A 69,972-nucleotide genomic window follows, 5' to 3' on the forward strand; every position below is an offset into this window, starting at 1 on the left:
CACGTCCACGTTTCATGCCAGATCGGCCCATCTTCCAGGAGACAGGGAAGGGAAATGGCTGTGATGGAGCCAGCTCAGGTAGGGGATTTTCAGGGAGCTGCTGGGCGGGGGGTGGGAGAGGCAGGGAAGAGACGGGGTTTGATAAACCTGCTCATTTTCTGAGTAGGACCATTGGTGGCAGTGGGGGAGAGGGACATTCGCCCATTTCAAAAACAGGACACAACCCCCTTACTCAGTACTGGAGCCTGAACCCACTGGCCAGAGGGCCTGAGACTGCTGTGAAATACGAAGGGAAGCTGTTGGGATTCCTGTCCCTGTCTCAGAGCTCTGCTTCCCGTAGCAGCCTGTGGCTGGCAGGCGTGTGGGAAATGAGAAGTCCCTGCCCTGCTCTGTCTGCTGGGGGGGACAAGGAGCTCTCACCTTCTCCCCACCCCCTGAAGCCTCCTGGCTGCTCTGACGGGTAGGGGTCAGATTCTGCTACTCTGGCCCTCCCAGACCTTCGAGTTCTTTTCCTTTCCCTGTGAATAGCGGGTTTGTGGCTGGGGCAGCAGGTGCTGAGTGGGGGACTTTTGTTGTTTCAGATGCCGGTGACCTTCGAGGAGGTGGCTGTGTATTTCACCCAGGGGCAGGGGGCTCTGCTGGACCCCGCTCAAAGAGCCCTCTACAGGGACGTCATGCAGGAGAACTACGAGACAGTGGCCTCGCTGGGTAAGGGATTCCCGTCCCCTCGGTTAATAGAAGCCGTGGGGTCTGTGTGTCGGACTCTGGCCAGGTTCTTCCCAGGTCAGTTAGATCAGAGGCTAATGGGTTCCCTAATGCAACGGTGCCGTGAGAGAGACTTGCATCTCCGTACCCTCTCCAATGGGATACAGGTGTCAAAACCTAATGGACATGCTAACAAATCCCCATCCCTCCAGGTTTCAAAGGGACAGAATTCATTCATTGTCCTGTCTGTATTGATTCCCAGTCAGACAGAGAATCCCTGTTCACCTCCCGTCTTGGAAATAGCTCCAGCCATGGGGAGGGCTCTGGGCTCCGCAGGTTTAGAAATAGGCAGAGGTTTAACACCAGAGCTGGGTGTGCATCAGCAAGTCTCCCAGAGAGCACAGATCCTGGGAACTCCTAGTGAGGGTGTAAAAATTCCCGTCACCTCCCCTGATGCCTGCCTCCCCCAAGGCGGCTCAGTTACCATGTTCCTGTCCTCTTAACTTCCATATTCCCAGCCAGAGCCGGCTCTAGGCACCAGCGCTACAAGCATGTGCTTGGGGCGGCACCTTCCAAGGGGCGGCACTCCAGACCCCCCCCTTTTTTTTGTTCTTGCTTGGGGTGCAAATAGCCGGCCCTGAACCAAGCTGTTCCCTGTCAGCTGAGGCTTTCAGGCTGCGCTGGAACTGACGCTGCAGTTCTGGATGCAGACGCTAGATGGCGCTCATGGCAGCCGGAGTCGCACAGGCTGGACGGCAGTTCAGGCTGCCCGGCCGCTGGAGAGCCGGAGCCTCATCCCCGGAGCTGAGCCCGGCTGCGGCGGCGAGAGGGGCTCAGCTCCGGGGGATGATGCTCCGGCTCTCCAGCGGCCGGGCACCCTGAACTGCAGCCCAGCCTGGGTGTGAGGAGCCGGGGCGGGAGGGAGGGAAGTGGGGCCCGGGATGCAGGGAGGGGGGAGGGGTCCTGCTGCTGCTCTGAGTCTCCCCAGGGCGGCGCGGCGTTTCCCCGCCCGAGGGGGCTGTGCAGGCACCGCCGGGCTGGGCAGGGGGCGCGGATCCCGGCTCGCGCACTGACAGGGCGAGTGGCTGGGCAGCCCGAGCTGCCAGGGAGCTGCCGCCGCCCCCTCCTGCCCCCGGACCCAGCCCACCGCGCACCTCCCCCGCCTCAGCCCCGCGCTGCCTGCCCTGGGCGGGGAGAGGCAGAGCCCGGCTCTGAGCGGGGCAGTGGGGGATACTGCCCTGCCGGGGGACCCCTGTGGCTCAGGCACCTGGGGGTCAGTGTCTGTCCTCTCGGCTCTGCCTGCACGGGGCTGGGGAAGCAGCTGTCAGCGCCTGCCCCCTCAGCCCTTGTACCCCCCATCCCGCTCGCAGCCCCTCCACTTGTACCTCCCCCCATTGCTCCTTCGCCGCACCCCTTCCCCTTGTACTCTCCCTTCACCCGCACCTCTCCCCTTGTACCCTCCCCCAGCCCTCTCCTCCCGCACCTCCCCCCTTCCCCTGCACCTCTTCTCTCGCAACCCTCCTGATACCCCCTCTCCTCCTCCACCCTGCTCCGCGAGTACATCACACCCCGCCTCTCTGCCAGTGTAGAGCCCCCAAGTACCCCCACACCCGCTCCTCTGCCTGAACCCTCTTTACTAGCTCCCCATCCCTTTCTGGGTACAAGGTTTGAAGGTTAGTCCCTATGCCTTACATGTGCATTTGGAGCACTAAAGATGGGGTTGCGGGGGACGGGGGGGGGCGAGATTCATACTAAAGTGAAATAAAAATAGGATAAACGGTTTGATCCCCACTGCGAGTGTAAACAGGGATTGCTGTGGTGAACGAGGTGGTCCCGTTTGAGGAGGGGAGCCCAGGACTGGGGCGGCGGGGGTGTGGGAGGGCACTGGTGGGGGGGGCGGGGGAGAGCCCAGGGCTGGGGTTGGGGGCAGCCAAAAATGTTTTTGCTTGGGGCGGCAAAAAACCTAGAGCCGGCCCTGTTCCCACCAGCACAGCACGGGAACAGGATCCGTTCCCACAGTGCCCTTTGTGACAGACACTCCCCCAATGCTCCATGTGCTCTGTGCAAAGAGTTCAGTCACAGAGACCCCCTTGGGACTGTAACCTGATGTGCTGAAGTGACCACTGAGCCTGTTCTCCCTGCCAGCTTGGGCCCCCAGTACCCTCTCTTGTTGAACAGACACTCTAACCTGCTGCAGCACAGACTCAGGGTCCGGGCCACGCCCCCAAGCTGCAAATCTTAACTGAAAACAGCACAGCAAGATGCCTATCTCCAGCACTCAGATACCCAGCTCCAATAGGATCTAAACCCCAGATAAATCCGTCATACTCTGTATAAAGGTTATACAGGGTAACTTCCTAAGTGTTCACCCTCTTTATCACTGAAAGAGAGATATGCACGAACTGTATAGCAATTACTTACACTGGGTTTATTAATAAGCAAAAGTGATTTGATTAATTATAAAAAGTAGGATTTAAGTGGTTTTAAATAATAACAGACAGAACAAAGTAAGTCAATAAGCAAAATAAAACAAACATGCAAAGCTAAGCTAAATACTCTAAGGCCTGGTCTACACTAGGAGTTTATATCGAATTTAGCGCCGTTACATCGAATTAACCCCGCACCCGTCCACACCACGAAGCTATTTAATTCGACATAGAGCTGTCTTAAATTCGACTTCTGTACTCCTCGAAAACGAGAGGAGTAGCGCTAAATTCGAAATGGCAATATCGAATTAGGCTAGGTGTGGATGGAAATCGACGGTAATAGCTCCGGGAGCTATCCCACAGTGCACCACTCTGTTGACGCTCTGGACAGCACTTCGAGCTCGGATGCTCTGACCAGCCACACAGGAAAAGCCCCGGGAAAATTTGAATTCCTTTTCCTGTCTGGGCAGTTTGAATCTCATTTTCTGTTTGGACAGCGTGGAGAGCTCAGCAGCACTGGCAACGATGCAGAGCTCTCCAGCAGAGATGGCCGTGCAATCTAATAGAAAGAGGGCCCCAGCATGGACTGATCGGGAAGTCTTGGATCTCATCGCTGTGTGGGGCGATGAGTCCGTGCTTTCAGAGCTGCGCTCCAAAAGAAGGAATGCAAAGATCTACGAGAAGATCTCTAAAGCCATGGCAGAGAGAGGATACAGCCGGGATGCAACGCAGTGCCGCGTGAAAATCAAGGAGCTGAGACAAGGCTACCAAAAAACCAAAGAGGCAAACCGACGCTCCGGATCCCAGCCCCACACATCACGTTTCTACGAGGCACTGCATTCCATCCTAGGTGCGGCCGCCACCACTACCCCACCAGTGACCGTGGACTCAGAGGATGGGATACTGTCCACGGCCGGTTCCTCGTCGGAAATGTTAGCGGACGGGGAAGATGAGGAAGGAGATGAGGAGGACGAGGCAGTCGACAGCGCTTGCACCACTGATTTCCCCGACAGCCAGGAGCTCTTCATCACCCTTACCGAGATCCCCTACCAACCATCCACAGCCGTTACCCCGGACACCGAATCAGGGGAAGGATCAAGCAGTGAGTGCTTTAAACATCTAAACATGTAATTTTAACATAACTGGTCCACCGTGGTAACACACGTTCCCACGCCATGAGTCCAGTAAGTAGTCTGGGATCATGGCACGGCACAGCATGGCGGCATACGGCCCTGGCCTCTGCATGGTCTCCCGAAGCATTCTTCCCCTCTCGCTCTCCGAGATCCTCATTAGAGTTATATCGCACATGACGCCCTGCTTTAAATTAGGGAGGGGAATGTTAGTATTGGGACTGCTTTACAGCCACGCGGTGGAGGCGGCAGAGGGGCAGCAAACAGTGATCTTTCCCGGGGACAGCCGCGAGGTGGTGGGACAGGGGCAGAGCTCATGCTTCCCTGATTGCTGCCAGCAGAGAGTGGCCTTGCATTCAGTGCGAAAGGAGCCCAGTGCTACTATTACATTTTTAAGCTGCCACAAGTCTACGGCTTACCATGTTTTCCTGCAACAAAAGTAGAGGTGTCCTGCCACGCTTCTCTGATCGCAACTGCAAGACCCCAGGCACTGAAGGCGAGGGCCGAAAATTCGACCTTGTCCTGTGTGCGCATGTGAAAGGTCCAGTGCATGGTGTTGTTCACAGAGAAAGACTATGTTCTTTGTTAGCAACTTCATTTATCTGTCTCAGGAATTTACTCCCTTTTTCCCATTCCCACAGACACATCTGCGACTGTCTCCCAACCCAGCCTGGCATCACACTCCCAGAGGCTAGCGCAGATTAGGAGAAGGAAGAGAAAGACGCGTGAAGACATGTTTTATGAACTTATGGAGTGCTCACGAGAGCAGGCAGCCCAGACGACACAGTGGAGGGAGAACTTGTCACAAATGCACAGAGCAGTCATGGAACGGGAGGAGAGGTGGCGCCAGGAGGACCAGCAGGCTACTCGAACCCTGCTTGGACTAATGAGGGAGCAAACGGAGACGCTCCGGCGCCTAGTGGATGTTCTGCAAGACCGGAGGCAGGAGGACAGAGCCCTGCTGCTGTCTATCTCTAACCGCCCTCCCCCGCCACCAAGTCCCACACCCCCCTCACCAAAAGTCCAAAGAAGGAGGGGCGGCAAGGGCCGTTAAAACTTTCAGTCGGCCCCTGCACACTGCTGCAGCAATGGAAGGCTCTCGTTCCAAAGTTTGAAAAGCCCTTTCCTACCCATCTCACAATAGCCCACGTCCAAGTTTCCTCCCCCCCTTTTCATGTGCGGTTCATAATAAAACATCTGTTTCTGTTAAGTACTGTTTCCGAGAGTGTCTTTTAGAGGGGATTCTGTCTGAAGGGGGGGAAGGGGTTTGTTACTTGGACAGGACAGTCACCTGTAGCAGGCTACAGAGGCGGGGGCAGGTCCAGCATCAGGACACATACACAGTACAGTCACCAGTTACCCTGGTCAGTCTGGGAGGCGGTTTTCATGTTCTGGGGTGCGAGGGGGTTGATCTGTGACTTTGTGGCGGGGGAGGGCAGTTACAGATCTTCTGCCGCGGTCCTTATCCTGGATCACAGAGCCACGCAGCAGGGGATCTGTTACCCTCCGCCCCCTGCCAGAAAGTCACTTGGCCGACACATACATGCAGTCCCGCCCAGGACTGCTGGCAGGCTGCGTTGAAACAACCAATCCAGCACTGCGGAGCCTGTCATTCCCGGAGTTTAGAAGCATCATTTGCATCAAAACAATAAACCAGCCCCCCGCCACAGTCTGCGTCCCCGGTTTAAAACATTCCCGCGAAAACAGTAAGAAAGAGAACCTTGTTCAGTAACAAAACGGAACAGATTTTATTTGTTGGGAAGGTGGGGAAGGGGGTATGTAACTTGGAAGGATAGTCAACAGTAACTGGGTAAAGAAACGGGGGCAGGTTCAGTATCTGTGTCCACAAAGTGAACAGTCACTGGAGACCCTGCTCAGTCAGGAACCTGGCTTTCAAAGCCTCCCTGATGCACAGCGCGTCCCGCTGGGATCTTCTAATCGCCCGGCTGTCTGGCTGGACGTAATCAGAATCCAGGCTATTTGCCTCAAGCTCCCACCCCGCCATAAAGGTCTCCCCCTTGCTCTCACACAAATTGTGGAGCACACAGCAAGCAGCTATCACAATGGGGATATTGGTCTCGCTGAGATCACAGCGAGTGAGTAGGCTTCTCCATCTCCCCTTGAGACGGCCAAAAGCACACTCCACCACCATTCTGCACTTGCTGAGCCGGTAGTTGAATAGTTCTTTCCCTGAGTCCAGTGCGCCAGTGTAGGGCTTCATGAGCCAGGGCATTAGCGGGTATGCAGGGTCCCCGAGGATGACTGTAGGCATCTCCACATCCCCAACAGTTACTTTGTGGTCCGGGAAGTAAAGACCTTCCTGCAGCCGTCTATACAGACCAGAGTTCCTGAACACCCTAGCGTCATGAACCTTGCCAGGCCATCCAACGTAGATATTGGTAAAACGTCCCCGATGGTCCACCAGTGCTTGCAGCACCATGGAAAAGTACCCCTTTCTGTTGATGTACTGGCTGGCCTGTTGGTCCGGTGCCAGGATAGGGATGTGAGTCCCATCTATAGCCCCACCGCAGTTTGGGAATCCCATCTCGGCAAAGCCATCTCTGATGAGCTCCACGTTTCCCAGGGTCACTACCTTAGATAGCAGTAGCTTGACGATTGCCCTGGCTACTTGCATAACAGCAACCCCCACGGTAGACTTGCCCACACCAAAGTGGTTAGCGACGGACCGGTAGCTGTCTGGCGTTGCGAGCTTCCAGAGGGCTATGGCCACTCGCTTCTGGACAGTCAGGGCTGCCCGCATCCGGGTGTCCTTTCGCTTCAGGGCAGGGGACAGCAACTCACACAGTTCGAGGAAAGTCCCCTTCCGCATGCGAAAGTTGCGCAGCCACTGGGATTCATCCCAGACCTGCAGCACTATGTGGTCCCACCATTCTGTGCTTGTTTCACGGGCCCAGAATCGCCGTTCAACAGTATCAACAAGACCCAGTGACAGCGAGATGTCCTGGGCGCTGGGTCTCATGTTCTCAGAGAGGTCGGAGCTAGTGTCCGACTTCATGCCGTCACGGTGGTGCCGTAGCCTCCTCTCATGATTGATCTGCAGCTGCCTCTGGTACAGGTGGAGGAGAAGCTGCGAGGCGTTGAGAACTGCCACAACTGCAGCGATGGTCGCAGCGGGATCCATGCTCGCACTGCTGTGGCGTCCGCGCTGTCAGTAATCAGAAAAGCGCGCGAACTGATTTCCCACCGGCGCTTTCAGGGAGGGAGGGAGGGAGGGCGTGAGTGACGGACGGATGACGACAGGCGCCCAAAAGCACCCTCGACACATTTTTTTACCCAGAAGGCATTTGGGGCTCGACCCAGAATTCCAATGGGCAGCGGGGACTGCGGGAACTGTGGGATAGCTGCCCACAGTGCACCGCTTCCAATGTCGACGCTTGCCCCGTTAGTGTGGACTCACAAAGTCTCACAAAGTCGAATTACTGTCCTTAGTGTGGACACACACGTTCGACTTAGTAATATCGATTCCACATAGTCGAATTAACTAAAATCGAAGTACTCTCGTAGTGTAGACAAGGCCTAAGAAACTGGTTACAAATAATAGTTTCTCACCGTCAAAAATGTTTCAATAAGTTTCTTTCACAGACTAGACTTATTTCTAATCTGGGCCCAATCCTTTCCGCTGTTCAGTATCCATTTGTTCCAGCAGACATCTTGGGTGATAAGCAGGGATCTCCTCACCACGACTGGCAGCCCCCTTATATAGATTAGGCAAAAGGCGGGAGTCCTTTGTTCCAGCTTGACCCCCTCCCAGTTCCTTATGGAAAAGTCCACAGCTTAAAATGGATTCCAGTATCAGGGGACATTGTCACATGCCTCTGTAAGACCCCAGTCTCCATTTTAACTGGGGTCTTACAGAGGACGTACAGGTAAACAAAACCATTCTCAGCCCATTGTTCTGAATAAATGGAGCAATCAAGTTCCTAAAGTATCATTAATGACCCTCACTTAGCATAATCACAATGGGACCTTAGATTTGTACTTCATATTCCTAACTTTACATATAAGAATGATACATATATACAAATAGGAAATCCATATTCAGTAGATTACAACTTTTCCAGTGATACCTTACATGGGACCTTTTGCATAAAGCATGTTCCAGTTATGTCATATTCATATTGATAAGCATATTTTCAGAAAGCATATGGAGCATCCTGTAACACCCTGATCTGGTCTGTTTTCACCCCTGCGCAGGATTTCCCATTCCCAAACCTGAACTGATCGCCCAGCTGGAACGAGGGGAAGAGCCGTGGGTGCCCAATCTCCAGGCCTGCGAGGAAAGAGAGATCCTGAGAGGCGACTGCACAGGTGAGGGCTGACACAGAAACCGTCTGGGGAATGAAGGAAAAAGTTGAGAATCACAAAAATATGGTGTGAGTAACACCCTCAGTTCTTCTTCCTTCTCTCACCCAGGGCAGGGCTGTAGTCAGCAGATATCGCTCACACCTTTCCACCCACCCTGTTAGCTGCAGGAGTTTCCTTCCCTGAGAGTGTTTGGGTGAGAAGAAGAGGCAGAATCCAATTGCTCAGTCTTTGTGTTGGGTTTTCCCTCTGTGCTATTCCTCTTTCTCCCCAGCACAATGACTCCTGTCTGGATTGTCTCTCTCCCAGCAGGTGATGAGAGAGTGAGAGAGAATAAAGAGGAGAATCATGATGCAGATGTTCCTGGTAAAGTGGAACCACAGGAGATCTTTATGGGAAGAGCTGAAGGGAATTTTTCCCAGTGCTGGGAACAGGGAGAAGCCTGGGTAAATTGGCACAGGTCAGAGAGGCTGCTGGGAAACCACCCAGGGAAGAAAGTTGATGAATCTATTAATGGTGGGGAAGGAGATGAGGATCCCAGAGCGCAGCAGACAAACCCCAAGGAAGAGACACCCAGGGACTGCCTGCAGTGTGGGAAAGGATTCATTGTGGGATCACAGCTTGTGACACATCAGACAATCAACACTGGAGAGAAACTCCTTCAATGCTTGGACTGTGGGGAAATCTTCAATAACTGCTTAGACCTTAATAACCATGGGAGATGCCACACAGAAGAGAAACCCGTTCAATGCCTCCAGTGCGGGAAGTGTTTCATTTGGAAGTCAGAAATAATTACACATCATATAAGCCACACAGGAGATAGACCCCATAAGTGCGTGGACTGTGGGAAAAGTTTCATACGGAGGTCACACCTTGTTAATCATCAGGCAATCCACACAAGAGAGAGACCTCACAAGTGCGTGAACTGTGGGAAAAGTTTCAGACGGAGGTCAACCCTTTTTAAACACCAGGCATTACACACAGGAGAGAGACCGCATAAGTGTTTAGTCTGTGGGAAAAGTTTCATATGGAGGTCAGACCTGGTTAAACATCAGAGAATCCACACAGGCGAGAGACCTCACAAATGTATGGACTGTGGGAAAAGTTTCATCCAGAGATCAGACCTTGATAAACATCAGAGAATCCACACAGGAGAGAGACCTCACAAGTGTGTGGACTGTGGAAAAAGTTTTATAGAGAGTTCAGCCCTTGTTAAACATCAGAGGATTCACACTGGAGAGAGACCCCATAAGTGCTTGGACTGTGGGAAAACGTTCAGAATCACATCGGACCTTGTTTTACATCAGAAAATCCACACAGGAGAGAGACCGCATAAGTGTTTAGTCTGTGGAAAAAGTTTCATATGTAGGTCAGACCTGGTTAAACATCAGGCATTCCACACAGGAGTAAGATCCCATAAGTGTTTAGTCTGTGGGAAAAGTTTCATACAGAGGTCAGACCTTGTTAAACATCAGAGAATCCACACAGGAGAGAGACCTCACAAATGTGTGGACTGTGGAAAAAGTTTCAAACAGAGGTCAGACCTTGCTAAACATCAGAGAATCCACACAGGAGAGAGACCTCACAAGTGTGTGGACTGTGGAAAAAGTTTCATACGGAGGTCAGCCCTCGTTTTACATCAGAGAATCCACACAGGAGAAAACCCTCGTAAGTGCTTAGACTGTGGAAAAAGTTTCATACGGGGGTCAGACCTTATTAAACATCAGACAATCCACACAGGAGAGAGACCCGACAAGTGCTTAGACTGTGGGGAAAATTTCATACGGAGGTCAGACCTCATTAAACATCAGGCAAGCCACACAGCAGAGAGACCCCATAAGTGTTTGGAATGTGGCAAATGTTTCACACACAGATCACATCTTATAGCACATCAGAGGATCCACACAGGAGAGAGACCCCATAAGTGCATGGACTGTGGGAAAAGTTTCATACAGAGATCAGACCTTGATAAACATCAGGCAATCCACACAGGAGAGAGACCCCATAAGTGTTTGGAATGTGGAAAATGTTTCACACGAAGATCACATCTTATAGGACATCAGAGAATCCACACTGGAGAGAGACCCTATAAGTGCTTGGACTGTGGGAAAAGTTACACACGGAGATCACACCTCACTAAACATGGGAGAATCCACACAGGATCTAAACTTCTGTGACACATGGCCAGAAAGGGTTAAGCATCTTGCAGGCTAATTGACCCAGATTCAACCTTTAGAACACATGTTAGAAATGTGTGTAAATGGAAATTAGGGCCATTCCACATTAGATAAGCTAGAGCTTTGAAATGTAAACTTTTATGGTTAACGAACTGGAAGAAGCTAGTAATTGTAATAGTCTACGTTTACTTACATCTTGTTAGAGGTTAACAGTGTAACCAAAGGGTTGTATTTTGTTCAATCTGAGATGTAAAGGAAATATTAACATGTAGATAAAATTTGAGTGTAATAATGTCATTGTCTACATATCTCTGTAAAGTTTGTGGTAAACTGTTTATTAACTGCTTTATGGATATTTACCTTCTTTTAATCTATGTAATTAATTACCAGTGATGTTTAGGAAATAGAAGGTTACTTGAAAAGCCTATTGTTCACCTGATGAAGTGATTCTGAAACAGACTCTTTGCAATTCTAATGCACCATCTCTACAGTGAAACTGACCTAAGGACTCTCTGCATGATCTTTTAACCCACACGTTCTCTCTTTTCTTGTTGTGAGAAATCTTAGTTTACCTAATAAGAACTGGCTGTAAGCGTGTATTTTGGTCAGAAGTAAAGAAATCATTAAGTTGCTGGGTGATGTGTCTGATCCTTCGGGATTGGTAAAACGTTTTATATGATGAAGAAGATTTTCAGTAATCCCCATCATGTTTAACTGGGCTGTGTGGGAGTGAGCCCAAGGCTGGGTTGCTTTAAGGGCGCTGTGCTTTGGCTCTGTGTAGCCAATAACGTATTGTAGAAGCTGCTTTCTTTTTGGCTTGGTTAATCTAAGTATTGGAATAGCCACAAGTTTTGAGGATTGTTGGCCCATTCTTTGCAGTTTGCCCTAACTGAGCGATCTCTGTGTGCCTCTCCCCCACCCACCCCCTTCCCCCCGGGACCCTGGACACAACTTCATAAATGCCTTGCCTGTAGGTAAAGTTTCCTTCAGCTACCGCACCTCATTAAACATCAGAGAATCCACAAAGGTGTGAGAGACCCTAGGAATAGGGGAGCTGGGTGCTGGGGCTATCGAGTGTTTGGGGATCATGGGATAAGAGGCGAGGGAGAACGCAGGGGTAGAGAGATGCTGCCTCTCCTCACTCTCTTCCTCTGCCCCTTCTCCCAGCCCCCTCTGCATTCAGACAGCACCACTGAGAGGGGCTGGTTCAGAGCTGGGAGGCTGTATATCTACTTGTGGGATTGGGGGGGGGGCGGGTTAAATGATGACAGACACAAATAAGGGGGACCTGATGAAAGAAATTTGAGATTCACTGGTCTACGCTATTATGGTCACCACTGTTACAAAATGATGATAAATCTTGTACAAAGTACAAGCCCTGTGAGGTGTCCTATGAAAAGTGATGGTCTCCGGCATATTATTGTCCTGTTAAATCATGTGCATCAACATTGTGTATGGAGTTATGAGATTTTGCTATGGGTTTGTTACTGAACCATGCTGGAAATCTGGAAAATATCCACAGACGAGCTCCCCGGAGACAATGGTACCTGCACACCAGCCAGGTGTTAAGTGGCCATTAATTGCTTAGCCGGCCATTCACCAGCTGTGGAGCTGGGAACAAGAGAGTTACAATTCACCGGAAGGACGGCTGGACGCTCACTTAGGCCACAGACTGATTGTCGCCTGCCCCCCGACTTGGGGGTGAACCTCAAAGAGGAGAGTGGTACAAAGGAACAAGGGAGAATTGCCTCCATTTTCACCTCTCCTCTCCAATCTTTACAGAAGGCAACAAGATGGTTTGAAAGGCAACAGGGGCCTTGGAGTGGGGAGGGCGGACCAAGGCTGGAAGGAAATCCAGCCTGGGTACTAAGAACTGTGAACTGCCTGCAACATCTGGTGGGGTGAGAGAAGCTGTTTCCTTCCAATCTTCCTTAGCTTGGTAAAGTTTGGGATTTAAAATTTGGACGTTTCACGCCTTTCTCACTTGTGATCACTTAAAAGCTACCTGGCTCTAGTTAATAGACTTGTTTTTATCCCAACCAGTGCGTTTTCATTGAAGTATTTGGGGGATTTCACTTGAGATCACCAGGCTGTTCCCTAATCACCATCCTTTGTTGCGATGAGGCACTAATGAGCTTGTACCCCACAGTTAATACCAGGCAGCTCTGTGTTCTTGGGGAACCAGGGCGCAGTATCCAGCCTGTCTGACTCATGAAAGACCCCCCCCCTCCTCCCCCCCAGTCTCTGCTTGAACCAAAACCGACCAGGGAAAAAACTTGCAGAGAGCAGTGAAGGGCAGGGGGAGACACACCTGGACCCCTCCTGACAAGGGTGACAAGATTAAGGCAACTCCCCTAGCCTCATCTGCATGAAAGATGGGATTGGCAGGCACCTCCATTAGCATACAGAATGGAGAACAGAGATTCCAACCCAAGAACCGCACTGAACTCTGGGACCAGAAAAGCAGGGAAGCACTGCATCATGGGGGATCTGTGCTCCATATGTTAATAAACCTATGCCTGCACACACCCTGCTCAGCAGTTATCAGACCAATTCTAGTAATGAATCCTTGATTGATATCCAAAATACTGAAGCTGCCTAGTTGCATTGTGAGCTCCCTGGAAGAAAACACCACCCATAGCCAAGAGTGATCAGCTCCTATTGTCTAGCCCAGGGGTAGGCAACCTATCGAGCTGGTTTTCAGTGGCACTCACACTGCCCGGGTCTTGGCCACCAGTCCAAGGAACTCTGCATTTTAATTTAATTTTAAATGAAGCTTCTTAAACATTTTTAAAACCTTATTTACTTTACATACAACACTAGTTTAGTTAGATATTATAGACGTATAGAAAGAGACCTTCTAAAATCGTTAAAATGTATGACTGGCACGCGAAACCTTAAATTAGAGTGAATAAATGAAGACTTGGCACACCGCTTCTGAAAGGTTGCCGACCCCTGGTCTAGCCTAAAGAAAACCCTTGAGTCATCAGTTTACCCATAAACAAATCTAGTGTTCTCCCTTGAACCATTGTATTTTCCCTACAAAAAGCCCTACTCACACTCCAGTCAGTGTTCTGATGCCTGGATCCAAACGCTGCATCAGTTCCCCTGAGATTTCATCTTCTGCTCACTATTGTGCTGGGGGCTCTGCCTGTCTCCAGCACTCAGGATCTTGAGCTACCACCATCACCTGGGAAGCCCGACCAGTTCAAGCCTCATGGAAATGGTGAGATCCTCTCTCTCTCTCTCTCTCTGTTTTCTTTTCTACCTCAGGCAGGTATAGTTTTCTATATATAACTTTTGTAACCTTTAATAATCTAAGTGTTACACTGTTTAGAATCTCCTTATGTAGTTATCACTATTCAATAAATAACTTTTATGGTTAAGCTGGTTGCTTCTCTCTCTCTCTGAACTTTACTCTTTTGTGTTTTTAGCTTCCCCATTTACTCTGTTGCAACGCTTCTTTTACCTAAGCTAACGATCCCTGTAATGCCCCAAAATACTGTGGGGTTTGCTCCTCAAGTGGGTTACCACCAGTCCAATTGTGACGTGGAAGTGGGGATAGGGACGTGCTGAACCTGTGACATACGAGGGTGGCAGCTTGAAAGTGCTGATTGACCCGGTCCACTCAGACTTGCTCTGTTAATGTGTGTGTGTTCATCCGGTTCTGGGGCTGGAGGAACCCAGCCCTGGGGAACCTAGGTCCTGCAGGATAGCTCCATTGGGAGGGGACTTGCAGAAGGGAGACGTAAAGCTCCATATGAACACACAAGTCTCATAAGCAGTACATTGATAGAATTACAGAACCCCCCTGCCCCTGAAGAGTAATCCTAATGAGCGTATCCCAAAGTAATGGGCAAATCTGGCAACAGTGTATGGACTGGACAGTAGAAGACGTGCAGCTGGGGTGCAAGGCTGGGAGTGGAGAACTGGCTGGGGTAGCTATGTACTTTAATTCATCACGGGCTGCAGGGCCGGCTTTAGCAAGTGAGGGGCCCAATTCCTGGGGCTTGTACTCACTAGGCGGCACTCCCAGTCTTCGGCAGCACTTTGGATTGCCGGCCAGGGGAGGGGGGCCGCGGGGCTTGCCGCGCTCCGGCCGGAGCTCCAACCAGGAGAGCGGGCCCGTGGGGATTGCAGCACTCTGGCTGGGGTTGCGGGGCTGCCATGCTCTGGCTGAAGCTCCAGCCAGGAGAGTGAGGCCGCGGGCTTGCCACGCTCCGGCCAGTGCTCCAGCCAGGAGAGCGGGGCCATGGGGCTGCCGCACTCTGGCCAGAGCTGCAGCCAGGAAAGCGGGGCCGCGGGGCTTGCCACGCTCCGGCCAGGGGAGCAGGGCCGCCGCACTCCGGCCAGAGCTCCAGCCAGGAGCTTGCCATGCTCTGGCCGGGGTCGTGGGGCCGCGGGGCTGGGGAGCGGGGCCGTGGGGCTTGCCGTGCTCCGGCCGGGGACACGGGGCTGCCACGCTCTGGACAGTGCTCCGGCCGGGGGAGCTGGGCCGCCAAAGACCCCGGAGCGGACCGCCGCCGGGGTGAGTAAAAAAAATTACAAAGGTGCCTAAGGCGCGGGGCCCGATTCCAGGGAATCGGGCGAATCGGCCTAAAGCCGGCCCTGACTGACTGGCTAGGCGCACTCAGTGCTGTATCGCTGGTGGCTGGCTGGGGGTGAGCAGAGCATGGAGGGGTTTGTTGTTCACCCAGGGAAGCAGTGTAAAACATGTCCTGGGATGGAGAATTAAGCAGTTCAACAGTCCGCACTGTACCCTGGGGTATGTCTCGCCCACCGTCTCCTGGGACCCAGCATGGCCCCACTGGTCTTTCATCATCCCGCTCATCTTTCAGCCTGAGAACAGGGCTAATCGGAGAGGGGGAGCCAGCCAACATCCTCAATTGCACTGGCTTTGGCTAAATCCTAAACTCCCCCTGGGATAGGAGATTGGGGTTCTGCTGTCACCCTTCCCCTCAGGCCTCATTCTCCTTCCTCACCTTACTTGTCTCTCTCCTTTCGCCTTCTGTCTCCTACAAGTCTGCCTTAGCCATCGAGACAGCACCACGTATTGCACCAGTGCAGGTGTCCTGTGACTGGAGTTGCAGCTCAAAGCAAAGCCTTAAGCAGCCCAACACAGAGAGAAGTATTTCAAGTCTCAGAGGGGCTGATCATCTGGCGGGCCATGCCCGGGTTTCTCCTGCAGGGATGTTGCAAGTGACACTGAGCCCTGGTAGCAGAAGCTTGTACGCATGATGCACCCTTAATGCTGAGAAAAGCTGCCCACCTGTAACCGTACCATTGGGGTCACAACTGAGAATACCAAATTCAGGTCACGCTGCTGAGAAACAGGGTAAATACACCCCAAAATGCTGGTGCTTTTTCTCACAAAAGATATACCAAACCAGCCACAACAGCAAACTTCTATCTAACCACATTGGCTAACAAGAAGTCATAAAAGCAGCTTCCTGAGGCATTCCAGTCTTTGTATCACCCCCAAAACACTGGATTGAAAGATGAGTGGTTCTTTAAAACCTGTCTCCTCAAATAACAGGTTCTTCTGATCCCAAAGGACCCGCCACACACTCAGATCTTACCAAAAAATCACACCGTTGCCAATCCTTTAGTATATAAAATCTAAAGGTTTATTTATAGAAAGAAAGAAAAAGAAAGAAAGAAAGAAAGAAAGAAGAAAGAAAGGCAGGCCCAGGAAAGGCTGGGGGATTAGCAGGAGGCCAGTGCTGGCAGCAGAGGTCGGGCCCACTCCTGCACTCACTGGCGGCGGTGGGAAATGGAACGAACTGGCCCCAGCCCGCTCCGCTCCCCTGGCTACCAGCCACGTCGCTCGGGGGAGGGGGTTTGGGGGAAGGTGTGGAAGAGGGCAGGGAGGGGACGGAGCAGAGGTGGGAAGAGGTGAGGTAGTGGCAGGGCCTGGGATGGAGATGAGGGGAGGGTTGTCTCAGGCCCCATATCCCACTAGGGACGGCCCTGGAAAGAAAAAGAAAGAAAGAAAAAGGTGAGAGTTAAAATTGGTTAAAGGAATTAAATACATACAATAATTGCAAAGTTCTTGGTTCGGGTTTGTAGCAGTGATGGAAAAAACCACTGGCTTAAGTCAAGTCTCTGGTTGCTTCCAAATCTTTGGAAGGTCCTCCGTTCCCCGGTTAGAACGCTCCCTTTAGCATAAGTGCATAGTCCAGAGGTTTGAGCAGGAAAGAGTCCAGAGCAGGAAAGAGGCCAGATGGAGGTGCCATGTGGAGGGAATCCCATTGTTCTTACTGTGGAATGTGACAGTCAAAGATGGAGTATGGAGTCACACGTCCGTGCATAATTTTGTTTAATCACAGCAGAAGCTATTACCCACACTCCAGTTTGAACGTTCAAAGGAAAGTCCATTAGGTGCAGCTGGGTGTCTTCCTTGTGAGCTAAGTGTACCTTGATGGACCATTCAACTTGAATAGTCCTTTCACAATGTGCTGGCTAAATACCTCATGGGTCTTACCACAGGGGCCAACATTTGAAATACAGGTGCATGGCTAACATTTATACCTTCAGATAGAGAAATTATACATGCATACAAATAGCATAATTGTATTCAGGAAATGGTAACCTTTCCATAGACATCTCACATGCCACACGTTGTAGAAGATTTGTGGCAAATATATAACAATGGTTGCAACAGCGATCTATATGCATATTTTAATCAGAACATCACACCACTCAAACCCAGAGGAGGTGGAGCTCCAAGGGGCAGGATCTGGGACAGGGTTCAGGGCGGCCTTTGGAGTGGACAGTATGGGCAAGCGGCCCACCAAAGAGGACCAGGGGCGGGCCGTCCATAAAGGTGAACTAGGTGGTCGCCTAGGGTGCCAAGTTAAATGCAGCACCAAATTCGAGGAAAAAAAATCAAATTAAAAAAAAAAATAGGAAAAAAAAGGAAAAAGATGAAAAAAATACAAATAAAATAACAAAGATGTCATTATTTCAATTCCTGTGTGTGTATGGAGGAAATATGAATTATAATTATTTTCTCTACATTTCTGATAATTTATTAATATGTCAAATCTTTTATTTACTGCAAAAAGAAAGAAAATTTTAGCGATATCCGTTTTCAATTTGCGACATAGGGTCAAGATGACCCACTCCGCAATTTTGATAAGCAATAACTCAGCCACAATGAAACACATCCACCAGCAGCAAGAGCTGCAGTGCTAGTGACACCTAACTCGAATATACATCAAGGTCGCATAGCCGGAAATTCATATAGAGTGGAGATATCGCAAGTTGGTACATGTCAAACGGTCATTTTAACACACGTCTCAGGTAGATGGTTAAGAAATCGAGCGAATACTGTGGAAAATTGTGTTTTCTGGTGCCAAAGAATAAAGAATAACGTCTTTCAGCATTATAAATCCAAAAGGTGAGTATCTTTAAGCGTTATTAAACCTTAGCGTTATTCTCAGGCTGTATAATTATGAACTTTTCTTTGTTATAACTGGTTCACATGTAATAAATAAGGTTCATAAAAAAAGTAACAGCATTAATGCTTAATAGACTATGAAAGTGATGACATCACACCTCAAGTGGGTAACCGTGAGGAAGGGGATTACTTTCCAAACAACCGGTGTCGGGTTATAACATCGAAAAAGGTCATTTTGTTTCCGTGTAAACGCTATAACTAACTGTTTTAATAGGTAAGTGAGTGTATGTTACTAATCACTTATCGGGGGTAGCCGTGTTAGTCTGTATCTACAAAAACAACAAGGAGTCTGGTGGCACCTTAAAGACTAACAGATTTATTTGGGCATAAGCTTTCGTGGGTAAAAACCTCACTTCTTCAGATGCAGAAACTGAAGAAGTGAGGTTTTTACCCACGAAAGCTTATGCCCAAATAAATCTGTTAGTCTTTAAGGTGCCACCAGACTCCTTGTTGTTTTTACTAATCACTGAACCTTTAAACGGTGAAAAGAAGTGTTGGGATGGCTGCAATGTGGTTTAAATCGCCAACCATGTGGTGGGTGTGTCAGCCATCCTTAATGCTATAATGCTTGCAGTCGGGAGCACAGTACATAACAATATTCAAATGCCCCATGACAGAAAGAGGAAAAAGAAAACCCTCAGGAGCTGAGTATCGTAAGCGAAAGGCTGAGAAGGAAAAGGACCAAGCAAAACAGCAGGGATCCTTCCTGAAATATCTTCTCTTTAATCCAAATAAAGATGGAAGCAGTTCATAGCATCCAGATGAAGGACTTTTACTTGGAGAGGAGATTAGCTCACATCCGCATGGAAGCAGTTTGGAACATCAAGATGAAGGTATATTACTTTGAGATGAGGGTAGCTCACATCCACAAAAAAGCAGTTTGGAAACTCAAGATGATGGAAATTTACTTCTAGATGAAGGCAGCTCACAGCATCGGACTGATACGGAAGTGGAGAAAATTTATTCACCTTCAGAGACACATGCAGAAATTGAAGTAAATTAAGTAGAAGGAAGAAAGGATGAGGAAGTTACAAACAAGTTACAATATGGGGACCCAGCTTCATGGCCCAGATGTGATGACAGTCTGCGGCAAATTCTTTTGGAACATGGACACGAACAAGTTCATGAATTTCCTTTCCCTAAGGATGGAAATAAAAGAAAATTCTCTGCTCAGCATTACAAGAGGAAACTCATTAATGGGGAAGAAATTCATCAAAACTGGTTACAATATTCAGTGTCGAAGGACTCTGTGTTTTGCTTTTGCTGCAAGTTGTTTGCAAATCAAGCAATTGGTACATCACTTACTGAAAATGGCTCGAAGGACTGGAAAAACAGATCTTCAATTCTCTCCTCACATGAAAGAAGTACAGAACATTTGGAATGTTTTCTAAATTCGAAAGAATTTGAATTACAATTGAAAAAAGGAAAAACTATCGATGAAGAAAATTTACATGTGATCAAGGAAAAATAAGAATATTGGCAACAAATATTAGAGCGTCTGATTGCTTTAGTGAGAGTTCTCGGTGGGTAAAATTTAGCATTCCGTGGCCGCGGTAGAAATGAAAAATTATACGCTCTAGGTAATGGAAACTAAAATGTGTTGAATACCTAGCTTTGTTTGATCCAGTCATGAAGGAGCATCTACGTAAAATAACTGATCATGAAACACAGATTCATTACTTAGGAAAAAATATGCAGAATGAACTGATTCAAATCCTAGCAAATGCCATTAAAAAGAAAATTGTAGAAGCTGCCCATTCTGCGAAATACTTTTCAATAATACTGGACTGTACACCACGTGAGTCATGTTGGACAAATGACGATGATCATTTGTTTTGTGGATATGGAAAAGCCTGCAGATGAAGATAGTGTTGAAGGGCTCATAAAGGAACATTTTTTGGGTTTCGTACCACTGAAGGAAACGGCTGGAGCATTTATGACTGAAACTATTCTACAAGAGCTTGAAACAATGTCATTATCTGTTGAAAACTTACATAGCCAAGGCTATGATAATGGGAGTAATATGAAGGGTAAAGACAATGGTGTACACAGGAGAATGATCAGGGCCGGCTCTAACTTTTTTGCTGTCCCAAGCAGCAAAAAAAAGCGCCACCCCGCCGTAACACCCCGCCCCCCGCCGTGCCGCCGAATCGCCCCACGCGGAGCGCCGCCGAACACCCCCCGCCGAGCGCTGCGCCGCCGAACAGCCCCCGCCCCCCGCCGCACTGCCAAACACCCCCGCCCCCCGTGGAGCGCCGCGCCGCCGAAACCCCCGCCGAGCGCTGCGCCGCCGAACACCTCCGCCCCCCGTGGAGCGCTGCACTGCTGAAGCCCCCCCGCGCAAGCACCGCCAAACACCCCCCGCTGAGCGCCATGCCGCCGAACACCCCCCACCCCCCGCGGAGCACCGCGCCGCCAAACACCCCCCCGCCGAGCGCCGCGCTGCCGAACCCCTCCCCGCGGAGCGCCGCGCCGCCGAACACCCTCCGCCGAGCACTACGCCGCCGGAACCCCCCCCCCGCCGAGCGCCGCACCGCACTGCCCCCCGCCACCCCAAGATTGGCCGCCCCTTACCAGGTGCCGCCCCAAGCATGTGCTTGGTTGCCTGGTGCCTGGAGCCGGCCCTGAGAATGATGGAAATCAATCCTAGGGCCTTTTTCGTTCCTTGCAGTGCGCATTCTCTGAATTAGTTGTCCATGAAGCTGGTAGATGTTATTTGGAGGCTGTGACGGAGTAGGGAGTGGGGCAGATTGACCAGGGAGCGTTGCGGGGGAGTTTTGTTGGGACTGTCTGCAGGGCCGGCTTTAGGCCGATTCAGCCGATTCCGCTGAATCGGGCCCCGCAGCTGTCCACCCCGCCCCCAGCTCACTTCCCCCTCCTCCCCTCCCCTGAACGCTCCGCCCCCTGCTCCTCCCCCCCCCCCCTGCTTCCCGCGAATCAGATGTTCGCGGGAAGTCTGAAAACAAGCAGGGGCAGGCGTCAGCAGGTAAGCTGTGGAGCGTGGCCCGCCCCCAGGAATCGGGCCCCGCTCTTGCTAAATCCGGCTCTGACCATCTGCATTGGTGATGGGATAACAGGGTGTGACTTCACTTGAGAGATGATACCTGAGCATGTAACCTGAACCCAGGAGGGGGGTTGGGGCCAGGTGACACCTTCTGCCCGGGAAACTGGACAAAGGCTGGCGGAGGAGCTGGGGGGAGGCTGGGTGAGACTTCTGGAGGAGGTTTCAGTTTGGAGCTGGCTGTGGAAACGGAGGGAACTCCAGGACTGGGGTCTAAGCTCCCTGCCCCCCAGAAGGACTTGACTGAGGGGTCCTGGTTGTACCTACAAGCTCGGTTTGGGACTGTATTCCTGTCGTCCAATAAACCTTCCGTTTTTCTGGCTGGCTGAGAGTCACGGTAAATCACAGGAAGTGGGGGTGAAGAGCCCAGACTTCCCCACACTCTGTGACAGTGGCAAGCAGTTTCTTTGACCTGGTGCAATGTGTTTATGTGTTTTTCTCAGGCTCAACATGCCGTTGGGAGATTCTGACTTGCCATGTGAATTCTCTAACTGTGAATCCACTTAGACAAGATGGGAGAATCACATCGATGCTTTGAAGCCGCTTCGCTATGAACTTGGAAATATTTATGATGCCCTAATTGAAATTTCTGATGACACTACCTTTACTGGATCATCTGGCAATACGGCACGTACAGATGCAGAAGCTCTTGCAAATGGCCTTTCCAAGTTCATATTTGTGACTTTACTCACTTTTGTGGTATAATATCCTTTTTGAGATTAACCTCACTAGTAAGCAGCTTCAGGAAAAGAACTTGAACATATATTTTACTATTCAAAAACTGCAGAAAACTAAAAATATTCTGGAGGAATTCAGAAGTGATGAAGGGTTGAAAGAACACTGGTAGATTCTCTCGAGCTTGCAGAAGAAATAGACTTTCCAATAGAATCTGAACCAGAGCCAGTTTGCATTTGCCAAAAGAAACAGCAGTTTTTGTATGAAGGACAAGACACACTTATTCAGAACCCAAAACAAAGGTTCAAAGTGAATTTCTACTTCGCAGTCCTTGATACTGCTATTCACTCGGTTGACGAAAGATTTCAACAGATGCAGCAGCTAGAGTCTGTATTTGGATTTCTATATGATATCCACAGCTTGCAAAAGAAAACAGCAAAACAGATAAGAGAATTTTGTATAAAACTGGAGTCGGCGTTGACTCATGAAAATTCAAAAGACATTGATGCTACAGATTTGTGTAGTGAGCTTCAGGCTTTTTCAAGACGACTTAAGAAACATTCCACTCCTGAAGAAGTCCTGAAGTTTGTTTGTGAAAATAAACTCACAGTTTTCCAATCATTTTTATAGCTCTACGCATTCTTTTAACTTTGCCAGTTTCCGTAGCTAGTGGGGAACGTAGCTTCTCAAACTTAAAACTGATAAAAACATATCTGCGTTCAACAATGCTGCAAGAGAGACTTGTTGGACTTGCCACAATGTTAATAGAGCATGAAATAGCTGGAAAACTGGATCTAAAAGAACTAGTGACTGAATTTGAAAAACTTAAAGCAAGAAAAGTCATATTTTAAGAGCACAGTGTTTTTTATTCGGAGTGTTTTGTAAATACAGGTTAACGTTCATTGAAGAGTTTTCTTATTTCTTTCTATATTGGATGTGGTGGTAATGGCAGTTAAAGCAGGATAGCGTCATGGATGATTTTGGATTTGTAATAATAAAAATTATAATTAACATTTTTAATGCATTTTTATTTGAAATTGGACTGAAATATCGTCTAGCTGTTGTGTATTATGTATCTATTCTGAAAATTTCGTGTCTCTGTTTTATCTGATCTCAGAAACATTGGTTGGACAGCTGGATGGACGGACAAACCGAATAATTAAGCCTCGGTTTAAAAAAAAAAACCCGCTTAAAAAACATTAAAAGGAAAAAAGGGGCAAAATGTTTCCCAGTTAACCAAAAGCCGATTGCATGGTTTGCCTAGGGCGCCAGTTGCTGACAGCTAGTCTAGGGCCACTCCTGAAGAGGACACCCTGCGCTGGGTTTGCCTGATTCCCACCTGTCCTGCTGAGATCCGGCTGGGCTGAGGTAGGGGGCAGGCAGGCGAGCAGCAGTGTCTGGACGGGGGAGAGACCCCAGCTGCAGGGGGCTGTTGGAGGAGGAGCTGAGCCAGGTGATTCATCTGGAGCAGGGGTGCCCCACCCCTCCCCTGCTCTACTGCTCCTGCCCCCCCCTCCCGGGAGCCCCTGGCCACTCTGGACTGGGAGCTCCTCCTGTCTGGGTACTGGTCTCCAGTGAGCTGGGGTGATGGCACAGGGGGAATCTGTGGGTGCTGCAGCCTCTCTGGGGCTGGAGCTGAGGGCAGCTGCTTGTGTCTGAACAGGCCTTCAGGCACACACACACTCCCCCCACCCCCCAAACACAACACCAGGGCTCCCTGCACCCAGGTTACTTCCCACCTGGGCTGTCTATGAGGCAACAGCAGCTGTTGCTCTGCTGCCCTCTGGGGAGGGTGAGCTGGATGCAGGGAGGCCTGACGGGGCTCCTGACTCCCCCGCCCCACAGGGGTACACAGGGTGGAGAAGCAGCAGTCCAGCCAGGCAGCGAGCAGCAATGCCAGCTGCCTTAGGCATCCCCACGTGGGTGCAGGAGGGGGAATGTAGGGTTAGAATCATAGAATATCAGGGTTGGAAGGGACAACAGGAGGTCATCTAGTCCAACCCCCTGCTCAAAGCAGGATCAACCCCCCTTCCCCCCATCCCTAAATGGCCCCCTCAAGGATTGAACTCGCAAGCCTGGGTTTAGCAGGCTAATGCTCAAATCACTGAGCTATCCCTGAGCATGAGTGGAGACTCACAGTGCAGGGGTTGGGGTGCAAGAGGGGAATGCAGGGACTTGGGTGAGGGGGCATGCACAGAGCAGGGATTAGGGGTGCAGCAGGGGTACAGGCATTGGGGTGGAGGGGGAAAACTGCAGGGATTAGCGGTTCAGAAGAGCGAAGGGCTTGGGGTGAAGGATACAAGCACAGTGCAGGGATTGTGGTGAAGGTGGCACGGTACAGGAGTTAGGGGCAAGGCCGGCTCCAGGGTTTTGGCTGCCCCAAGCAGCCAAAAAAAAAAAAAAAAAAAAAGCCGCTATCGCGATCTGCGGCGGCAATTCGGCGAAAGGCCCTTCGCTCCTAGCGGGAGTGAGGGACCGTCCGCCGAATTGCCGCCGAATAGCTGGACCTGCCGCCCCTCTCCGGAGTGGCTGCCCCAAGCACCAGCTTGCCAAGCTGGTGCCTGGAGCCGGCCCTGGTTAGGGGCACAGGAGGGGAGTGCAGGTGTTGGGGTGAAGGGGGAACGCACAGAGCAGGGGTTGGGGTGCAAGAGGGGAATGCAGGCTGCACTGTGCCTTGCCCTTCACCTGGGGTTGGGGGTCCAGGAGGGGGCAGGGTTAGTGGGGAGCCAATGGAGGGCACCAAATGCAAGTTTGCCTGGGTGACATTTTCCGGTGAGCGAGACATCGGTTGATCGCTAGGACCCAGGAGCGGCTGGGAGGCGGCTCTGGGGGGAGCGATCGCTGGGCTCAGTCCCGGCAGCAGGAAGTGACTCGCAGCCGCTGCGGGTCTCTGGCTCCCAGCGAGATCCCCGAGCCCCGGCGGCTGGTGCTGGGAGCCCGGAGCCCTGGCTGCAGCCGGGAGAGGGGAATCTCCAGCAGGGCCCTTCCCGCTGCTCCCCAGGAGCCTCTCCCAGGGCAGAGCCCCCAGCCTGGCCAGGCCCCTTCCCGGCCCGGCCCCTGCCCCGGGGGGGCCCCGCTCGGAGGGAAGGTAAGAGAGACCCGCCTCCCGCCCCAGCTCACCCGGGCTGCAGGGGGAGGTTTGGCCCCAGGCTGCTCCCAGCGGAGCTGGCTGCGATTCCCGCCCTGGGTCCGGGAAAGCTGCCGCCAGCCCCCGGTGTGTGCGGGGCGGGGGGAGCCCGGGACAGAGACACGTGGGGAGCAGAGGGGGGTGAGAGCCGGGGTACAGGCCCTGCCAGGCAGGGCGGAGAGGAAAACCCAGAAATAGGGAGGGGCAGAGGGGATAAAAGTTCCCCCAGATGAGCTGAGCCAGCTGCAGTGGTTGCAAAAAAACAACAACAAGATGGGGGGAGGTAGAGGGGCGTTTTCCTCCCCCCCCCTTCCCAGGATCTCAGCTCCCATTTCCCAGGGCCGTGTCCTTAAAAGTCCAGTGCATCACCCCCCCCCCCCCCATAAGATGTTACTGAGCTGTTCGAGGACACTTGATCCAGTGAAATATTTACAGACACCCCCACAAAGATCTCACTGTCACACCTGCTTTGGGTGTTTAAAGAATCCGGGTCTCAGTTCCTGTGTCTGCGTAAAGCCGCCCAGCGCTTCATCAGTGTGTCCTAGCCACTGTCCCTGTTCCCCTGAGTTTCACTCCTCTTGGAATCCAGTCTGGGCAGTTTCACTCCTGTACATTAGTTCCTTATAAAAACATTATTTTCATTACTCTGAGCTCTTCATCTTCAACTTCATTAGCGTTGTGCGGAGGGACGTCATTCTGCCATGGTATTTATATTTGTAATAGCAAATCATCATGCGAAGTGTTAATAGTTGCGAGTAGCTTCAGCAATCACATCTCACGGTGACACTGTAACAGTTCCTGTTTCTATTGTAATATTGTAATTTAAGGGCAGAGCTGATTGATTTCACAGGCTGCTCTCAAAACTCATCACATGAGTGAAGTGAGCTTAATATAGTTTTGTTACACCTGCCAGACTCTGCCTCACACCTTTGTGAACATCGCAGTCACAGACACACCGATATGACCATCCCCATGTACAACAAGGGTAACAGACAATGCTGTCTGTCCAAGTTAAATTTCCCTGGCAGTGCTAGTTACAAGGCAAATATCCACATGCAACCCCCTCCCTTCCTGCTCACACACACTGCTCCCAGCTTACATCGGATTTATTAAAAAATGAGAAAAAACAGCGCGGAATTCTTGTGGCACCTTAGAGACTAACAAATTTATTTGGGCATAACTTTCGTGATTCTAGCCCACAAAAGCTTATGCCCAAATAAATGTGTTAGTCTCTAAGGTGCCACAAGGACTCCTCATTGTTTTTCGCTGATACAGACTGCCACTCTAAAAAAATAGACAAGCTCATGATCTTTGGGGCTCTGATTCCTGAGTGTTAAGGGGTTGCCCTGGGTCTTGATCTGATTTCCGTGCAGGATTCAGATCTCAGCTACGCCGGTGTCAGACCGGAGTCACTGCTGGCTCTGGCGGGGGGAGAGTGCGGATGGGCCAATGGGATCAGCCTCTGCCTGCCTGTCCCTGGGGGCTGCGGGGGGAGTCCAGGGCAGCTCATTCTTCAGGTGTTGCCACCAGAGGGCTCTGGTTGTTGCTAAGAGAGAGGGGTTTACAGTGCAATGGGGGGCAATCCCCCAAAGTGGCCCCTTTGATTCTGCTTTTCTTTTAGTACTTGGCTCAGAGATGCTGTTACTGGGAACTTTTGAAGAGGCTGGCTGGAATTGGGGTGTGACATGGACTCCAGCCCCTTCTGTAACCTCCCCCATCTTCTCTCTCGCCCAGACAGGCTGAGGAATCACGTCCACGTTTTGCTCCATCTTCCAGGAGACGGAGAAGGGAAATGGCTGTGATGGAGCCAGCTCAGGTAAGGGATTTTTAGAGAGCTGCTTGGTGGCGGGAGGAAGAAGCAGAGAGGAGACAGGGTATGATAAACCTGCTGATTTTCTGAGTAGGCCCATTGGTGGCAGTGGGGGAGAGGGACATTCGCCCAATTCAAAAACAGGACACAACCCCCCTGCACAGGACTGGAGCCTGAACCCACTGGCCAGAGGCTGCTGTGAAATACGCAGGGAAGCTGTTGGGATTCCTGTCCCTGTTCCTGGCTCAGAGCTCTGCTTCCCATATCAGCCTATGGCTGGTAGGACTGTGGTAAATGAGAAGACCCTGCCATGCTCTGTGTGCTGAGGGGGACAAGGAGCTCTCACCTTCTCCCCACCCCCTGAAGTCTCCTGGCTGCTCTGAACAGTAGGGGTCTGAGTTTGTTACTCTAGCCCTCCCAGAGCTTCGAGTTATTTTCCTTTCCCTATGAATAGCGGGATTGTGGCTGGGGCAGCAGGTGCTGAGTTGGGGGACTCTTGTTGTTTCAGATGCCGGTGACCTTCGAGGAGGTGGCTGTGTATTTCACCCAGGGGCAGGGGGCTCTGCTGGACCCCGCTCAGAGAGCCCTCTACAGGGATGTCATGCAGGAGAATTACGAGACAGTGACCTCGCTCGGTAAGGAATTCCTGTCCCCTCGGTTATTAGAAGCTGAGGGTCAGTGTGTCGGACTCTGGTTAAGTTCCTCCCTGGTCAGTTAGATCAGAGGGGAATGTTTTGTGTAATGCACAGCTGCCATGAGAGAGACTTGCATCTCCGTGCCCTCTCCAATGGGTTACAGGTGTCAAAACCTAATGGACATGTGTGACGAAGTGGGGCTGTTCTTAATGTTTCCTCTGAATGCTGTGTGGGTGCCTCAGTTTCTGGCCGACACTCTGTCGCCTGGCAACTAATGGCTGGGGCCCTTCCCCCCTGCAGTGGGATGCTAAACGTGTGGGAGAACAAAGGTCAGGTGACCTCCTGGCCCGGGAAAGGAACAAAGCAGAGGAGGAGGGGCTGGAGGGGGTTTCAGTTGGGAGCTGGCTGGGGACGGGAAGTGAGGGCAGACGGGGTTGTCTGGCTCGTTGGGCCCCAGAATGGACCTGGCTGAGGGATCCCGTTCTCTATACCTACAAGCTCTGTTTTAGATCGTGTTCCTGTCATCTAATAAACCTCTGCTTTACTGGCTGGCTAAGAGTCACGTCTGACTGCGAAGTGGGGGTGCAGGACCCTCTGGCTTCCCCAGGACCCCGCCGGGGCGGACTCCCTGTGGGAAGCGCACGGAGGGGCATATGCTGAATGCTCCAAGGTCAGACCCAGGAAGGTGAAGCCGTGTGAGCTTCTTGCCCTGAAGACAGTCTGCTCCAAGGGAGAGGAGGCTCCCCAAAGTCCTGACTGGCTTTGTGGGGAGCAGTTCCAAAGCATCGCCCGGGGACTCCGTGACAACATGCTAGCTAATCCCCATCCCTCCAGGTTTCAAAGGGACAGAATTCATTCATTATATTGTCTGTATTGTTTCCCAGTCAGACACATTTCATAGTAGCAGCCGTGTTAGTCTGTATCCGCAAAAAGAACAAGAGTACTTGTGGCACCTTAGAGACTAACAAATTGATTTGTGTATAAGCTTTCGTGGGCTACAGCCCACTTCATCAGATGCATAGAATGCAACATATAGTAAGAAGATACATATACATACAGAGAACATGAAAAGGTGGAAGTTGCCATACCAACTCGAAGAGGCTAATTAATTAAGATGAGCTATTATAATTAAGATGAGCTTTTGTAGTGATAATCAAGATGGCCCATTTCAGACAGCTGACAAAAAGGTGTGAGGATACTTAACATGGGGAAATAGATTCAATTCCCTGTTCACCTCCCGTCTTGGAAATAGCTCCAGCCATGGGGAGGGCTCTGGGCTCTGCAGGTTTAGAAATAGGCAGAGGTTTAATGCCAGAGCTGGGTGTGCGTCAGTAAGGCCCCCAGAGAGCACAGATCCTGGGAACTCCTAGTGAGGGTGTAAAAATTCCCATCACCTCCCCAGACGCCTGCCTCCCACAAGGCGGCTCAGTGACCATGTTCCTGTCCTCTTAGGTTCCGTATTCCCACCAGCACAGCACGGGGACAGGTTCCGTTCACACAATGCCCTTTGTGACAGACACTCCCCCAATGCTCCATGCGCCCTGTATGAAGAGTTCAGTCACAGAGACCCCCTTGGGACTGTAACCTGATGTACTGAAATGACCACTGAGCCTGTTTTCCCTGCCAGCTTGGGCCCCCAATACTCCCTCTTGTTGAACCAGACACACTAACCTGCTGCAGCACAGATTCAGGGTCCGGGCCATGCCCCCAAGCTGCAAATCTTAACTGAAAACAGCACAGCAAGATACCTATCTCCAGCACTCAGATACCCAGCCCCAATAGGATCTAAACCCCAGATAAATCCGTCATACTCTGTATAAAGGTTATACAGGGTAACTTCCTAAGTGTTCACCCTCTTTATCACTAAAAGAGAGATATGCACAAACTGTTTGCCCCACCAGTAACAAGGACTTACACTGGGTCTATTAATAAGCAAAAGAGATTTTATTAAGTATAAAAAGTGGTGGTTTTAAGTAATAACAGACAGAACAAAGAAAGTCACTAAGCATAATAAAACAAACATGCAAGGCTAAGTTTAATACACTAGAAACTGGTTACAAATAATAGTTTCTCGCCCTCACAAAAGTTTCAGTAACCTTCTTTCACAGACTAGACTTATATCTAATCTGGGCCCAATCCTTTCCCCTGTTCAGTATCCATTACTTCCAGGAGACATCTTGGGTGATAAGCAGGGGTCTCCTCACCACGACTGGCAGACCCCTTATATAGATTTGGCAAAAGGCGGGAGTCCTTTGTTCCAGCTTGACCCCCTCCCAGTTCCTTATGGAAAAGTCCATGGTTTAAAATGGATTCCAGTATCAGGTGACATGGTCACATGCCTCTGTAAGACCCCAGTCTCCATTTTTCATGGGCTGATCCTCTCCTACACAGGAAGACTTACAGGTAAAAAAAAACCCATTCTCAGCCCATTGTTCTGGATAAATACAGCAATCAAGTTCTTAAAGAATCATTAATGACCCTCACTTAGCATAATCACAATGGGACCTTAGATTTGTACTTCATATTCATAACTGTAAATATAAGAATGATACATACATACAAATAGGAAAACCATATTCAGTAGATTACAACTTTTCCAATGATACCTTACATGGGACCTTTTGCATAAAGCATGTTCCAGTTATGTCATATTCATATTGATAAGCATATTTTCAGAAAGCATATGGAGCATCCTGTAACACCCTGATCTGGTCCGATTTCACCCCTGCGCAGGATTTCCCATTCCCAAACCTGAACTGATCGCCCAGCTGGAACGAGGGGAAGAGCCGTGGGTGCCCGATCTCCAGGCCTGCGAAGAGAGAGAGATCCCAAGAGGCACCCACACAGGTGAGGACTGACACAGAAACCATCTGGGGAATGAAGGAAAAAGTTGAGACTCCCAAAAATAAGGTGTAAATAAGCACCCTCAGTTCTTCCTCCTCTCACCCATGGCAGGGCTGTAGTCAGCAGATATCGCTCATGCCTTTCCACCCACCCTGTTAGCTGCAGGAGTTTCCTTTCCAGGTTTCCTTCCCTGTGAGTGTTTGGGTGAGAAGTGGAGGCAGAATCCATTTGCTCAGTCTTGTGTTGGGTTTTCCCTTGGTGCTGTTCCTCTTTCTCCCCAGCACAATGACTCCTGTCTGGATTGTCTCTCTCCCAGCAGGTGATGAAAGAGTGAGTGAGAATGAAGAGGAGAATCATGATGCAGAAGTTTCTGGTAAAGTGGAACCACAGGAGACCTTTATGGGAAGTGCTGCCTGGAATTTTTCCCAGTGCTTGGAACAGGGAGAAGCCTGGGTAAATTGGCAGCGGTCAGAGAGGATGCTGGGAAACCACCCAGAGAGGCTGCTGGGAAACCACCCAGGGAAGAAAGTCTATGAATCTATTAACTGTGTGAGAGGAGACAAGGATCCCAGACCGCAGCTGACAAACCCCAAGGAAGAGACACCCTGGCACTGCCTGCAGTGTGGGAAAAGATTCATTCTGAGCGCACAGCTTGTAACACATCAGACAATCCATACTGGAGAGAAACCCCTTCAATGCTTGGACCATGGGGAAAGCTTCAATAACCCCTTAGACCTTAATAACCATGGGGGATGCCACACAGAAGAGAAACCTGCTCAATGCCTCCAGTGTGGGAAATGTTTCATTTGGAAGTCAGAAATAATTACATATCATATAAGCCACACAGGAGATAGACCCCATAAGTGCGTGGACAGTGGGAAAAGTTTCGTACAGAGGTCAGACTGTGATAAACGTCAGAGGATGCACACAGAAGAGATACCTCACAAGTGCATGGACTGTGGGAAACGTTTCAGACGGAGGTCAGCCCTTTTTAAACACCAGGCATTGCACACAGGAGAGAGACCCCATAAGTGTTTAGTCTGTGGAAAAAGTTTCATATGGAGATCAGACCTTGTTAAACATCAGGCATTCCACACAGGAGTAAGACCCCATAAGTGTTTAGTCTGTGGGAAAAGTTTCATACGGAGGTCAGACCTTGTTAAACATCAGAGAATCCACACAGGAGAGAGACCTCACAAATGCATAGACTGTGGGAAAAGTTTCATCCAGAGATCAGACCTTGATAAACATCAGAGAATCCACACAGGAGAGAGACCGCACAAGTGTGTGGACTGTGGAAAAACTTTTATACAGAAGTCAGCCCTTGTTAAACATCAGAGAATTCACACAGGAGACAGACCCCATAAGTGCTTGGACTGTGGGAAAACGTTCAGAATCACATCGGCCCTTGTTTTACATCAGAAAATCCACACAGGAGAAAGCCCCCATAAGTGCTTAGACTGTGGAAAAAGTTTCATATGGAGATCAGACCTTGTTAAACATCAGAAAATTCACACAGAAGAGAGACCTCACAAATGTGTGGACTGTGGAAAAAGTTTCAAACAGAGGTCAGACCTTGCTAAACATCAGAGAATCCATACAGGGGAGAGACCAAACAAGTGTGTGGACTGTGGAAAAAGTTTCATACAGAGGTCAGGCCTTGTTAAACATCAGAAAATCCACACAGGAGAGAGACCCTATAAGTGTTTGGACTGTGGGGAAAGTTTCAGAATCACATCATCCCTTGTTAAACATCAGAGAATCCACACAGGAGAAAGCCCCCATAAGTGCTTAGACTGTGGAAAAAATTATGTACGGCGGTCAGACCTTATTAAACATCAGGCAGTCCACACAGGAGAGAGACCCTACAAGTGCTTAGACTGTGGGAAAAATTTTGTACGGAGATCAGACCTAATTAAACATCAGAGGATCCACACAGGAGAGAGACCCTATAAGTGTTTGGAATGTGGAAAATGTTTCACACACAGATCACATCTTATAGCACATCAGAGGATTCACACAGGAGAGAGACCCCATAAGTGCTCGGACTGTGGGAAAAGTTACACACAGAGATCACACCTCACTAAACATGGGAGAATCCACACTGGAGAGAGACCCTATAAGTGCTCGGACTGTGGGAAAAGTTACACACAGAGATCACACCTCACTCAACATAGGAAAATCCACACAGGATCTAAACTTCTGTGACACGTGACCCAGATTCAACCTTTAGACACATGTTAGAAATGTGTGTAAATGCTAATTAGCGCCATTCCACATTAGATAAGATAGAGCTTTGAAATGTAAACTTTTATGGTTAAAGAACTGGAAGAAGCTAGTAATTGTAATAGTCTACGTTTACTTACATCTTGTTAGAGGTTAACAGTGTAACTATAGGGTTCCTGTCTAGGGTTGTATTTTGTTAAGTCTGAGATGGGAAGGAAATATTAACATATAGATAAAATTTGGGTGTAATAATATCGTTGTCTACATGTCTCTGTAAAGTTTGTGGTAAACTGTTTATTAACTGCTCTGTGGATATTTACCTTATTTTAGTCTATGTAATTAATTACCAGTGTTGTTTAAGAAAAAGAATAAATGGACACAAATCTGACATCAGGAATCATAACATTCAAAAACATCTGTTAGTCTTAAAGGTGCCTCTGTTGCTTTATTCAAAAACCAGTGGAAGAACACTTCAACCTCTCTAACCACTCAGTGACAGACTTGAAGGTGGCAATTTTGCAACAAAAAAACTTCAAAAAGAGACTCCAAAGAGAGACTGCTGAACTTGAATTAATATGCAAATTAGATACAATTAACTTAGGTTTGAACAGAGACTGGGAATGGTTGGGTTATTACACTAATTGAATCTGTTTCCCCATGTTAACTATCATCACACCTTCTATGGGTCATCTCGATTATCACTTCGAAGGTTCTTTTTCTCCTGCTGATGATAGCTCATCTCAATTGATTGGCCTTTTACAGTTGGTATGGCTACTCCCACCTTTTCATGTTCTCTGTATGTATAAATATATTCTTGCTTTATGTTCCATTCTATGCATCCGATGAAGTGGGCGGTAGCCCACGAAAGCTTATGCTCAAATAAATTTGTTAGTCTCTAAGGTGCCACAATTACTCCTGTTCTTTTCACCTGATTAAGTAATTCTGAAACAGACTCTTTGCAATTCTAATGCACCATCTCTACAGTGAAACTGACCTAAGGACTCTATTCATCTCTGCATGATCTTTTAACCCACAGGCTCGCTCTTTTCTTGTTGTAAGAAATCTTAGTTTAGTTCATAAGAACTGGCTTTAAGCGTGTATTTCGGTCAGAAGTAAAAAAATCATTAAGCTGCTGGGTGATGTGTTTGATCCTTCGGGATTGGTAGAACGTTTTATATGATGAAGAAGATTTTCAGGAATCCGCATCATGTTTAACTGGGCTGTCTGGGAGCGAGCCCAAGGCTGGGTTGCTTTAAGGGAGCTGTGCTTTGGCTCTGTGTAGCCAGTAAGGTATTGTAGAAGCTGCTTTCTTGTTGGCTTGGTGAATCTAAGTATTTGAATAGCCACTAGTTTTGAGGATTGTCGGCCCATTCTTTGGAGTTTGCCCTAACTGAGCAATCTCTGTGTGCCCCGCCCCCCCCGGGACCCTGGACACAACTTCATAAATGCCTTGCACCTCATTAAACATCAGAGAATCCACAAAGGTGTGAGAGACCCTAGGAATAGGGGAGCTGGGGCTATTGAGTGTTTGGGGATCATGGGATAAGAGGCGAGGGAGAACACCGGGGTAGAGAGGTGCTGCCTCTCCTCACTCTCTTCCTCTGCCCCTTCTCCCTGTCCCCTCTGCATTCAGACAGCACCACTGAGAGGGGCTGGTTCAGAGCTGGGAGGCTGTATATCTACTTGTGGGATTGGGGGTGTTTAAATGACGACAGACTCTAAGGGGGAACTGATGAAAGAAATTTGAGACCCACTGGTCTATGCTATTCTGGTCACCACTGTCACAAAACGATGATAAATCTTGTACAAAGTACAAGCCCTGTGAGGTGTCCCATGAAAAGTGATGGTCTCCTGCATATTATTGTCCTGTTAAATCGTGCACATCAACATTGTGTATGGAGTTATGAGATTTTGCTATGGGTTTGTTACTGAACCATGCTGGAAATCTGGAAAATGCCCACAGAGGAGCTCCCCATGGTATCTGCACACCAACTAGGTGTTAAGTGGCCATTAATTGCTTAGCCAGCCATTCACCTGCTGTGGAGCTGGGAACAAGAGATTTACAATTCACCGGAAGGACGGCTGGACGCTCACTTAGGCCACAGACTGATTGTTGCCTGCCCCCCAGCAGGGGGGCAAACCTCAAAGAGGAGAGTGGTCCAAAAGCACAAGGGAGAATTGCCTCCATTTTTACCTCTCCTTCCCCATCTTTACAGAAGGCAACAAGATGGCTTGAAAGGCAACAGGGGCCTTGGAGTGGGGAGGACGGACCAAGGCAATTGCCTGCAACATCGGGTGGGGTGAGAAAAGCTATTTGCTACAAGTCTTCCTTAGCTTGGTAAAGTCTGGGATTTAAAATGCGTGTTTACCTTCTATTTTTGTTGTAACCAATTCAGATGTTTCATGCCTTTCTCACTTGTGATCCCTTAAAACCTACCTGGCTCTAGTTAATAGACTTGTTTTTATCCCAACCGGTGTGTTTTCATTGAAGAGTTCGGGGGATTTCACTTGAGATAACCAGGCTGTTCCCTAATCACCATCCTTTGCTGGGATGAGGCACTGATGAGCTTGTACCCCACAGGGTACGGACTGGACAGTAGAAGACGCACAGCTGGGGTGCAAGGCTGGGAGTAGAGAACTGGCTGGGGTTGCTATGTACTTTAATTCATCACGGGCTGGCTAGTTGCACACAGTGCTGCATAGCTGGGAGTGACTTTGAATCCGGTGGCTGGCTGGGGGTGAGCAGAGCATGGAGGGGTTTGTTGTTCACCCAGGGAAGCAGTGTAAAACATGTCCTGGGATGGAGAATTCAGCAGTTCAACAGTCCGCACTGTACCCTGGGGTATGTCTCACCCACCGTCTCCTGGGACCCAGCATGGCCCCACTGGTCTTTCATCATCCCGCTCATCTTTCATCATGAGAACAGGGCTAATCGGAGAGGGGGAACCAGCCAACATCCTCAAGTGCACTGGCTTTGGCTAAATCCTAAACTCCGCTTGGGATAGGAGATTGGGGTTCTGCTGTCACCCTTCCGCTCAGGCCTCATTCTCCTTCCTCACCTTACTTGTCTCTCTCCTTTTGCCTTCTGTCTCCTACAAGTCTGCCTTAGACAGTTGAGTGAACGCCATGTTTTGCACCAGTGCAGGTGGCCTGTGACTGGAGAGGCAGCGCAAAGCAAAGCTTTAAGCAGTCCAACACGGAGAGAAGTTTTTCAAGTCTCACAAGGGCTGATCAGTCGGCAGGCCGTGCCCGGGTTCCTTCTGCAGGGAGGCTGCAAATGAAACTGAGCCCTGCTAGCAGAAGCTTGTACGCATGATTCACCCTTAATGCTGAGAAAAGCTGCCCACATGTAACCGTACCATTGTGGGTCACAACTGAGAATATCAAATTCAGGAGAAACAGGGTAAATACACCCCAAAATGCTAGTGGTTTTTCTCCCAAACGATATACCAAACCAGCCACAACAGTAAACTTCTATCTCACCACACTGGCTAACAAGAAGTCATAAAAGCAGCTTCCTGAGGCATTCCAGTCTTTGTATCACCCCCCAAGACACTGGATTGAAAGATGAGTGGTTCTTTAAAACCTGTCTCCTCAAATAACAGGTTCTTCTGATCCCAAAGGATGCGCCACACACTCAGATCTTACCCAAAAATCACACCGTTGCCAATCCTTTAGTATATACAATCTAAAGGTTTATTTATAGAAAGAAAGAGGCCCGGGGCAGGGTGGAGGAGTAGCGGGGAGCCTAGTGCTGGCAGCAGAGGTTGGGCCCACTCCTGCACTCACTGATGTTGGGTGTGATTTGTTATAACTGTTCAAGCTTATTAAATATGTGTATGTTACACTCAATATGTAATTTGTAAGGACAGAGCAGCAATTCAAAATGGAGTCTGAACCACCATTTTGTAAACTCCATCTTGTGACCCGCTTTGTGCCCTGTCATCCTGCTCTAGATCATTCTTCATCAAACTGGTTTTTCCCGCCACTGGGCGATCTCAAGAACAATGTTACCTCAGACTATTTCCCGCCTTTGCTGGGACCGTACCATTTTTTCCCGCCACGCGCTGCATAAAAGAACTGTGACTACGGACAAGTGGCGCAGTCCATGCTAGTGACTGTGCGTGCGCGGTTCAGGCCTTCGCGGCATCGGTGCGTGGTCGAAGGATGCCCCCTTTCCTGAGGTGACGAGAAGAGAGAAGACGACATTCCACCTCACCTGCTCCTGCTCCCCGGGACGACGTCCCCAGAGGGTTCTCGGCCCACTTCTTCCACCCCGGTCGCCATGGAGGGACTCTCCAGTGCTCCTCCTCGGCGGGTTCCAGTTACCCAACGAGTGCAGGTCTGGGCTTCACCGCCGCCGCCGCAGACGTGCTGCTAGGGAGATAATTCGGGTTCTTTAGTCGGGGTTTTACGTGGCTATTGCCAGGGTGATTTTGTATTTTGGGCCTGAGCTTCATGCTCCTGTCGTAAGCTGCTGTTTCACTGTTTTGTTGATTTCATGCTGATCCCCTTCCCCTCATTGTACTTATTCCCTCAATACACTCACCTGTTCTTTTCTAACTTTACTTATTGTCAGGCTTTATTTCTCACACTACACATAGGGAAGAGGGAGGGAGATCTGTCTGTGTACCAGTCCGCTGGTGACAGATACGGCCGAGCAGCAGCGCCAACTTTCTCCAGCGCCAGTGGGTGCCCGCGTCCCCTCACCCCTTTTCCCTGCCCCAACTCCACGCCATCTGCACCCCTGGCCCTGCCCCCATTCCAACCCCATCCCCAAAGTCCCCGCCCTAACTCCGCCCCCTCCCTGCCCCTATTGGATCCCTTCCCCAAACCCCCGCCCCGGCCCCGCATCTTCCCCCAGCACGCAGTGTTCCCCCTCCTCCCTCCCTGCCCCGTGAATCAGCTGTGTCGCAGCGCAAGAGCTGGGAGGAAGGAGAAGCAGGACGTGGCGGCGCGCTGGAGGCAGAGGCGAGTTGGAGCAGGGGGGGCGGGCCACGGGGAGCTGCCGGTGGGTGCTCAGCACCCACCAATTTTTTTCCGTGGGTGCTCTAGCCGCAGAGCACCCATGGAGTCGGTGCCTATGCAGCCAAGGGCAGGTCTGCTCTTCTGAGTAAAAAGGGCTTGTCTTATCTCTTGATACCTACACCACTATACATATAGAATTCTCCTGGTTCCCCTGTGAGGTATCACTAGTGGTGGTGGGAAATGGAACGAACTGGCCCCAGCCCGCTCCGCCCCCTGCTCCCAGACACAGCGCTCAGGGGAGGAGGTCTGGGGGAAGGGGTGGGAGGGAGCGGAGCAGGGGTGGGAAGAGGCGAGGTAGGGGCAGGGCCTGGGATGGAGGTGAGGGGAGGGTTGTCCCAGGCCCCATATCCCCCTAGGGACGGCCTGGAAAGAGAAAGAAAGGAAGAAAGAAAGAAAAAGAAAAAAGTGAGAGTTAAAATTGGTTAAAGGAATGAAATACATACAATAATTGCAAAGTTCTTGGTTCAGGTTTGTAGCAGTGATGGAAAAAACCACTGGCTTAAGTCAAGTCTCTGGTTGCTTCCAAATCTTTGGAAGGTCCTCTGTTCCCCGGTTAGAACGCTCCCCTTAGTATAAGTGCATCGTCCAGAGGTTTGAACCACATGGGCCAATATTTGAAATACAGGTGCATGGCTAATATTTATATCTTCAGATAGAGAAATGATATATGCGAACAAATAGCATCATCATATTCAGCAAATGATAACCTTTCCGTAGTCATCTCACATGCCACACGTAGTACAAGATTTGTGGCAAATATATAACAGTGGTTGCAATAGTGATTGATATGGTCATATTTTAATCAGAACATCACACCACCCAAACCCAGGGGAGGTGGAGCTCCAAGGGGCAGGGTTCAGGGCTGCCTTTGGGGTGGACACTACGGGCAGGCGGACCACCAAAAAGGACACCCTGCACTGGGTTTGCCTGATTCCCACCTGTCCTGCTGAGGTAGGGGGCAGGCAGGCGAGCAGCAGTGTCTGGAGGGGGGAGACCCCAGCTGCAGGGGGCTGTTGGAGGAGGAGCTGAGACAGATGATTCATCTGGAGCAGGGGTGCCCCGCCCGCCCTGCTCTATTGCTCCTGCCCCCCCTTCCTCCCTGGAGCTCCTGGCCACTCTGGACTGGGAGCTTCTCCTCTCTGCTGTGTGTTTGAAGTCAGGGTATCACTCCCCACCTGGGTACCGGTCTCCAATCAGCTGGGGTGCTGGCACAGGGGGAATCTGTGGGTGCTGCAGCCTCTCTGGGTCTGGAGCTGAGGGCAGCTGCTTGTGTCTGAACAGGCCTTCAGGCACACACACACTCCCCCCACCCCACCCCCCAAACACAACACCAGGGCTCCCTGCATCCAGGTTACTTCCCACCTGGGCTGTCTATGAGGCAACAGCAGCTGTTGCTCTTCTGCCCTCTGGGGAAAGTGACCTGGATGGAGGAAGCGCTGCCAGGGCTCCTGACTCCCCCACCTCACAGCCCCCTAGGGGTTCACGGGGTGGAGAAGCAGCAGTCCAGCGGGAAGCAAGCGGCAATGTCAGTTGCCCTAGGCATCCAGGTCAGTTTCCCCACGTGGGTGCAGGAGGAGGATGCGGGGTTAGGGGGAGGGGAGACTCACAGTGCAGGGGTTGGGGTGCAAGAGGGGAATGTAGGGACTTGGCTGAGTGGACACGCACAGAGCAGGGATTAGGGGTGCAGCAGGGGTACAGGCATTGGGGTGGAGGGGGAAAACTGCCGGGGTTAGCAGTACAGGAGAGTGAAGGACTTGGGGTGAAGGGTACATGGACAGTGTAGGGGTTGTGGTGAAGGTGGCATGGTACAGGAGTTATGGGCACAGGAGGGGAATGCAGGTGTTGGGGTGAAGGGGGCACGCACAGAGCAGGGGTTGGGGTGCAGGGCAAGGCACAGTGCAGGGGGTGCTTCACCAGGGGTTGGGGTTACAGGAGGGGGCAGGGTAATTGTGGAGCCAATGAAGTTTGCCTGGGTGTCATTTTCCGGTGAGCGAGACATGGGTTGAACGTTAGGACCCAGGAGCAGCTGGGAGGCGGCTCTGGGGGGAGCGATCGCTGGGCTCAGGCCCGGCAGCAGGAAGTGACTCGCAGGCTCCCAGGCTCCTGGCGAGATCCCCGAGCCCCGGCGGCTGGTGCTGGGAGCCCGGAGCCCTGGCTGCAGCCGGGAGAGGGGAATCTCCAGCAGGGCCCTTCCCGCTGCTCCCCAGGAGTCTCTCCCAGGGCAGAGCCCCCAGCCTGGCCAGGCCCCTTCCGGCCCGGCCCCTGCCCCAGGGGGCCCCGCTCGGAGGGAAGGTAAGAGAGACCCCCCCCGTCACCCCCGGGCTGCAGGGGGAGGTTTGGCCCCAGGCTGCTCCCAGCGGAGCTGGCTGCGATTCCCGCCCTGGGCCCGGGAAAGCTGCCGCCCCCTCCCGGTGTGTGCGGGGCGGGGGGAGCCCGGGACAGAGACACGTGGGGAGCAGAGGGGGGTGAGAGCCGGGGTACAGGCCCTGCCAGGCAGGGCGGAGAGGAAACCTCAGGAATAATGAGGGGCAGAGGGGATAAAAGTTCCCCCAGATGGGCTGAGCCAGCTGCAGTGGTGGGAAAAAAAGGGGGCGGGGCGCGTGGAGCTTTTCCTCTCCCCTTTAGTCGGGGGAGGGATAGCTCAGTGGTTTGAGCATTGGCCTGCTAAACCCAGGGTTGTGAGTTCAATCCTTGAGGGAGCCACTTAGGGATCTGGGGCAAAATCAGTACTTGGTCCTTCTAATGAAAGCAGGGGGCTGGACTCGATGACCTTTCAAGGTCCCTTCCAGTTCTAGGAGATAGGATATCTCCATTAATCTCTAATCAAAACTTTCCCAGGATCTTAGCTTCCATTTCCCAGGGCCATGTCCCTAATGTCCGGTGCATCACAGGGCCGCTCTCCACCTGCTAAAGGAGACTTGATCCAGTGAAATATTTACAGACACTCCCACAAAGATCTCACTGTCACACCTGCTTCGAGTGTTTAAAGAATCCGGGTCTCAGTTCCTGTGTAAAGCTGCCCAGCGCTTCATCAGTGTGTCCTAGCCACTGTCCCTGTTCCCCTGAGTTTCACTCCTCTTGGAATCCAGTCTGGGCAGTTTCACTCCTGTACATTAGTTTCTTATAAAAACATTATTTTCATTACTCTGAGCTCTTCATCTTCAACTTCATTAGCGTTGTGCGGAGGGACGTCATTCTGCCATGGAATTCGTACTTTTAATGGCGAATAATCATGGGGAATATTAATGTTGCGAGTAGCTTCAGCAATCCCATCTCACGGTGACACTGTAACAGTTCCTGTTTCTATTGTAATGTTGTAATTTGAGGGCAGAGCTGATTGATTTCACAGGCTGCTCTCAAAACTCATCACATGAATGAAGTGAGCTTAATATAGTTTTGTTACACCTGCCAGACTCTGCCTCACACCTTTGTGAGCATGGCAGTCACAGACACACCGATATGACTATCGGGGCCGGCTTTAGGCCAATTCAGGTGATTCCCCAGAATCGGGCCCCGCGTCTAAGAGGGCCCCGCGCCCTTGCCGCCGCTGGTACACCCTACTGGGGTGGCCGGCTTCCCCAGGGGGCAGCCGGCTTCCCCAGGGGGCAATTTAAGCAGGGGCTAGAGCCCCAGGCCCTTTAATTTGCCACCAGAGCCCCACTGCTGGAGCCCTGGGGTAGGGCTGTGGGGCTCTGGGGGCTATTTGAAAAGTCCGGGGCTCCCATTGCTTCTACTGCCCCGGCCCTTTAAATAGCCACTGGAGCCCCACCGCTTCCCCAGGGCTCCCTCGGCTATTTAAAGGGCTGGGGCGGTAGAAGCAGGGGAGCCCCTGCCCGCACCAGCTCCACACCCCCTGCCCTGCCCACAGCCAGCCCCTGTCTCCAGCCAGCCCCGCACCCCCTGCCCTGCCCACAGCCAGCCCCTGTCTCCAGCCAGCCCCGCACAGCCTGCCTGCAGCCAGCCCCTGCTGCACCCCCTGCCCTGCCTCCAGCCCCGCACCCCCTGCCCTGCCCGCACCAGCCCCTGCCTGCAGCCAGCCCCGCACCCCCTGTCCTGTCTGCAGCCAACCCCGCACCCCCTGCCTGCAGCCAGCCCGTCTCCAGCCAGCCCCGCACCCCTTGCCCTGCCTCCAGCCAGACCCTACCTTCAGTCAGCCGCTGCCCTGCCCCTGCCCTGCCCGCAGCCAGCTCCTGTCTCCAGCCAGCCCCACACCCCCTGCCCGCAGCCAGCCCCTGCTGCACCCCCTGTCCTGCCTCCAGCCCCGCACCCCCTGCCCTGCCCGCACCAGCCCCATCTCGTCTCCAGCCAGCCCCACACACCCTGTCCTGTCTGCAGCCAGCCCCGCACCCCTTGCCCTGCCTCCAGCCAGCCCCTGCCCTGCCTCCAGCCAGCAATGTACGTAATATATCATTTTGTTTTTATTTATATAGTTATGGAAAGTAAATCATACATGGAAGAAATGAAAGGGGTTTTTTTACGTCTTTTTTTTTTTTTTTTTTTAGTCATCCCTGCCGGGACCCTGCCGAAAATGTTTGAATTGGGCCCCGCACTTCCTAAAGCTGGCCCTGATGACCATCCCCATGTACAACAGGGGTAGCAGACAATGCTGTCTGTCCAAGTTACATTTCTCCAGCAGTGCCTAGTTACAAGGCAAATATCCACATGCGACCCCCTCCCTTCCTGTGCACACACACACACACTGCTCCCAGCTTACATTGGATTTATTAAAAAAAAAAGAGAAAAACCAACGAAGAGTCCTTGTGGCACCTTGGAGACTAACAAATTTATTTGGGCATAATTTTTGTGATTCTAGCCCACAAAAGCTTATGCCCAAATAAATTTGTTACTCTGTAAGGTACCACAAGGACTCCTCGTTGTTTTTCGCTGATACAGACTGCCACTCTAAAAAAAGAGACAAACTCATGATCTTTGGGGCTCTGATTCCTGATTGTTAAGGGGTTGCCCAGGTTGCCCTGGGTCTTGGTCTGATTTCTGTGCAGGATTCAGATCTCAGCCACACCGGAGTCAGACCAGAGTCACTGCGGGCTCTGGCAGGGGGGGGAGTGCGGATGGGCCAATGGGATCAGCCTCTGCCTGCCTGTCCCTGGGGGCTGCCAAGGGAGTCCAGGGCAGCTCATTCTTCAGCTGTTGCCACCAGAGGGCTCCGGTTGTTGCTAAGAGGGGGGGGGGGGGGGAGTTTACACTGCAATGGGGGGCAATCCCCCAAAGTGGCCCCTTTGATTCTGCTCTTTTTCTACTGTTTGGTTCAGAGATGCTGTTACTGGGAGGGTTTGAAGAGGCTGGGGGGAAATTGGGTTGTGACATGGACTCCAGCCCCTTCTGTAACCTCCCCCATCGCCCCTCTTTCCCCGACAGGCTGAAGAATCACGTCCACGTTTCGCTCCAGATCGGCCCATCTTCCAGGGGACAGGAAAGGGAAATCGCTGTGATGGAGGCAGCTCAGGTACGGGATTTTCAGGAGCTGCTTGACGGGGGGAGGGAGAAGCAGGGAGGACCATTGGCAGCAGTGGGGGAGAGGGACATTCGCCCAATTCAAAAACAGGACACACACAGCCTGCACAGGGCTGGAGCCTGAACCCACTGGCCAGAGGGCCTCAGGCTGCTGTGAAATACGCAGGGAAGCTGTTGGGATTCCTGTTCCTGTCCCTGGCTCAGAGCTCTGCTTCCCGTATCAGCCTGTGTCTGGCAGGTGTGTGGGAAATGAGAAGACCCTGCCATGCTCTGTGTGCTGCGGGGGACAAGGAGCTCTCACCTTCTCCCCGCCACCTGAAGCCTCCTGGGTGCTCTGAACAGTAGGGGTCTGAGTTTGCTACTCTGGCCCTCCCAGAGCTTTTTTTCTTTCCCTGTGAATAGCGGGTTTGTGGCTGGAGCAGCAGGTGCTGAGTGGGGGACTCTTGTTGTTTCAGATGCCGGTGACCTTTGAGGAGGTGGCTGTGTATTTCACCCAGGGGCAGGGGGCTCTGCTGGACCCCGCTCAGCGAGCCCTCTACAGGGATGTCATGCAGGAGAATTACGAGACGGTGACCTCGCTGGGTAAGGGATTCCCGTCCCCTCAGTTATTAGAAGCCGAGGGTCAGTGTGTCGGACTCTGGTCAGGTTCTTCCCTGGTCAGTTAGATCAGAGGGGAATGTTTTGTGTAATGCACAGCTGCCGTGAGAGAGACTTGCATCTCCATGCCTTCTCCAATGAGATACAGGTGTCAAAACCTAATGGACATGCTAGCTCATCCCCATCCCTCCAGGTTTCAAAGGGACAGAATTCATTCACTGTCCTGTCTGTATTGATTCCCAGTCAGACACATTTCATAGTAGCAGCCGTGTTAGTCTGTATCCGCAAAAAGAACAAGTCAGACACAGAATCCCTGTTCACCTCCCTTCTTGCAAACAGGTCCAGCCATGGGGAGGGCTCTGGGCTCGGCAGGTTTAGAAATAGGCAGAGGTTTAACGCCAGAGCTGGGTGTGCGTCAGCAAGTCCCCCAGAGAGCACAGATCCTGGGAACTCCTACTGATGGTGTAAAAATTCCCGTCACCTCCCCAGACGCCTGCCTCCCCCAAGGCGGCTCAGTGACCATGTTCCTGTCCTCTTAGGTTCCATATTCCCACCAGCACAGCACGGGGACAGGTTCCGTTTCCACAGTGCCCTTTGTGACAGACACTCCCCCAATGCTCCATGCGCCCTGTGCGAAGAGTTCAGTCACAGAGATCCCCTTGGGACTGTAACCTGATGTGCTGAAATGACCACTGAGCCTGTTTTCCCTGCCAGCTTGGGCCCCCAGTACCCTCTCTTGTTGAACCAGACACGCTAACCTGCTGCAGCACAGAGTCAGGGTCCGGGCCACGCCCCCAAGCTGCAAATCTTAACTGAAAACAGCACAGCAAGATACCTCCAGCACTCAGGTACCCAGCTCCAATAGGATCTAAACCTCAGAGAAATCCGTCGTACTCTGTATAAAGGTTATACAGGGTAACTTCCTAAGGCCTGGTCTACACTAGGAGTTTATATCGAATTTAGCGCCGTTACATCGAATTAACCCTGCACCCGTCCACACCACGAAGCTATTTAGTTCGACATAGAGCTCTTTTAAATTCGACTTCTGTACTCCTCGAAAACGAGAGGAGTAGCGCTAAATTCGAAATGGCAATATCGAATTAGGCTAGGTGTGGATGGAAATCGACGGTAATAGCTCCGGGAGCTATCCCACAGTGCACCACTCTGTTGACGCTCTGGACAGCACTTCGAGCTCGGATGCTCTGACCAGCCACACAGGAAAAGCCCCGGGAAAATTTGAATTCCTTTTCCTGTCTGGCCAGTTTGAATCTCATTTTCTGTTTGGACAGCGTGGAGAGCTCAGCAGCACTGGCAACGATGCAGAGCTCTCCAGCAGAGATGGCCGTGCAATCTAATAGAAAGAGGGCCCCAGCATGGACTGATCGGGAAGTCTTGGATCTCATCGCTGTGTGGGGCGATGAGTCCGTGCTTTCAGAGCTGCGCTCCAAAAGAAGGAATGCAAAGATCTACGAGAAGATCTCTAAAGCCATGGCAGAGAGAGGATACAGCCGGGATGCAACGCAGTGCCGCGTGAAAATCAAGGAGCTGAGACAAGGCTACCAAAAAACCAAAGAGGCAAACCGACGCTCCAGATCCCAGCCCCACACATCACGTTTCTACGAGGCACTGCATTCCATCCTAGGTGCGGCCGCCACCACTACCCCACCACTGACCGTGGACTCCGAGGATGGGATATTGTCCACGGCCGGTTCCTCGTCGGAAATGTTAGGTGACGGGGAAGATGAGGAAGGAGATGAGGAGGACGAGGCAGTCGACAGCGCTTGCACCGCTGATTTCCCCGACAGCCAGGAGCTCTTCATCACCCTTACCGAGATCCCCTACCAACCGTCCACAGCCGTTACCCCGGACACCGAATCAGGGGAAGGATCAAGCAGTGAGTGCTTTAAACATCTCAACATTTCATTTTAACATAACTGGAATATTTATATTGTTAAGAATGGGCTTTTCAGTCACTCATTTAAACATAGAAACTTTTATTTATAACAAAACAGGAATATTAACTATATTAGTAATTTGTTGTTCATGATTTAGTTGGCTTAGTCAACTATTTAGTCCTAACTATGTATAGAAAATCAAATAATGTCCGGATATTCATGATTAGGCCACCACAGGACGCTCCACTCTGTAGTCCCTTATGCTGCACTTAAATGAAAAGACGGTCAATGTGCCCGGGAATGGACAGAGAGTCCTCCTGGGATAGCTCGGCATAGCTCTCCTGGAGGTACCGCTCAAGCATGCGCATGAGGTTCCGCGGCAGGGCGATCTTGTTCGGTCCCCCGTGGTAACACACGTTCCCACGCCATGAGTCCATCAGGTAGTCCGGGATCATTGCACGGCACAGCATGGCGGCATACGGCCCTGGCCTCTGCATGGTCTCACGAAGCATCCTTCCCCTCTCGGTCTCCGAGATCCTCATCAGTGTAATATCACACATGACGCCCTGCTTTAAATTAGGGAGGGGAATGTTAGTATTGGGACTGCTTTACAGCCACGCGGTGGAGGCGGCAGAGGGGCAGCATACAGGGATCTTTCCCGGGGACAGCCGCGAGGTGGTGGGACAGGGGCAGAGCTCATGCTTCCCTGATTGCTGCCAGCAGAGAGTGGCCTTGCATTCAGTGCGAAAGGAGCCCAGTGCTACTATTACATTTTTAAGCTGCAACAAGTCTACGGCTTACCATGTTTTCCTGCAACAGAAGTAGAGGTGTCCTGCAACGCTTCTCTGATCGCAACTGCAGGACCCCAGGCACTGAAGGCGAGGGCCGAAAATTCGACCTTGTCCTGAGTGCGCATGTGAAAGGTCCAGTGCATGGTGTTGTTCACAGAGAAAGACTATGTTCTTTGTTAGCAACTTCATTTATCTGTCTCAGGAATTTACTCCCTTTTTCCCATTCCCACAGACACATCTGCGACTGTCTCCCAACCCAGCCTGGCATCACACTCCCAGAGGCTAGCGCAGATTAGGAGAAGGAAGCGAAAGACGCGTGAAGACATATTTCATGAACTTATGGACTGCTCACGAGAGCAGGCAGCCCAGACGACACAGTGGAGGGAGAACTTGTCACAAATGCACAGAGCAGTCATGGAACGGGAGGAGAGGTGGCGCCAGGAGGACCAGCAGGCTACTCAAACCCTGCTTGGACTAATGAGGGAGCAAACGGAGACGCTCCGGCGCCTAGTGGATGTTCTGCAAGACCGGAGGCAGGAGGACAGAGCCCTGCTGCTGTCTATCTCTAACCGCCCTCCCCCGCCACCAAGTCCCACACCCCCCTCACCAAAAGTCCAAAGAAGGAGGGGCGGCAAGGGCCGTTAAAACTTTCCTTCGGCCCCTGCACACTGCTGCAGCAATGGAAGGCTCTCGTTCCAAAGTTTGAAAAGTCCTTTCCTACCCATCTCACAATAGCCCACGTCCAAGTTTCCTCCCCCCCCCTTTTCATGTGCGGTTCATAATAAAACATCTGTTTCTGTTAAGTACTGTTTCCGAGAGTGTCTTTTAGAGGGGATTCTGTCTGAAGGGGGGGAAGGAGTTTGTTACTTGGACAGGACAGTCACCTGTAGCAGGCTACAGAGGCGGGGGCAGGTCCAGCATCAGGACACATACACAGTACAGTCACCAGTTACCCTGGTCAGTCTGGGAGGCGGTTTTCATGTTCTGGGGTGCGAGGGGGTTGATCTGTGACTTTGTGGCGGGGGAGGGCAGTTAGAGATCTTATGCCGCGGTCCTTATCCTGGATCACAGAGCCACGCAGCAGGGGATCTGTTACCCTCCGCCCCCTGCCAGAAAGTCACTTGGCCGACACATACATGCAGTCCCGCCCAGGATTGCTGGCAGGCTGCGTTGAAACAACCAATCCAGCACTGCGGAGCCTGTCATTCCCGAAGTTTAGAAGCATCATTTGCATCAAAACACTAAACCCGCCCCCCGCCACAGTCTGCGTCCCCGGTTTAAAACATTCCCGCGAAAACAGTAAGAAAGAGAACCTTGTTCATTAACAAAACGGAACAGATTTTATTTGTTGGGAAGGTGGGGAAGGGGGTATGTAACTTGGAAGGATAGTCAACAGTAACTGGGTAAAGAAACGGGGGCAGGTTCAGCATCTGTGTCCACAAAGTAAACAGTCACTGGAGACCCTGCTCAGTCAGGAACCTGGCTTTCAAAGCCTCCCTGATGCACAGCGCGTCCCGCTGGGATCTTCTAATCGCCCGGCTGTCTGGCTGGACGTAATCAGAAGCCAGGCTATTTGCCTCAACCTCCCACCCCGACATAAAGGTCTCCCCCTTGCTCTCACACAAATTGTGGAGCACACAGCAAGCAGCTATCACAGTGGGGATATTGGTCTCGCTGAGATCACAGCGAGTGAGTAGGCTTCTCCATCTCCCCTTGAGACGGCCAAAAGCACACTCCACCACCATTCTGCACTTGCTGAGCCGGTAGTTGAATAGTTCTTTCCCTGAGTCCAGTGCGCCAGTGTAGGGCTTCATGAGCCAGGGCATTAGCGGGTATGCAGGGTCCCCGAGGATGACTGTAGGCATCTCCACATCCCCAACAGTTACTTTGTGGTCCGGGAAGTAAAGACCTTCCTGCAGCCGTCTAAACAGACCAGAGTTCCTGAACACCCTAGCGTCATGAACCTTGCCAAGCCATCCAACGTAGATATTGGTAAAACGTCCCCGATGGTCCACCAGTGCTTGCAGCACCATGGAAAAGTAGCCCTTTCGGTTGATGTACTGGCTGGCCTGGTGGTCCGGTCCCAGGATAGGGATGTGAGTCCCATCTATAGCCCCACCGCAGTTTGGGAATCCCATCTCGGCAAAGCCATCTCTGATGAGCTCCACGTTTCCCAGGGTCACTACCTTAGATAGCAGTAGCTTGACGATTGCCCTGGCTACTTGCATAACAGCAACCCCCACGGTAGACTTGCCCACACCAAAGTGGTTAGCGACGGACCGGTAGCTGTCTGGCGTTGCGAGCTTCCAGAGGGCTATGGCCACTCGCTTCTGGACAGTCAGGGCTGCCCGCATCCGGGTGTCCTTTCGCTTCAGGGCAGGGGACAGCAACTCACACAGTTCGAGGAAAGTCCCCTTCCGCATGCGAAAGTTGCGCAGCCACTGGGATTCATCCCAGACCTGCAGCACTATGCGGTCCCACCAGTCCGTGCTTGTTTCACGGGCCCAGAATCGCCATTCAACAGTATCAACAAGACCCAGTGACAGCGAGATGTCCTGGGCGCTGGGTCTCATGTTCTCAGAGAGGTCGGAGCTAGTGTCCGACTTCATGCCGTCACGGTGGTGCCGTAGCCTCCTCTCATGATTGATCTGCAGCTGCCTCTGGTACAGGTGGAGGAGAAGCTGCGAGGCATTGAGAACTGCCACAACTGCAGCGATGGTCGCAGCGGGATCCATGCTCGCACTGCTGTGGCGTCCGCGCTGTCAGTAATCAGAAAAGCGCGCGAACTGATTTCCCGCCGGCGCTTTCAGGGAGGGAGGGAGGGAGGGAGGGCGTGAGTGACGGACGGATGACGACAGGCGCCCAAAAGCACCCTCGACACATTTTTTTACCCAGAAGGCATTTGGGGCTCGACCCAGAATTCCAGTGGGCAGCGGGGACTGCGGGAACTGTGGGATCGCTGCCCACAGTGCACCGCTTCCAATGTCGACGCTTGCCCCGTTAGTGTGGACTCACAAAGTCTCACAAAGTCGAATTACTGTCCTTAGTGTGGACACACACGTTCGACTTTGTAATATCGATTCCACATAGTCGAATTAACTAAAATCGAAGTACTCTCGTAGTGTAGACATACCCTAAGTGTTTGCCCTCTTTATCACTAAAAGAGAGAGATGCACAAACTGTTTGCCCCCCCAGTAACAAGGACTTACACTGGGTCTATTAATAAGCAAAAGAGATTTTATTAAGTATAAAAAGTGGTGGTTTTAAGTAATAACAGACAGAACAAAGAAAGTCACTAAGCATAATAAAACAAACATGCAAGGCTAAGTTTAATACACTAGAAACTGGTTACAAATAATAGTTTCTCGCCCTCACAAAAGTTTCAGTAACCTTCTTTCACAGACTAGACTTATATCTAATCTGGGCCCAATCCTTTCCGCTGTTCAGTGTCCGCTAGTTCCAGCAGACATCTTGGGTGATAAGCAGGGGTCTCCTCACCACGACTGGCAGCCCCCTTATATAGATTTGGCAAAAGGCGGGAGTCCTTTGTTCCAGCTTGACTCCCTCTCAGTTCCTTATGGAAAAGTCCACGGTTTAAAATGGATTCCAGTATCAGGTGACATGGTCACATGCCTCTGTAAGACCCCAGTCTCCATTTTTCATGGGCTGATCCTCTCCTACACAGGAAGACTTACAGGTTAAAAAAAACCATTCCCATTGTTCTGGATAAATACAGCAATCAAGTTCTTAAAGAATCATTAATGACCCTCACTTAGCATAATCACAATGGGACCTTAGATTTGTACTTCATATTCCTAACTGTAAATATAAGAATGGTACATACATACAAATAGGAAAACCATATTCAGTAGATTACAACTATTCCAATGATACTTTACATGGGACCTTTTGCATAAAGCATGTTCCAGTTATGTCATATTCATATGCTGGAATATGAATCTATTCATATAGATTCATATTCTATATTTTCAGAAAGCATATGGAGCATCCCGTAACACCCTGATCTGGTCTGATTTCACCCCTGCGCAGGATTTCCCATTCCCAAACCTGAACTGATCGCCCGGCTGGAACGAGGGGAAGAGCCGTGGGTGCCCGATCTCCAGGCCTGCCAGGAAAGAGCGATCCCGAGAGGCGACTGCATAGGTGAGGACTAACAGGGAAACCATTAGGGGAGTGAAGGAAAAAGTTCAGAATCCCAAAACTATGGTGTGAGCAATGCCCTCAGTTCTTCCTCCTCTCACCCAGGGAAGGGCTGTAGTCAGCAGATATCACTCATGCCTTTCCACCCACCCTTAGCTGCAGGAGTTTCCTTCCCTGAGAGTGTTTGGGTGAGAAGAAGAGGCAGAATCCAATTGCTCAGTCTTTGTGTTGGGTTTTCCCTTGGTGCTATTCCTCTTTCTCCCCAGCACAATGACTCCTGTCTGGATTGTCTCTCTCTCCCAGCAGGTGATGAGAGAGTGAGAGAGAATGAAGAGGAGAATCATGATGCAGAAGTTCCTAGTAAAGTAGAACCACGGGAGACCTTTATGGGAAGTGCTGCATGCAATTTTTCCCAGTGCTTGGAACAGGGAGAATCCTGGGAAAATTGGCAGAAGTCAGAGAGGCTGCTGGGAAACCACCCAGGGAAGAAAGTCTATGAATCTACTAACTGTGGGAGAGGAGACAAGGATCCCAGAGCACAGCAGACAAACCCCAAGGAAGAGACACCCAGGGACTGCCTGCAGTGTGGGAAAAGATTCATTCTGAGATCACAGCTTGTAACACATCAGACAATCCATACAGGAGAGAAACCCCTTCAATGCTTGGACCGTGGGGAAAGCTTCAATAATCCCTTAGACCTTAATAACCATGGGAGACACCACACAGAAGAGAAAACATCTCAATGCCTTCAGTGTGGGAAATGTTTCATTTGGAAGTCAGAACTAATTACTCATCAGAGAATCCACACAAGAGAGAGACCCCAAAAGTGTTTAGTCTGTGGAAAAAGTTTCATACAGAGGTCATCCCTTGTTAAACATCAGGCAATCCACACAGGAGAGAGACCCCATAAGTGTTTGGACTGTGGGAAAGGTTTCATACAGAGGTCAGATCTTCGAGCACATCAGAGGATCCACACAGGAGAGAAACCTCATAAGTGTTTGGAATGTGGAAAAGGTTTCACACGGAGATCACATCTTATAGGACATCAGAGGATCCACTCTGGAGAGAGACCCCATAAGTGCCTGGAATGTGGAAAATGTTTCACATGGAGATCACATCTTATAGGACATCAGAGAATCCACACAAGAGAGAGACCCCAAAAGTGTTTAGTCTGTGGAAAAAGTTTCATACAGAGGTCATCCCTTGTTAAACATCAGGCAATCCACACAGGAGAGAGACCCCATAAGTGTTTGGACTGTGGGAAAGGTTTCATACAGAGGTCAGATCTTCGAGCACATCAGAGGATCCACACAGGAGAGAAACCTCATAAGTGTTTGGAATGTGGAAAAGGTTTCACACGGAGATCACATCTTATAGGACATCAGAGAATCCACACTGGAGAGAGACCCCATAAGTGCTTGGACTGTGGGAAAAGTTTCATGCAGAGGTCATCCCTAGTTAAACATCAGGTAACCCACACAGGAGAGAGACCCCATAAGTGCATGGACTGTGGGAAAAGTTTCATACAGAGATCAGACCTTGATAAACATCAGGCAATCCACACAGGAGAGAGACCCCATAAGTGCCTGGAATGTGGAAAATGTTTCACACGGAGATCACATCTTATAGGACATCAGAGAATCCACACAAGAGAGAGACCCCAAAAGTGTTTAGTCTGTGGAAAAAGTTTCATACAGAGGTCATCCCTTGTTAAACATCAGGCAATCCACACAGGAGAGAGACCCCATAAGTGTTTGGACTGTGGGAAAGGTTTCATACAGAGGTCAGATCTTCGAGCACATCAGAGGATCCACACAGGAGAGAAACCTCATAAGTGTTTGGAATGTGGAAAAGGTTTCACACGGAGATCACATCTTATAGGACATCAGAGAATCCACACTGGAGAGAGACCCCATAAGTGCTTGGACTGTGGGAAAAGTTTCATGCAGAGGTCATCCCTTGTTAAACATCAGGTAACCCACACAGGAGAGAGACCCCATAAGTGCATGGACTGTGGGAAAAGTTTCATACAGAGATCAGACCTTGATAAACATCAGGCAATCCACACAGGAGAGAGACCCCATAAGTGTTTGGAATGTGGAAAATGTTTCACACACAGATCACATCTTATAGCACATCAGAGGATCCACTCTGGAGAGAGACCCCATAAGTGCCTGGAATGTGGAAAATGTTTCACATGGAGATCACATCTTATAGGACATCAGAGAATCCACACTGGAGAGAGACCCCATAAGTGCTTGGACTGTGGGAAAAGTTACACACAGAGATCACACCTCACTCAACATGGGAGAATCCACACAGGATCTAAACTTCTGTGACACATGGCCAGAAACGGTTAAGCATCTTGCAGGCTAATTGACCCAGATTCAACCTTTAGACACACGTTAGAAATGTGTGTAAATGGAAATTAGGGCCATTCCAGATTAAATAATTTAGAGCTCTGAAATGTAAACTTTTATGGTTAAAGAACTGGAAGAAGCTAGTAATTGTAATAGTCTATGTTTACTTACATCTTGTTAGAGGTTAACAGTGTAACCAAAGGGTTCCTGTCTAGGGTTGTATTTTGTTCAATCTGAGAAGGAAAGGAAATATTAACATATAGATAAAACTTGGGTTTAATAATGTCATTGTCTACATGTCTCTGTAAAGTTTGTGGTAAACTGTCTTTTAATTGCTTTATGGATATTTACCTTATTTTAATCCATTTAATTAATTACCAGTGATGTTTAGGAAATATAAGGTTACTTGAAAAGCCTATTGTTCACCTGATGAAGTGATTCTGAAACAGACGCTTTGCAATTTTCATGCACCATCTCTAAAGTAAAACTGACCTAAGGACTCTATTCCTCTCTGCATGATCTTTTAACCCACACGCTCTGTCTTTTCTTGTTGTGAGAAATCTTAGTTTACTTAATAAGAACTGGCTGTAAGCGTGTATTTCGGTCAGAACTAAAAAATCACCCAGCAAGTTAATGATTTCTTCTGATCCTTCGGGATTGATAGAACATTTTATATGATGAAGAAGATTTTCAGTAATCCCCATCATGTTTAACTGGGCGGTCTGGGAGTGATCCCAAGGCCCGGTTGCTTTAAGGGAGCTGTTCTTTGGTCTCTGTGTAGCCAATAAGCTATTGTAGAGCAAACCCCAGGAATAATGAGGGGCGGAGGGGATAAAAGGGGATAGCTGTTTTGTTGCTGGCTTGGTGAATCTAAGTATTGAAATAGCCACTAGTTTTGAGGATTGTCGGCCCATTCTTTGCAGTTTGCCCTAACTGAGCGATCTCTGTGTGCCCCACCACCCCGGGACTCTGGTCACAACTTCATAAATGCCTTGCCTGTGCGTAAAGTTTCCTTCACCTACCACACCTCATTAAACATCAGAGAATTCACAAAGGTGTGAGAGACACTAGGAATAGTGGAGCTGGGTGTTGGGGCTTGTCACAGAGTCTGGGGGATTCAGGGCCCTGCACCTACCACTTCCTGCGATTGACCATGACACTCAATCAGCCAGTAAAACAGAAGGTTTATTGAACGACAGGAACACAGTCCAAAACAGAGCTTGTAGGTACAACCGGGACACCTCAGCCAAGTCCTTCTGGGGGGTAGGGAGCTTAGGCCCCAGTCCTGGGGTTCCCTCAATTTCCCCAGCCAGCTCCAAAACTGAAACCCCCTCCAGCCGTCTTTCCCAGCTCCTCCTCCACCCTTTGTCCAGATTTCCAGGCAGTTGTCAGCTGGCCCCAACCCCCCTCCTGGGCTCTCATGTTACATGCTCAGGTATCTTCCCTCAAGGAAAGTCTCCCAAATCACACACAGTCCCAGTAAAACTCCCCTGCAACATTCCCAGGTCAATACTCCCCACTCCCTGCTGCGTCACAAGGCTATTGAGTATTTGGGGATCATGGGATATGAGGCGAGGGAGAGCACCAGGGTAGAGAGGTGCTGCCTCTCCTCCCTCTCCCCGTCTGCCCCTTCTCCCAGCCCCCTCTGCATTCAGACAGCACCACTGAGAGGGGCTGGTTCAGAGCTGGGAGGCTGTATATCTACTTGAGGGATTGGGGGGGTTTAAGTGACAACAGACACAAATAAGGGGGACCTGATGAAAGAAATTTGAGACCCACTGGTCTACGCTATTATGGTCACCACTGTTACAAAATGATAATTTTTGTACAAAGTACAAGCCCTGTAAGGTGTCCTATGAAAAGTGATGGTCTCCTGCATATTATTGTCCTGTTAAATCATGTGCATCAACATTGTGTATGGAGTTATGAGATTTTGCTATGGCTTTGTTACTGAACCATGCTGGAAATCTGGAAAATGCCCACAGACTAGCTCCTCAGAGCCAGGAGCTAAGTGGCCAGTAATTGCTTAGCTGGCCATTCACCAGCTGTGGAGCTGGGAACAAGAGAGTTACAATTCACCATAAGGACGGCTGGACGCTCACTAAGGCCACAGACTGATTGCTGCCTGCCCCCTGGCAGGGGGGCAAACCTCAAAGAGGAGAGTGGTATAAAAGCACAAGGGAGAATCGCCTCCATTTTTATCTCTCCATTCCCATCTTTCGAGAAGGCAACAAGATGGCTTGAAAGGCAACAGGGCCCTTGGAGTGGGGAAGGCGGACCAAGGCTGGAAGGAAATCCAGGCTGGGTACTAAGAACTGTGAACTGCCTACAACATCGGGTGGGGTGAGAAAAGCTGTTTCCTTCCAATCTTCCTTAGCTTGGTAAAGTTTGGGATTTAAAATGCGTGTTTACCTTCTATTTTTGTTGTAACCAATTCAGACGTTTCATGCCTTTCTCACTTGTGATCCCTTAAAACCTACCTGGCTCTAGTTAATAGACTTGTTTTTATCCCAACCGGTGTGTTTTCATTGAAGAGTTCGGGGGATTTCACTTGAGATAACCAGGCTGTTCCCTAATCACCATCCTTTGCTGGGATGAGGCACTAATGAGCTTGTACCCCACAGTGTACGGACTGGACAGTAGAAGACGCACAGCTGGGGTGCAAGGCTGGGAGTAGAGAACTGGCTGGGGTAGCTATGAACTTTAATTCATCACTGGCTGGCTAGTCGCACACAGTGCTGTAATGGTTGGGAGTGACTTTGAATCCGGTGGCTGGTTGGGGGTGAGCAGAGCATGGAGGGGTTTGTTGTTCACCCAGGGAAGCAGTGTAAAACATGTCCTGGGATGGAGAATTCAGCAGTTCAACAGTCCGCACTGTACCCTGGGGTATGTCTCGCCCACCGTCTCCTGGGACCCAGCATGGCCCCACTGGTCTTTCATCATCCCGCTCATCTTTCATCATGAGAACAGGGGTAATCGGAGAGGGGGAGCCAGCCAACATCCTCAAGTGCACTGGCTTTGGCTAAATCCTAAACACCCCCTGGGATAGGAGATTGGGGTTCTGCTGTCACCCTTCCCCTCAGGCCTCATTCTCCTTCCTCACCTTACTTGTCTCTCTCCTTTTGCCTTCTGTCTCCTTCAAGTCTGCCTTAGTCAGTTGAGTGAACGCCATGTTTTGCACCAGTGCAGGTGGCCTGTGACTGGAGAGGCAGCGCAAAGCAAAGCTTTAAGCAGTCCAACACAAAGAGAAGTTTTTCAAGTCTCACAAGGGCTGATCAGTCGGCGGGCCGTGCCCGGGTTCCTTCTGCAGGGAGGCTGCAAGTGAGATTGAGCCATGGTAGCAGTAGCTTGTATGCATGATGCACCCTTAATGCTGAGAAAAGCTGCCCACCTGTAACCGTACCATTGTGGGTTGCAACTGAGAATACCAAATTCAGGTCACACTGCTGAGAAACAGGGTAAATACACCCCAAAATGCTAGTGGTTTTTCTCCCAAACGATATATCAAACCAGCCACAACAATAAACTTCTGTCTCACCACACTGGCTTAAAAGAAGTCATAAAAGCAGCTTCCTGAGGCATTCCAGTCTTTGTATCACCCCCAAAAACACTGAATTGAAAGCTGAGTGGTTCTTTAAAACCTGTCTCCTCAAATAACAGGTTCTTCTGATCCCAAAGGATGCGCCACACACTCAGATCTTACCCAAAAATCACACTGTTGCTAATCCTTTAGTATATACAATCTAAAGGTTTATTTATAGAAAGAAAGAAAGAGGCCCATGGCAGGCTGCGGTTATTAGCGGGAGCCCTGGTGCTGGCAGCAGAGGTCGGGCCCATTCCCGCACTCACTGGTGTTGGGTGTGATTTGTTATACTGTTCTAGCTTATTCAGATATGTGTATGTTAAACTCAATATGTAATTTGTAAGGACAGAGCAGCAATTCAAAATGGAGTCTGAACCACCATTTTGTAAACTCCATCTTGTGACCCCCTTTGTGCCCTGTCTTCCTGGCCTAGAGCATCCTTCATCAAACTGGTTTTTCCCACCCCTGGGTGATCTCAAGAACAATTTTACCTCAGACTATTTCCCGCTTTTCCTGGGACCGTACCATGTTTTTCCACCGCAGGCTGCATAAAAGAACTGTGACCACGGACAAGTGGCGCAGTCCATCCTAGTGACTGTGCGTGCGCGGTTCAGGCCTTCGCGGCATCGGTGCGTGGTCGAAGGATGCCCCCTTTCCTGAAGTGACGAGAAGAGAGAAGACGACATTCCACCTCACCTGCTCCCAGGGACGACATCCCCAGAGGTTTCTCGGCCCACTTCTTCCACCCCGGTCGCCATGGAGGGACTCTCCAGTGCTCCTCCTCGGCGGGTTCCAGTTACCCAACGAGTGCAGGTCTGGGGATTCACCGCCGCCGCCGCAGACGTGCTGCTAGGGAGATAATTCGGGTTCTTTAGTCGGGGTTTTACATGGCTATTGCCAGGGTGATTTTGTATTTTGGGCCTGAGCTTCATGCTCCTGTCGTAAGCTGCTGTTTCACTGTTTTGTGTTAATTTCCATAGCTGCCGTTAATTTCATGCTGATCCCCTTCCCCTCATTGTACTTATTCCCTCAATACACTTACCTGTTCTTTTCTAACTTTACTTATAGTCAGGCTTTATTTCTCACACTACACATAGGGAAGAGGAGGGAGATCTGTCTGTGTACCAGTCCACCAGTGACAGATATGGCCGAGGGCGGGTCTGCTCTTCTGAGTAAAAGGGGCTTGTCTTATCTCTTGATACTGACACCACTATACGTATAGAGTTACCTTGGTTCCCCTGTGAGGTAACACTGGCAGTGGTGGGAAATGGAAGAGAAACCGGTCCCAGCCCGTTCCCCCCACCCCCCGGCTCCCAACCACATCGGTCGGGGAAGGAGGTCTGGGGGAAGGGGTGGGAGGGAGCGGAGCAAGGGTGGGAAGAGGCAGGGTAGAGGCAGGGCCTGGGATGGAGGGGCGGGGAGGGTTGTCCTAAGCCCCATATCCCCCTAGGGACGGCCCTGGAAAGAAAGAAAGAAAGAAAGAAAGAAAGAGGGTGAGAATTAAAATTGGTTAAAGGAATCAAATACATACAATAATTGCAAAGTTCTTGGTTCAGGTTTGTATCAGTGATGGAATAAACCACTGGCTTAAGACCAGGGCCAGCTTTTTTGCCACCCCAAGCATAAAAAAAGAACGCCGCGCCGCAGTAACAACCCCCCCCCCCCCCCCCCCCAGCAATGCCAGCTGCCTTAGGCATCCAGGTCAGTTTCCCCATGTGGGTGCAGGAGGTGGATGTGGGGTTGGTGTGAGGGGAGACTCACAGTGCAGGGGTTGGGGTGCAAGAGGGGAATGCAGGGACTTGGGTGAGGGGGCATGCACAGAGCAGGGATTAGGGGTGCAGGAGGGGTATAGGTGTTGGGGTGGAGGGGGAAAACTGCCGGGGTTAGCGGTACAGGAGAGTGAAGGGCTTGGGGTGAAGGGTACATGTACAGTGCAGGGGTTGTGGTGAAGGTGGCACAGTACAGGAGTTAGGGGCATAGGAGGGGAGTGCAGGTGTTGGGGTGAAGGGGGAATGCACAGAGCAGGGGTTGGGGTGAAGACGGCATGGTACAGGGTTTGGGGTAAAGGAGGGGGCAGGTGCAGGAGGAGCAGGGTTTGGGGTGAAGGGGGCACGGTACATTGCCCTTCACCTGGGGTTGGGGGTACAGGAGGGGGCAGGGTTAGTGGGGAGCCAATGGAGGGCACCAAATGCAGGTTTGCCTGGGTGACATTTTCCGGTGAGCAAGGCGATGGGTTGATCGCTAGGACCCAGGAGCAGCTGGGAGGCGGCTCTGGGGGGAGCGATCGCGGGGGTCAGTCCCGGCAGCAGGAAGTGACTCGCAGCCGCTGCGGGTCTCTGGCTCCCAGCGAGATCCCCGAGCCCCGGCGGCTGGTGCTGGGAGCCCGGAGCCCTGGCTGCAGCCGGGAGAGGGGAATCTCCAGCAGGGCCCTTCCCGCTGCTCCCCAGGAGCCTCTCCCAGGGCAGAGCCCCCGGCCTGGCCAGGCCCCTTCCCGGCCCCTGCCCCAGGGGGCCCCGCTCGGAGGGAAGGTGAGAGAGACCCGCTCCCCCCCCCCCGTCACCCCCGGGCTGCAGGGGGAGGTTTGGCCCCAGGCTGCTCCCAGCGGAGCTGGCTGCGATTCCCGCCCTGGGCCCGGGAAAGCTGCCGCCCCCTCCCGGTGTGTGTGGGGCGGGGGGACCCCGGAACAGAGACACGTGGGGAGCAGAGGGGGGTGAGAGCCGGGGTACAGGCCCTGCCAGGCAGGGCGGAGAGGAAACCCCAGGAATAATGAGGGGCAGAGGGGATAAATGTTCCCCCAGATGGGCTGAGCCAGCTACAGTGGTGAAAAAAAGTGGGGGGGCTTTTCCTCCCCCTTCCCAGGATCTCAGCTCCCATTTCCCAGTGCCGTGTCCTTAAAGGCCCAGTGCATCGCAGAACCCGGACAGGGCCGCTCTCCCCCGTATAAGATGTTACTGAGCTGTTAGAGGACACTTGATCCAGTGAAATATTTACAGGCACCCCCACAAAGATCTCACTGTCACACCTGCTTCGAGTGTTTAAAGAATCCGGGTCTCAGTTCCTGTGTCTGCGTAAAGCCGCCCAGCGCTTCATCAGTGTGTCCTAGCCACTGTCCCTGTTCCCCTGAGTTTCACTCCTCTTGGAATCCAGTCTGGGCAGTTTCACTCCTGTACATTAGTTCCTTATAAAAACATTATTTTCATTACTCTGAGCTCTTCATCTTCAACTTCATTAGCGTTGTGCGGAGGGACGTCATTCTGCCATGGTATTTATATTTGTAATAGTAAATCATCATGGGAAGTGTTAATAGTTGCGAGTAGCTTCAGCAATCGCATCTCATGGTGACACTGTAACACTTCCTGTTTCTACTATAATGTAATTTGAGGGCAGAGTTGACTGATTTCATGGGCTGGTCTCAAAACTCATCACATGAGTGAAGTGAGCTTAATATAGTTTTGTTACACCTGCCAGACTCTGCCTCACACCTTTGTGAACATCGCAGTCACAGACACACCAATATGACCATCCCCATGTACGACAAGGGTAACAGACAATGCTGTCTGTCCAAGTTACATTTCCCCAGCAGTGCCTAGTTACAAGGCAAATATCCACATGCGACCCCCTCCCTTCCTGCGCGCACACACACTGCTCCCAGCTTACATTGGATTTATTAAAAAAAAGAGAAAAACCAACGAGGAGTCCTTGTGGCACCTTAGAGACTAACACATTTATTTGGGCATAACTTTTGTGATTCTAGCCCACAAAAGCTTATGCCCAAATAAATGTGTTAGTCTTAAGGTGCCCCAAGGACTCCTCATTGTTTTTCGCTGATACAGACTGCCACTCTAAAAAAAGAGACAAGCTGATGATCTTTGGGACTCTGATTCCTGAGTGTTGGGGGTTGCCTTGGGTCTTGATCTGATTTCCATGCAGGATTCAGATCTCAGCCACACCGGTGTCAGACCGGAGTCACTGCTGGCTCTGGCCATGGGAGAGTGCAGATGGGCCAATGGGATCAGCCTCTGTCTGCCTGTCCCTGGGGTTTGCCGGGGGAGTCCAGGGCAGCTCATTCTTCAGGTGTTGCCACCAGAGGGCTCCGGCTATTGCTAAGGGAGAGGGGTTTACACTGCAATGGGGGCAATCCCCCAAAGTCATTCTGCTCTTTTTTTAGTATTTGGCTCAGAGATGCTGTTACTGGGAGGGTTTGAAGAGGCTGGGGGGAATCGGGGTGTGACATGGACTCCAGCCCTTCTGTAATCTCCCCCATTGCCTCTCTTACCCCAACAGGCTGAGGAATCACATCCACTTTTCGCTCCAGATTGGCCCGTCTTCCAGGAGACAGGGAAGGGAAATGGCTGTAATGGAGCCAGCTCAGGTAAGGGATTTTCAGGGAGCTGCTTGGCGGGGGGAGGGAGAAGCAGGGAGGAGACAGGGTGTGATAAACCTGCTGATTTTCTGAGTAGGACTATTGGCGGTAGTGGGGGAGAGGGACATTCGCCCAATTCAAAAACAGGACACAACCCCCTTACTCAGTACTGGAGCCTGAAGCCACTGGCCAGAGGGCCTGAGGCTGCTGTGAAATATGAAGGGAAGCTGTTGGGATTCCTGTTCCTGTCCCTGGCTCAGAGCTCTGCTTCCCGTATCAGCCTGTGTCTGGCAGGTGTGTGGGAAATGAGAAGACCCTGCCATGCTCTGTGTGCTGGGGGGGACAAGGAGCTCTCACCTTCTCCCCACCCCCTGAAGCCTCCTGGCTGCTCTGAACAGTAGGGGTACAGACCTACTGATTTTGTTACTCTGGCCCTCCCAGAGCTTCGAGTTCTTTTCCCTGTGAATAGCGGGTTTGTGGCTGGGGCAGCAGGTGCTGAGTGGGGGACTCTTGTTGTTTCAGATGCTGGTGACCTTTGAGGAGGTGGCTGTGTATTTCACCCAGGGACAGGGGTCTCTGCTGGACCCCGCTCAGCGAGCCCTCTACAGGGATGTCATGCAGGAGAATTACGAGACGGTGACCTCGCTGGGTAAGGGATTCCCGTCCCCTCGGTTATTAGAAGCCGTGGGGTCTGCGTGTCGGACTCTGGTCAGGTTCTTCCCTGGTCAGTTAGATCAGAGGGGAATGTTTTGCATAATGCACAGCTGCCGTGAGAGAGACCTGCATCTCCGTGCCCTCTCCAATGGGTTACAGGTGTCAAAACCTAATGGACATGCTAGCTCATCCCCACCCCTCCAGGTTTCAAAGGGACAGAATTCATTCATTGTCCTGTCTGTATTGATTCCCAGTCAGACACATTTCATAGTAGCAGCCGTGTTAATCTGTATCCGCAAAAAGAACAAGCGTACTTGTGGCACCTTAGAGACTAAAAAACATATTTGAGCATAAGCTTTCGTGGGCTACAGCCCACTTCATCAGATGCATAGAATGGAACATACAGTAAGAAGATGTATATACATAGAAAGAACATGAAAAGGTGGAAGTTGCCATACCAACTCTAAGAGGCTAATTAATTAAGATGAGCTATTATAATTAAGATGAGCTTTTGTAGTGATAATCAAGATGGCCCATTTCAGACAGTTGACAAAAAGGTGTGAGGATACTTAACATGGGGAAATAGATTCAATTCCCTGTTGACCTCCCTTCTTGGAAATAGCTCCAGCCATGGGGAGGGCTCTGGGCTCTGCAGGTTTAGAAATAGGCAGAGGTTTAATGCCAGAGCTGGATGTGCGTCAGCAAGTCCCCCAGAGAGCACAGTGTGACGGGTTCGATCACAGAAACCTCCTGGGAGCTGCCACCTGATGTGCCAAGACTACCTCTGCTCCTGTTTTCCCTGCCGGCTCAGGACTTCAGCACCATCTGCTCCAACAAAGACCCAGGGTCTGAATTACTTGCCCCAAACCTGCAGGTTTACCTGAAAACAGCTCACTGAAGTGTGCTTGTCTTTAGCACTCAGATGCCCAACTCCCAATGGGGGTCTAAATCCAAATAAATCCGTTTTACCCTGTATAAAGCTTACGCAGGGTAAACTGATAAATTGTTTGCCCTCTATAACACTGATAGAGAGAGATGCACAATTGTTTGCTCCCCCAGGTATTAATACATACTCTGAGTTAATTAATAAGTAAAAAGTGATTTTATTAAATACAGAAAATAGGATTTAAGTGGTTCCAAGTAGTAACAGACAGAACAAAGTAAGTCACCAAGCAAAATAAAATAAAATGGCAAATCTATGTCTAATCAAACTGAATTTGGATAATCTCACCCTCAGAGATGCTTCAGTAAGTTTTTTTCCTCAGACTGGACACCTTCCAGGCCTGGGCACAATTCTTTCCCCTGGTACAGCTCTTGTTCCAGCTCAGGTGGTAGCTAGGGGATTCTTCATGATGTCTCTCCCACTTTGTTCTGTTCCACCCCTTTATATATCTTTTACATAAGGCGGGAATCCTTTGTCTCTCTCTGGGTTTCCACCCCCGCCCCCCTTACTGAAAAAGCACCAGGTTAAAGATGGATTCCAGTTCATGTGACAGGATCACATGTCACTGTAAGACCCCAAGCCTTCATTCCTCCCAGCCTGACTCACAGGAAGGCCTGCCTGCAAACAGAGCCCCAGTCAATTGTCCTAGTTGATGGGAGCCATTAAGATTCCAAACGACCATTAATGGCCCACACTTTGCATAATTACAATCGGCCCTCAGAGTAATATTTCATATTTCTAGTCCCAGATACAAGAGTGGTACATTTATACAAATAGGATGATCACACTCAGTAGATTATAAATTTTGTAATGATACCTTACAAGAGACCTTTTGCATGAAGCATATCCCAGTTACATTATATTCACTCATTACCATATTTTTATAAAACCATATAGACTGCACAACCTCACACACAGATCCTGGGAACTCCTAGTGAGGGTGTAAAAATTCCTGTCACCTCCCCAGACGCCTGCCTCCCCCAAGGCGGCTCAGTGACCATGTTCCTGTCCTCTTAGGTTCCATATTCCCACCAGCACAGCACGGGGACAGGTTCCGTTCCCACAGTGCCCTTTGTGACAGACACTCCCCCAATGCTCCATGCGCCCTGTGTGAAGAGTTCAGTCACAGAGACCCCCTTGGGACTGTAACCCGATGTGCTGAAATGACCACTGAACCTGTTCTCCCTGCCAGCTTGGGCCCCCAGTACCCTCTCTTGTTGAACCAGACACGCTAACCTGCTACAGGCCACGCCCCCAAGCTGCAAATCTTAACTGAAAACAGCACAGCAAGATACCTGTCTCCAGCACTCAGATACCCAGCCCCAATAGGATCTAAACCCCAGATAAATCCGTCTTACTCTGTGTACATGTTATACAGGGTAACTTCCTAAGTGTTGGCCCTCTTTATCACTAAAAGAGAGATATGCACCAACTGTTTGTCCCCCCAGTAACAACTACTTACACTGGGTTTATTAATAAGCAAAAGAGATTTTATTAAGTATAAAAAGTCATGGTTTTAAGTAATAACAGACAGAACAAATATCAGAGGGGTAGCCGTGTTAGTCTGGATCTGTAAAAAGCAACAGAGAGTCCTGTGGCACCTTTAAGACTAACAGATGTGTTGGAGCATAAGCTTTCGTGGGTGAATACCCACTTTGTCAGCGTCTGACGAACTGGGTATTCACCCACGAAAGCTTATGCTCCAACACATCTGTTAGACAGAACAAAGAAAGTCACTAAGCAAAATAAAACAAACATGCAAGGCTAAGTTTAATACACCAGAAACTGGTTACAAATAATAGTTTCTCGCCCTCACAAAAGTTTCAGTAACCTTCTTTCACAGACTAGACTTATATCTAATCTGGGTCCAATCCTTTCCCCTGTTCAGTATCCATTAGTTCCAGGAGACATCTTGGGTGATAAGCAGGGGTCTCCTCACCACGACTGGCAGCCCCCTTATATAGATTTGGCAAAAGGCGGGAGTCCTTTGTTCCAGCTTGACCCCCTCCCAGTTCCTTATGGAAAAGTCCAGGGTTTAAAATGGATTCCAGTATCAGGGGACATGGTCCCATGCTTCTGTAAGACCCCAGTCTCCATTTTTCATGGGCTGATCCTCACCTACACAGGAAGACTTACAGGTAAACAAAACCATTCTCAGCCCATTGTTTTGGATAAATGCAGCAATCAAGTATAATTAATGACCCTCACTTAGCATAATTACAATGGGACCTTAGATTTGTACTTCATATTCCTAACTTTACATATAAGAATGATACATACATACAAATAGGAAAACCATATTCAGTAGATTACAACTTTTCCAATGATCCCTTACATGGGACCTTTTGCATAAAGCATGTTCCAGTTATGTCATATTCATATCGATAAGCATATTTTCAGAAAGCATATGGAGCATCCCGTAACACCCTGATCTGGTCTGATTTCACCCCTGCGCAGGATTTCCCATTCCCAAACCTGAACTGATCGCCCGGCTGAAACGAGGGGAAGAGCCGTGGGTGCCCGATCTCCAGGCCTGCGAAGAAAGAGAGATCCCGAGAGGCACCCACACAGGTGAGGACTGACACAGAAACCATCTGGGGAATGAAGGAAAAAGTTGAGACTCCCCAAAATAAGGTGTAAATAAGCGCCCTCAGTTCTTCCTCCTCTCACCCAGGGCAGGGCTGCAGTCAGCAGATATAGCTCACACCTTTCCACCCACCCTGTTAGCTGCAGGAGTTTCCTTTCCAGGTTTCCTTCCCTGTGAGTGTTTGGGTGAGAAGAAGAGGCAGAATCCAATTCCTCAGTCTTTGTGTTGGGTTTTCCCTTGGTGCTATTCCTCTTTCTCTCCAGCACAATGACTCCTGTCTGGATTGTCTCTCTCTCCCAGCAGGTGATGAGAGAGTGAGTGAGAATGAAGAGGAGAATCATGATGCAGAAGTTCCTGGTAAAGTGGAACCATGGGAGACCTTTATGGGAAGTGCTGCATGGAATTTTTCCCAGTGCTTGGAACAGGGAGAAACCTGGGAAAATTGGCAGAGGTCAGGGAGCCTGCTGGGAAACCACCCAGGGAAGAAAGTCTATGAATCTACTAACTGTGGGAGAGGAGACAAGGATCCCAGAGCACAGCAGACAAACCCCAAGGAAGAGACACCCAGGGACTGCCTGCAGTGTGGGAAAAGATTCATTCTGAGCTCACAGCTTGTAACACATCAGACAATCCATACAGGAGAGAAACCCCTTCAATGCTCGGACCATGGGGAAAGCTTCAATAATCCCTTGGACCTTAATAACAATGGGAGACGCCACACAGAAGAGAAACCCTCTCAATGCCTTCAGTGTGGGAAATGTTTCATTTGGAAGTCAGAACTAATTACTCATCAGAGAATCCACACAAGAGAGAGACCCCATAAGTGTTTAGTCTGTGGAAAAAGTTTCATACAGAGGTCATCCCTTGTTAAACATCAGGCAATCCACACAGCAGAGAGACCCCATAAGTGTTTAGTCTGTGGAAAAAGTTTCATATCGAGATCAGACCTTGTTAAACATCAGAGATTCCACACAGGAGAGAGACCTCACAAATGCATGGACTGTGGGAAAAGTTTCATACAGAGATCAGACCTTGATAAACATCAGAGAATCCACACAGGAGAAAGACCTCACAAGTGTGTGGAGTGTGGGAAAAGTTTCAGAATCACATCATACCTTGTTTTACATCAGAGAATCCACACAGGAGAAAGCCCCCATAAGTGCTTAGTCTGTGGAAAAAGTTTCATTCGTAGATCAGACCTTGTTAAACATCGGAGAATCCACACAGGAGAGAGACCTCACAAATGCGTTCACTGTGGGAAAAGTTTCATACGGAGATCAGACCGTGATAATCATCAGAAAATCCACACAGGAGAGAGACCTCACAAGTGTGTGGAGTGTGGGAAAAGTTTCATTAGCACCTCATCCCTTGTTTTACATCATAAAATCCACACAGGAGAGAGACCTCATCAGTGCTTGGACTGTGGGAAAGGTTTCATACAGAGGTCAGATCTTTTTAAACATCAGGGAATCCACACAGGAGGGAGGCCGCATAAGTGTTTGGACTGTGGGAAATGTTTCAGAATCCCATCATCCCTTGTTTTACATCAGAAAATCCACACAGGAGAGAGACCCCATAAGTGTTTGGACTGTGGGAAAGGTTTTATACAGAGGTCAGATCTTAGAGCACATCAGAGGATCCACACAGGAGAGAAACCTCATAAGTGTTTGGAATGTGGAAAATGTTTCACACGGAGATCACATCTTATAGAACATCAGAGAATCCACACTGGAGAGAGACCCCATAAGTGCTTGGACTGTGGGAAAAGTTACACACAGAGATCACACCTCACTAAACATGGGAGAATCCACATAGGATCTAAACTTCTGTGACACATGGCCAGAAACGGTTAAGCAACTTGCAGGCTAATTGACCTAGATTGAACCTTTAGAACACATGTTAGAAATGTGTGTAAATGGAAATTAGAGCCATTCCACATTAGATAAGCTAGAGCTTTGAAATGTAAACTTTTATGGTTAAAGAACTGGAAGAAGCTAGTAATTGTAATAGTCTACGTTTACTTACATCTTGTTAGAGGTTAACAGTGTAACTAAAGGGTTCCTGTCTAGGGTTGTATTTTGTTCAATCTGAGATGGAAAGGAAATATTAACATATAGATAAAACTTGGGAGTAATAATGTCTATTAACTGCTTTATGGATATTTACCTAATTTTAATCCATTTAATTAATTACCAGTGATGTTTAGGAAATAGAAGGTTACTTGAAAAGCCTATTGTTCACCTGATGAAGTGATTCTGAAACAGACGCTTTGCAATTTTAATGCACCATCTCTACAGTGAAACTGACCTAAGGACTCTATTCATCTCTGCATGATCTTTTAACCCACACGCTCTCTCTTTTCTTGTTGTGAGAAATCTTAGTTTACTTAATAAGAACTGGCTGTAAGCGTGTATTTCGGTCAGAACTAAAGAAATCATTAACTTGCTGGGTGATTTTTCTGATCCTTCGGGATTGATAGAACGTTTTATATGATGAAGAAGATTTTCAGTAATCCCCATCATGTTTAACTGGGCGGTCTAGGAGTGATCCCAAGGCCCGGTTGCTTTAAGGGAGCTGTTCTTTGGCCTCTGTGTAGCCAATAAGGTATTGTAGAGCAAACTCCAGGAATAATGAGGGGCAGAGGGGATAAAAGGGGATAGCTGGTTTGTTCCTGGCTTGGTGAATCTAAGTATTGAAATAGCCACTAGTTTTGAGGATTGTCGGCCCATTCTTTGCACTTTGCCCTAACTGAGCGATCCCACCACCCCGGGACTCTGGTAACAACTTCATAAATGCCTTGCCTGTGGGTAAAGTTTCCTTCAGCTACCGCACCTCATTAAACATTAGAGAATTCACAAAGGTGTGAGAGACACTAGGAATAGTGGAGCTGGGTGCTGGGGCTTGTCACACAGTGTGTGGGATTCAGGGCCCTGCACCCACCACTTCCTGTGATTCATCATGACACTCAGTCAGCCAGTAAAACAGAAGGTTTATTGGACGACAGGAACACAGTCCAAAACAGAGCTTGTAGGTACAACCAGGACACCTCAGCCAAGTCCTTCTGGGGGGTAGGGAGCTTAGGCCCCAGTCCTGGGGTTCCCTCAATTTCCCCAGCCAGCTCCAAAACTGAACCCCCCTCCAGCCGTCTTTCCCAGCTCCTCCTCCACCCTTTGTCCAGATTTCCAGGCAGGTGTCAGCTGGCCCCAACCCCCCTCCTGGGCTCTCATGTTACATGCTCAGGTATCTTCCCTCAAGGAAAGTCTCCCAAACCATACACAGTCCCTGTAAAACTCCCCTGCAACATTCCCAGGTCAATACTCCCCACTCCCTGCTGCGTCACAAGGCTATTGAGTATTTGGGGATCATGGGATATGAGGCGAGGGAGAGCACTGGGGTAGAGAGGTGCTGCCTCTCCTCACTCTCCCCATCTGCCCCTTCTCCCAGCCCCCTCTGCATTCAGACAGCACCACTGAGAGGGGCTGGTTCAGAGCTGGGAGGCTGTATATCTACTTGAGGGATTGGGGGGGTTTAAGTGACAACAGACACAAATAAAGGGGACCTGATGAAAGAAATTTGAGACCCACTGGTCTACGCTATTATGGTCACCACTGTTACAAAATGATAATTTTTGTACAAAGTACAAGCCCTGTGAGGTGTCCTATGAAAAGTGATGGTCTCCTGCATATTATTGTCCTGTTAAATCATGTGCATCAACATTGTGTATGGAGTTATGAGATTTTGCTATGGGTTTGTTACTGAATCATGCTGGAAATCTGGAAAATGCCCACAGACTAGTTCCTCAGAGCCAGGTGCTAAGTGGCCATTAATTGCTTAGCCGGCCATTCACCAGCTGTGGAGCTGGGAACAAGAGAGTTACAATTCACCGGAAGGACGGCTGGACGCTCACTAAGGCCACAGACTGATTGCTGCCTGCCCCCTGGCAGGGGGGCAAACCTCAAAGAGGAGAGTGGTATAAAAGCACAAGGGAGAATTGCCTCCATTTTTATCTCTCCATTCCCATCTTTCGAGAAGGCAACAAGATGGCTTGAATGGCAACAGGGCCCTTGGAGTGGGGAGGACAGACCAAGGCTGGAAGGAAATCCAGGCTGGGTACTAAGAACTGTGAACTGCCTGCAACAGCGGGTGGGGTGAGAAAAGCTGTTTCCTTCCAATCTTCCTTAGCTTGGTAAAGTTTGGGATTTAAAATGCGTGTTTACCTTTTATTTTTGTTGTAACCAATTCAGACGTTTCATGCCTTTCTCACTTGTGATCCCTTAAAACCTACCTGGCTCTAGTTAATAGACTTGTTTTTATCCCAACCGGTGTGTTTTCATTGAAGAGTTCGGGGGATTTCACTTGAGATAACCAGGCTGTTCTCTAATCACCATCCTTTGCTGGGATGAGGCACTAATGAGCTTGTACCCCACAGTGTACGGACTGGACAGTAGAAGTCGCACAGCTGGGGTGCAAGGCTGGGAGTAGAGAACTGGCTGGGGTAGCTATGTACTTTAATTCATCACTGGCTGGCTAGTCACACACAGTGCTGTATTGCTGGGAGTGACTTTGAATCCGGTGGCTGGCTGGGGGTGAGCAGAGCATGGAGGGGTTTGTTGTTCACCCAGGGAAGCAGTGTAAAACATGTCCTGGGATGGAGAATTCAGCAGTTCAACAGTCCGCACTGTACCCTGGGGTATGTCTCACCCACCGTCTCCTGGGACCCAGCATGGCCCCACTGGTCTTTCATCATCCCGCTCATCTTTCATCATGAGAACAGGGCTAATCGGAGAAGGGGAACCAGCCACCATCCTCAAGTGCACTGGCTTTGGCTAAATCCTAAACACCCCCTGGGATAGGAGATTGGGGTTCTGCTGTCACCCTCCCCCTCAGGCCTCATTCTCCTTCCTCACCTTACTTGTCTCTCTCCTTTTGCCTTCTGT

General features: G+C 50.3%; 4 protein-coding genes across 4 annotated transcripts; all 4 read left to right on the plus strand.

Annotated features, from left to right (window-relative positions):
- The first annotated feature begins 674 nt into the window (after window positions 1–674).
- On the plus strand, window positions 675–10,761 carry LOC135888168 (zinc finger protein 345-like). The gene is made up of 4 exons (XM_065415981.1): window positions 675–708; window positions 8,477–8,590; window positions 8,897–10,205; window positions 10,458–10,761. Exons 1-4 carry the CDS (start codon window positions 675–677, stop codon window positions 10,759–10,761), a joined length of 1,761 nt encoding a protein of 586 aa, XP_065272053.1.
- A 16,736-nt stretch (window positions 10,762–27,497) lies between these two features.
- On the plus strand, window positions 27,498–33,440 carry LOC135888169 (zinc finger protein OZF-like). Its single transcript, XM_065415982.1, has 5 exons — window positions 27,498–27,531; window positions 30,265–30,378; window positions 30,695–30,828; window positions 31,546–31,763; window positions 31,848–33,440. Exons 1-5 carry the CDS (start codon window positions 27,498–27,500, stop codon window positions 32,581–32,583), a joined length of 1,236 nt encoding a protein of 411 aa, XP_065272054.1. The 3' UTR covers window positions 32,584–33,440.
- A 10,209-nt stretch (window positions 33,441–43,649) lies between these two features.
- Window positions 43,650–53,966, plus strand: LOC135888205 (zinc finger protein 239-like). The gene is made up of 6 exons (XM_065416016.1): window positions 43,650–43,683; window positions 50,435–50,548; window positions 50,852–50,910; window positions 51,763–52,177; window positions 52,262–52,518; window positions 53,829–53,966. The coding sequence occupies exons 1-6, from the start codon at window positions 43,650–43,652 to the stop codon at window positions 53,964–53,966; spliced, it is 1,017 nt and encodes a 338-aa protein (XP_065272088.1).
- A 6,879-nt stretch (window positions 53,967–60,845) lies between these two features.
- LOC135888209 (zinc finger protein 189-like) lies at window positions 60,846–66,883 on the plus strand. The gene is made up of 6 exons (XM_065416018.1): window positions 60,846–60,860; window positions 61,374–61,500; window positions 64,906–65,019; window positions 65,339–65,392; window positions 65,813–66,382; window positions 66,635–66,883. Exons 1-6 carry the CDS (start codon window positions 60,846–60,848, stop codon window positions 66,865–66,867), a joined length of 1,113 nt encoding a protein of 370 aa, XP_065272090.1. The 3' UTR covers window positions 66,868–66,883.
- Window positions 66,884–69,972: the final 3,089 nt, after the last annotated feature.

Source organism: Emys orbicularis, chromosome 13 (assembly GCF_028017835.1).
Source record: "Emys orbicularis isolate rEmyOrb1 chromosome 13, rEmyOrb1.hap1, whole genome shotgun sequence".
NCBI classification, from domain to species: domain Eukaryota; kingdom Metazoa; phylum Chordata; order Testudines; family Emydidae; genus Emys; species Emys orbicularis.

Bases quoted from the DNA above. Each gene is read 5' to 3' on its own strand.
- LOC135888205 (XM_065416016.1), top strand. From the start codon at position 43,650: ATGCAGGAGAATTACGAGACGGTGACCTCGCTGG. The intron at 43,684-50,434 runs GTAAGGGATTCC...ACCCCTGCGCAG, and splicing joins CGAGACGGTGACCTCGCTGG to GATTTCCCATTCCCAAACCT. The intron at 50,549-50,851 runs GTGAGGACTAAC...CTCTCCCAGCAG, and splicing joins CCCGAGAGGCGACTGCATAG to GTGATGAGAGAGTGAGAGAG.
- LOC135888168 (XM_065415981.1), top strand. From the start codon at position 675: ATGCAGGAGAACTACGAGACAGTGGCCTCGCTGG. The intron at 709-8,476 runs GTAAGGGATTCC...ACCCCTGCGCAG, and splicing joins CGAGACAGTGGCCTCGCTGG to GATTTCCCATTCCCAAACCT. The intron at 8,591-8,896 runs GTGAGGGCTGAC...CTCTCCCAGCAG, and splicing joins CCTGAGAGGCGACTGCACAG to GTGATGAGAGAGTGAGAGAG.
- LOC135888169 (XM_065415982.1), top strand. From the start codon at position 27,498: ATGCAGGAGAATTACGAGACAGTGACCTCGCTCG. The intron at 30,379-30,694 runs GTGAGGACTGAC...CTCTCCCAGCAG, and splicing joins CCCAAGAGGCACCCACACAG to GTGATGAAAGAGTGAGTGAG. The intron at 31,764-31,847 runs GTTCAGAATCAC...CTGTGGAAAAAG, and splicing joins TGCTTGGACTGTGGGAAAAC to TTTCATATGGAGATCAGACC.
- LOC135888209 (XM_065416018.1), top strand. The intron at 65,020-65,338 runs GTGAGGACTGAC...CTCTCCCAGCAG, and splicing joins CCCGAGAGGCACCCACACAG to GTGATGAGAGAGTGAGTGAG. The intron at 65,393-65,812 runs GTAAAGTGGAAC...TTTGGAAGTCAG, and splicing joins TCATGATGCAGAAGTTCCTG to AACTAATTACTCATCAGAGA.